This window comes from Chenopodium album, chromosome 24 (genome assembly GCF_948465745.1).
Source record: "Chenopodium album chromosome 24, dcCheAlbu1.1, whole genome shotgun sequence".
NCBI lineage: Eukaryota > Viridiplantae > Streptophyta > Magnoliopsida > Caryophyllales > Amaranthaceae > Chenopodium > Chenopodium album.
In genome coordinates, this window is record NC_137857.1 from 30555411 (window position 1) to 30616358 (window position 60948).

The following is a 60948-nucleotide window of genomic DNA, read 5'->3' on the forward strand; positions in this document are numbered from 1 at the left end:
CTATTTCTAGGTGCACCACGCCTATACTTTTGAACAATCAGTAAAAAAATCTGAACAATTGCAAATTTTGAACATGTAGTAAAAACATCTGAACATCGCAAATTTTGAACATTTAGTTAAAAAATCTGAACAATTACAATGCATCATGCCTATACTTTTGAACATTTAGTAAAAGAAATTTGAACTATCAAGAATTTTGAACATTTAGTTAAAAAATCTGAACATCACAATTTTGAACATTTAGTAAAAAAATATGAACAATCGCAATGCACCACGCCTATAATTTTGAACTTTTTGTAAAAAAATATGAACAATAAATTTTTTTGAACATTTAGTAAAAAAATCTGAACAATCGCAAATTTTAAATTACTACGAGTCAGACAAATTTTGAACTAACTCGTAATAATTCTATAGTTTTGTAATATAAACTGAACATTTAATGTATACAAAATGAACATTTCTTGATAAAATATGAACATAAAAATTGCATGTTTATGTTCAATTTTTATGACGTGTTCATAATCTTTTTACTAAATGTTCATTTTTTTGTAAAATGTTCAATTTTTTTTTTTACTAAATGTTCAAAAGTGTAGTCGTGGTGCACCTATTTCTAGGTGCACCATGGTGCACATAATACTAATTGAGGCTTAACAACTCAATAAGGCTTTTAAGAAAGTTTATACTATAATGTTCAAAGATGCTAGGGGTGTCTAGTTCAATAGTTATATGTTGCACCCTGGTGCACTTTAGGTGCATCATGCCTATTATAAAATGAAGATTTAGTTAAATTAAAAAAAAAAAAAAAATTGTATCAAGCCACAAAATACAAACAATGAGTAACACTTAAAAAAAAATGAATATTTAGTAATAAAAAATAAACATATCAAAAAAAGAAAATTAAGATATTAAAAAGGAAATATTGACATTTACTACCAGCGAAAACACCCTATGTCACATTTGCTACCCGTTTAAAAAAAAATAAATTATTTTGCTACCACTTAAAATCACATAATTTAAATTTCACTATTACTTAACGAAATCCGATAAGGTTTCGTTAAGTTTATTCAAAAAAAGAAAATAAAAAAATAAACAAAACAAAGTAACCCAGCCACCCTCCACCTCACTGCCACCCCCCTGCCAGCGGCCAAAGCTTTGGCCGGCACTGGCGCGAACCTACCCCCCACCTACGCAACCAAGCTCCCTTTTCCCCTTCTTGTTGCCCAGACACCCAACCTAAACCGAAAACCACCTTGTTTCCCCTCCTCCATCGGAATTGGCCCCCTCCCCGTTCTTTCCACCGAAATCGACCCCTTAAATCGAAATCGAAATCCTAAAATTCGAAATTGACATCGAATTCGAAATCCTAAACCACCAGCTCAAACTACCAAAATCTAAATTGAAACCCTAAAATTCGTTTACGGTCGTTTGGGGCTAGTGGTTTAGGATTAGGGATGGTCGAAAGGGTAAGGGAAGGGGAGGGGGTCGATTTCGGTGGGGGGGGGGAATAGGGAGTGGGCGATTTCCGGTAGGGGAAAGGGAAAGGGGATGGTTTCCGGTTCGGGGTGGGGGTCGGGGTAGCAAGAATGGGAAAAGGGAGGGGGGTTGGCTGCGTAGGTGGGGGGAAGGGAGGGAGTGGGGTCGCGCCGGCAAGGGGGAAGGGGTGGGTCGCGCCGGCAGGGGGGAGGGGTAGCAGTGACGTGGAGGGGTGGCTGCAAGGTGGTTGAACGGTGACTAAGCCCAACTAACGAAAACAGTAACGGTAAAGTCATTTGGTAGTGAAATATACAAGTATATTTTAGGGATTTGTGTGGTAGCAAAATAATTTTTTTTTTAAACGGGTAGCAAATGTGACATAGGGTGTTTTCGCTGGTAGAAAATGTCAACTTTTCCTATTAAAAATGAACATGATTTTCATATAATCATAGAATAGCTAGATCACGTCCTATAAAATGAACATTTAGTAATTAAAGATAAATACTTAAAAAAAAAAAAGAAATATGATTATCATATATTTGAAGGATTTATGTCTTCGCCAATGCAATTACAATATGTATTGGATCTAATTATGGAGATAATTAATTGTACTCCTACTCCATTGCTACAAAATAAAACTCCATTCGAAATCCTATTTTATAAATCCCCTATGTTTAATGCTATTCGTACTTTTGGGTGTTTATGTTTTGCTCATAATCTGAAAAATAATGGAGATAAGTTTGCTAGTAGAAGTCAAAAGTGTGTTTTTGTTGGCTATCTTTTTGGGAAGAAAGGGTGGCGTTCGCATGACCTTGAATCCAATTTTGTTTTTTTTTTTCTTTTTTTTTTGGTCTCGAGATGTTAAATTTATTGAAGATGTGTTTCCGTTTGCTACTCCGGAAGATGTCAACATTGAGCCTAATGGTTTTGAGTCCCAATATGATATTCACGATGATTTTGTTGAGTTTGAGGAGTGTGATGGCAATGTGGAATGTGATATTCCCAATGGTATACTTGAGGGCAGAAATTTGGGTGACCAAGACCCTGCGGGTGCAGCTACGGCAGACCAGCAAGATCTTGCTTCTGCTCACCCGCAGAAGGCCAGGAGGCTGCGGGTGCGGGTTCTTCAGCATAGCAGGCTGCCCAGCGTGGGACAGACCACACCACAGCCAGGCCACCCTGGCCGCGGAGTACAATGTTGGCAGCCCTGCTAGTGTGCAGCAGCCCTAAAGCCGTGATGAAAATGGTAGTGCAAGGGCAGCAGATCAGCAGCCCTTGGGGAGAGGTTTTCGGGAAAAATTCCCTCGGTTCGTCTTCGTGATTTTGTGACTCACTCAGTTTTTGCTAAAAATCCGTCTCCCTCCACTCCGTCTTCCAATACTCCTTCAGGTACTCCCTAATTCCCTATCCTTTAGCACATTATATAAATTGTGACAAGTTTTCCGTGAATTATTGTAAGTTTTGGCAGCTATTGTTGGTGGTCATGATCCGAAATCTTCTAAAGAGGCCATGAAATATGAAGGTTGGAGACAATCTATACATAAAGAAATTGAAGCCTTGGAAGATAACAACACTTGGACCTTAGAGCACCTTCCTCATGGCAAACATGCTTTAGGAAGTCAATGGGTGTATAAGACAAAATATTTGTCTAATGGTGATATTGAACGACTTAAATCTCGTTTGGTTTTTTTGGTAATCATTAGCAGGACGACATAGATTATGGTGAAACGTTTGCTCCAGTTGCAAAGATGACCACGGTTCGGGCTTTTCTTGTAATTGCAGTATCAAAGAACTGGGAACTTCATCAAATGGATGTGCATAATGCTTTCTTGCATGATGATCTTGCTGAGGAGGTATACATGAAATTACCTCCCGGATTTGAAGGTGCAGATCCTTCATTAGTGTGTTGCTTGAGGAACTTGTATGGGTTGAAACAAGCAGCGAGGTGTTGGTTTGCAAAGCTAACAACGACTTTGAAAGGGTACGACTTCATTCAATCTTACTCTGATTATTCTCTTTTCATATAAAAAAGGCACAGTTTAGATTAATGTCCTTTGATAAGTGTCATTTATGTCGCTATTTTTAGGAGTTTTCTAGTTAGTTTTTCATAGTTTTTCTATCTTTTTACTTGGTTTTAATAACGTTTTACTACATTTGTCATGTTTATGTGTGAAATGTCGTTATTGCTCAATTTTGGCTTTTCTTGCATATTTTGGTGGCTTATGACATTAGATTAAACTTTATTGTTTTTTTCTTATGTTTAGGAACACTTGGATAAGTTCATTGCTCAAGATTGAAGAAATATAAAACATAAAAGAACAAGTAATGAAGAAATGTGCACTTGATTTGCAAAGATCATACTTCAAACGCCTATATCTTTTGATATAAAAAACATTTTGGGGCGATTCTAATTGGAGATGAAAGCTTATCTTGAGAGCTTTCCAACGATAGGTCATATGCTCAATTCCGATGTAAAACGTGGGAGATATGCTCATTTGAAGCTGAGTAGTTTGCCCAGTCCGTAGACAGGAGCGCCCGCTCCTCAAGGCCGCACGCCCGCTCCTCACAGGGTGTGCAATTTTGAAGTTTGGCAGAAGGTTTGGCAGAAAGTTTGGAGCGCCCGCTCCTGAGGGGGTGCACGCCCGCTCCTCTACGCGCTGCTCGACTTTTTGCGGAGCTTCCTAGGCAATTTAGTAAGGGATATAAATAGATTTTTTGCTCATTTTAGAGGGGGGAATTCATATTTTCAGGAGTTTTAGGTTAGTTTTAGGTTTTTAGAGAGAGAAACTCTCAAATTTTGGAGAGAGAAAGTGAGAGAAACAATGGTTTTCATGGATTTTGGATAATCAAAGGAGGAATTTGATGATTTGAAGATCTCCATTTTATATCAATGAGCATTTCTTACTCTTTTCTCTCTTTATGCTTTATTAATTGCTTTGTAAATCATGTTTAAGTAGATTTCATTCTACTAGGTGTTGAGTGAAGCTTTGGTATGGTTAATTGAGTTACTTGAGATAAATTTGATGATAATTGTGTGATTAAATTGATTGAATTGATGATGGCATGTTGTTTGTTTTAGATTGGATTGATCTCCCAAGATAGCAAACTTAATTGCATGTTAGTTCTAGTTTGACAAGGGATTGTGAATTAGAATTTATATATTTGATTGCATTTTGAGTAAATTTCTTCTATGCACCTAGTCAATGAGGGATCTAGGCTAGGAATTTGAGAGATTGCTCTTGAGTGTAATTAATTCTCATTTTAATTCTTTCTTTGCATGATTGATTATCAAATCGATTCCCATTAACTTGTTAATTGTTCAAAGTGGATCTTTGCCCCTAGTAGACTTTATAATATCTTGATCTTTATATGTGTGTTAGTGTAGTTGTAGTGTCCATTATCCATAAACCGACTTCGGCGTAGCTTAAGCATTAGATCGAGAACAATCCAACATTACCGTTCCTTGTGGTTCGACTCCGAACTTACCACTAGACTTGTTTAGGGGTTAGTTTAGGATTATAATAAATTTTGTTTGGCCGTGAGGAGGTTAGTCAACGACCTAATTTCCCCGCGCTCAAAATGGCGCCGTTGCCGGGGAACGGTGTCAATGCTTGATTGTTTTTGATTGCTTGAGTCTAGGTCTTTGTGTATACTTTTCTTTTTATTTTTTTTTTTTTATTTTTGCTTGTTTTTGTAAAAAAATGGCAAGTAACTCGTTTCCTCAATATGACAATGAGCCTTTTTGTGAATATTTCAATAGACTTGAGGGATATTTGGACTTTAATTGTTGTAGTCTTTGGGAGGCTTGTGAGATTTGTTATTTTGGTTTGAATGAGCAAACTAGGGATGAAATTGAATGCATGCATAATGGTGAATTTAGAGCATTATCAATTGATGATGCTTGGGATTTTTATGTTTGGTTTTCTTGGGATGTCAACAATAAGGGTAATTATGATTCTATTATTGATATGCAATGTGTTGATACTTTCAATATTAGCATGAATTCCCATGATTTGTTACATGATCCCTTAAGTGAACCTAGAACACATGATTTCAACTTTATTTCCTCTTTTGTTCATGATGATGAGGTACATGCTCAAGTTGATGCTAATGGCGTGTTTCAATATTCTTCATTATTTACCATGCCTTCTTGTGATGTGCTTCGTTCCCTTAATGATGAATCTCATGTGTTTGATTGTGCCCCCACTCCCCATTGTGATGTATATGCTCATGATCTTAATGTTAATTTTTCCAATCTTGGTTGTACTTCTTCTTCTCTTGTTGAGCCTCAATATTCTACACCTTTTGAATCCCTTATTGCTACTTTTGAATCTCAAATTAGGTGCATTGAGCTTGATAATGAGCTTGGGCCTAGTAAGGAAATGATTCTTAATTCTATGAGAGGTCAATTAGAGATAATGAAAAAGAATGAGGAGCGTCTTGAGGAGGGAAGGAGAAGAAAAGAAGAGTTAGAAAGCCAATTGTCACCCTTGATGCTTGTTTGTGAAAAATCCCAATTTAATGTGTGTGTTGAGGATGATGATGATGATTTTGAGCAACCAAGAGAGTGTGAGGATCCCATTGGTGAGCATATGAGTGATGGTGAAGGAGTTGAGAATGAAGAGAGTGTTGATTTTGAAAATCTTAACCCTCTTTCCCATCTTGATGAGTCTCAAGCGCATGATTGTGATCCTTTTATCCATGAGTATTTGGATTCATTTGAGGTTATGTCTAATGTGTTTATTGAGTGTCAAATGAAAACCCATAGCCTTTTGAGTGAGTTCATTAAAAATGCTTCATGGGAGAGAGATAATTTTGAAATGAATTTGCATCCATTCATGCATGGCTTTGAGATTTTAGGCTTTAAGGAAGTTGAGGGAGTTGTTGTTCATGATTGTAGTGAAGGGGATTATGTAGTTCCTCTTGGAAGTTGGATGTTTGAGGAAGATCATGATCATGAGTGTTCTTCTTTTGAGGATTCTATGATTGATTTTCATGCTCAAATTGGTGATTTGAGGGATGGTGGTGAAGAAGAGACCATTTGTGAGACCATTGCTCCTATCCCCTTCTCTCATGTCCATTTTTCAAGGAATTTCAACCATATCCCCTACACTCCTATATCCCTTCCTTCCTTTGTTAATGAGCCTATTGGGGAACCCCTTGCCTATGATGATTTTCATGTCCCTCATTCGTCTTCTATTGAGGAAAAGGGTGATTTTGCCACCCAAAAAGATTTTTGTGAAGAGAGTTTGCCTTTCTATTCTTCTTCTTATTTTCTTGAATTTTCTTTTGATTATTCTTTTTCTTGGCAACTCCCTCTTCATTTTCTTTTGTGTGCCCTAATCTTGGTGCATGTCCTTCTTATATCATTTGCCTACTTGTTATCTTATGAGATGTGTAGTAGTGCATTTGACAAGCTCTTGCGATCGTTGCAATATTATTTACTAGAGCGGTCAAGCTTGGACCTTAAGCAAGCCTTTCTCGGGAAGTAACCCGTGTTTTATTACTTTCATTTTCTTTTCTTTTTAGAATAGATTTTCTCTCATGGAAATGTTTGTGTGCCTTTTTCTAGGTACATAACTTGATATACTTTGGTGCATTAGTTTGGATCAAGAATCAAGGAAGTTTGGCACCACAATTGCTAGCATATGGAAAACAAGATTCAATTCTTGAGAAAAGTGGCTTTGAAAAGTTTAATTGGGTCATTTGTGGGTATATACACCCACCTAAAATCCGGTAATATCTTTCCTTGCTCTTTCTCCATTGGTTGATACCTAAAGTGGCTTTGAAACAGGACATATGTTGGGTTGTTGGATTGATCTCCTTGTTTTCCCCTCCCATGGATTATTTGATTTATGATTGAGTGTAGTGTTTCATTCAAGCTTCGGGGAGGGTATTCCATCATGTTTGGTGGGATGTTGATTCATATATGACATGCACATTTGTATATGTATTTTCATGTTCTTTATCTTGAAAATCACAAAAAGATTTTTGTTTCTATCAAGGCAAATTTGCAATGTGTTTTCTTTTGTTCCTGCTTTGGACATAATACTTATGGACTTGTATTCTTGAATGTCTTTCTTCCTAAATTTTAGAGGTGTGCACGGTTTGAGAATGTGTTCGGTTGACTCTAGGATATGGTATGCTAAGGTAGTTGGCTAAGAACTTTGGGACCATGAAGCTCTAGTTCACTTGCTTATGGTAAGATGGAGTTGCTCTCTATAGTGGATATGAAATTAAGAGTTAGTTATTGCTATCCCTAGTGAGGTATAATTGTTCAAGCCTTCATCATATTTTGTTGAGCGGCATTTTTGGATCCTTGGCTATTGCATTCTCATATCTAGAACTTGACTTTTAGCTCCCAAGATCACAACCGAGCCACTTTAGGGGATGACAAAGGCATTTATCTTTTTATAGGATTAATTTTCAATTTTTGGATTTGGTTTGCATTTGCCCCTCTTGCTAGTCCCTTTGACCCATATACATTCTTTTCTCTAGCCACATACAAGCCTTCAAGCGTTGGTTTCACTTTAATTTCTACCTTTAGTTTTGTGAAGCAATTTTGTTTTCGACCTTGTTTTATTGTTTATGGTGCAAGTTTAGAATTATGAGTTCATTCGCAAAGCAAGTATGTGTTGTATATAATTTTGTGCATAAAACCAAATGCATTTTGAGAAAAAGCCGTCCGAAGTTAAAAGAGGCAAGGACATATATATATAAAAAAAAAAAAAAAAAAAAAAGCTTGGAAAAAGGAAATATTGAAAAAAAAATAAGGGTAAAGAAGAATGTAAAGCACAAAAAAAAAAAAAAAAAAAAGGGGGTTTTGTTATTGTTGTTTTCACTGTTTTTGTTATTTTGTGTTAAATAAGCTTGGGGGAAAGTTATTTAATAAGCATACTTGGCACTTTTGTTTTGGAATCGTTTGGATCTTGTGGAAGAAGTTCCACCCGTGCTTCACATAGGTTTACCACCAATTTCAAGAGTTCTCCACACCTTTACTCTCCTAGCTTATATGTTACAACCTTGAAAGTCCTTTTGATCCTAGAGGGTTAAGTCATTCAATGATGGCGGGAAATAGGAATCAAGCCTATAGAGCGAGTTTGCATAGCCAAGATGTCGGGTAACCTTCTCAATGTTTTTAATTTCTTATTTATTTTCCGGTTCCTTCGTGGAACCATGAGAAGCTAACTTGAAAGTGGATTTGAAACTAGTAGAGAGAACGTGGTTTGATTGGTTGGAACAAAAGGTGGAATGTGTTTCCTTTAGTTCTCTATGCTTAGCATATGTTATGTTTCAATCAACCTTGGACATCTTAGAACGTGCATACCTTTATTATTTTAGAAAGATTGACATTCATTAGTGTTTGTTCCATCATAAAAGTCCACTCTAGAACGCTTGTAACTTTTCTCTTACTTCAATTTATTTTATTTTATTTATTTATTGCTTTGCCTTGATTTTTGTCAAGAGTTATGGGTTAAACTCTTAGGACACCCTTACGAGAGCTTACTCGTCCTCTAGAGCAATCTAAGGGGTTTAAAGTGCTTGATGCATACGCTAAATGTATTCGTGATTCCTACGAAAGTGAGTTAGTGTATATTCTTTCCCTTCTAGTTTTCTTTGTTTGTATAAAATGCATCACATTCCCTTGTGTTTCTTTTGTTTTGCTCGAGGGCGAGCAAAAGTTAAGCTTGGGGGAATTTGATAAGTGTCATTTATGTCGCTATTTTTAGGAGTTTTCTAGTTAGTTTTTCATAGTTTTTCTATCTTTTTACTTGGTTTTAATAACGTTTTACTACATTTGTCATGTTTATGTGTGAAATGTCGTTATTGCTCAATTTTGGCTTTTCTTGCATATTTTGGTGGCTTATGACATTAGATTAAACTTTATTGTTTTTTTCTTATGTTTAGGAACACTTGGATAAGTTCATTGCTCAAGATTGAAGAAATATAAAACATAAAACAACAAGTAATGAAGAAATGTGCACTTGATTTGCAAAGATCATACTTCAAACGCCTATATCTTTTGATATAAAAAACATTTTGGGGCGATTCTAATTGGAGATGAAAGCTTATCTTGAGAGCTTTCCAACGATAGGTCATATGCTCAATTCCGATGTAAAACGTGGGAGATATGCTCATTTGAAGCTGAGTAGTTTGCCCAGTCCGTAGACAGGAGCGCCCGCTCCTCAAGGCCGCACGCCCGCTCCTCACAGGGTGTGCAATTTTGAAGTTTGGCAGAAGGTTTGGCAGAAAGTTTGGAGCGCCCGCTCCTGAGGGGGTGCACGCCCGCTCCTCTACGCGCTGCTCGACTTTTTGCGGAGCTTCCTAGGCAATTTAGTAAGGGATATAAATAGATTTTTTGCTCATTTTAGAGGGGGGAATTCATATTTTCAGGAGTTTTAGGTTAGTTTTAGGTTTTTAGAGAGAGAAACTCTCAAATTTTGGAGAGAGAAAGTGAGAGAAACAATGGTTTTCATGGATTTTGGATAATCAAAGGAGGAATTTGATGATTTGAAGATCTCCATTTTATATCAATGAGCATTTCTTACTCTTTTCTCTCTTTATGCTTTATTAATTGCTTTGTAAATCATGTTTAAGTAGATTTCATTCTACTAGGTGTTGAGTGAAGCTTTGGTATGGTTAATTGAGTTACTTGAGATAAATTTGATGATAATTGTGTGATTAAATTGATTGAATTGATGATGGCATGTTGTTTGTTTTAGATTGGATTGATCTCCCAAGATAGCAAACTTAATTGCATGTTAGTTCTAGTTTGACAAGGGATTGTGAATTAGAATTTATATATTTGATTGCATTTTGAGTAAATTTCTTCTATGCACCTAGTCAATGAGGGATCTAGGCTAGGAATTTGAGAGATTGCTCTTGAGTGTAATTAATTCTCATTTTAATTCTTTCTTTGCATGATTGATTATCAAATCGATTCCCATTAACTTGTTAATTGTTCAAAGTGGATCTTTGCCCCTAGTAGACTTTATAATATCTTGATCTTTATATGTGTGTTAGTGTAGTTGTAGTGTCCATTATCCATAAACCGACTTCGGCGTAGCTTAAGCATTAGATCGAGAACAATCCAACATTACCGTTCCTTGTGGTTCGACTCCGAACTTACCACTAGACTTGTTTAGGGGTTAGTTTAGGATTATAATAAATTTTGTTTGGCCGTGAGGAGGTTAGTCAACGACCTAATTTCCCCGCGCTCATCCTTGTATATGACTATATGTTGATGATCTTATTATTTCTCGCTGCACTTGTTGGTTTCAAGGCTTATCTCAGTGATTGTTTCAAAATGAAGGATTTAGGTCCTTTGAAATATTTTTTGGGCAGAGAAGTTGCTCGTAGTGCTTCAGGTTTATTTTTATGTCAACGAAAATATACGTTGGATATTATTTCTGAAACAGGTTTATTAGGGGCAAAGCCGAGGGGTTTTCCCATGGAGCAAAATGTAATACCCCGTATTTTTATACGTATTTTATTTAAAGTATGTATTTAATAAAATATTTAATTAGTTATAATCATTTTAATTAAAACATTTTTAATAATATTATTATAAAAGGAAAGTTTATTTAATTATTTTATTTTAAAAGATGGGGTTTTAATTTAAGAAAGTTTAATTTTAACAAGTTTTATTTGGGAAAGGATTAGGAAAATTAAAAGAGGAAAGTTTAGGGTAAAAGGGTTGGTAGAGAAGGGGTATAAATATCCCACTTATGAGGCAAATCAACTTTGCCCAGAGTGGAGAAAACCCAAGGTAAGCTTCTCCCCTTTTCTCCTTACTTTTCTTTCTTTTTTTTCTTCCTCTTCCCCTTCCCCTTTCTCACGGTCGGCCACCACCTCAGCCACACACGTGGCCGGACCACCACCGCACACCACCACAGCCACCGGAGCACGGCCAGCAGCTGCGGCGGTAGGCGGCAGCAGCCTAGCCTTGCCGCGGTGGCTGCTGCTGCCGTGTTTGGCTCTCGAAAAAAAAAAAAAACTTAATCTTTCTTACCTTAATTTAATCTATGCTTAGATCTAATTATAAATTATGAGTTTTGGGATTTAATTTTGATGTTTGAATGTTGTAATTATGTTAATTAATTTTCAGATTTGGTTTTAATTAAAAAGCCCCAATTTTTGAAACCTTAGGTTCTTGATTTATGAAATTGTGAAAGTATATGATGTATTAATATTTAGATCTTCAATTTAAATGCTTTAAGACTAATTTTCAGCAAGTTTTAATTGGTAAAATAGTGCAGGAATTTTATGTAGAACCCTAAATATTATGTTTTTAAAGGAAATTTAAATTACCCATTAAAGGGGACTTAATTATGGTGTTCTAAAAATAATTTCAGCTTATTCTAATTAATTTATGAAGGGTTTTAAAATAGTATATATTGCTGGAAATTTGTTTAGAGTGGACTTTGATACACTATTATAATTTTAATGTGTAGGAGACTTTGAAGTAAGCAATTTTTACTAGTCGTGGCGAATTTAAGATCATATTCAAGGTACGTTCGCGTACTTAGCATATTTTGATGATGTAGAATCATGCTAGGCTTAAATTCAATCAATTACAAGTAGTATCATGCTAAGGTTCATGTATTGAATTGTGTATTATTGGTGTGGGTGATTGAATTGTGAAGCATGAATTATTTGTGATGATCTATGGATTGGAAAATTATATTTTGGCATGATTATATGGACTACATATTTATTTATGGCATGATAGAGAGCATGTTTAATCAAACTAATAGTTTAATTATGTTTGGATTATTGAAAAGGAATTTTATTATGGTTCATATAATTTTTATTGATGCTTTAAGCATGAGGAAGGAGCTATATAAGTGTCTATGCACACAAGGAATAAATTGTATGTTGGTGCCTTTGTGCACTTAAGGTGTTTTTAACACCGAGGGATAGGATTGTTGGCGCTTTATGTGTTTAAGGTGTCTTTGACACTGAGGTAGAATTAAAAAGAGTTCAACATTAAATATTATGTGGTCACTAAATATTCAAGAATTAAATTGGTATGTTTGAATGGTTGAATTATTATTGATGATTGAATTGTTATGCTTTGAGAGTCATCACCAAGTCTAATAATATGTAAACAACGTAAAGTGAAAGAGATTACGCACCAAAACTCTTGGAACGTATATACCTTGAGTATGAACATATGGGGGGAGTTATGGGGTTTTATATTTAACCATAACTTCTAATGGAGTACAGGACGCTGTATATTCCCTTTTATTATTATTATTATTATTATTATTATTATTATTATTATTATTATTATTATTATTATTATTATTATTATTATTATTATTATTATTATTATTATTATGCGCTGGAATTCCGCCACCAATGGATGTGGCATAGGTGATGCTGGCACGGTTAGCTCCCGTGTCAGTGGGCCTCAATTTATTGAGGTAGGTTTGGTTTAGTTGGAAACCCGTTCGATGCGTAATCAACGCTAAATAAATTATTTAGTGTCCAGTTAAAGAGTCTTGTTGTTGTTTGTTGTGTGTGCTTGTAAACAGGTGCAATGAGGTAAGTATGTGTGATGCTAGGAGTTGCATGTTAGTGTGTTTAAATACGCTTATGTACTCAGCTTTGCTGATTGTGTGTATTGTTTGTGTCTGGCTATGTCTTTATCTTGGCCCTACGATGATCCATTTTAATGGAGAGTAGTGGGGGCAAGTAGAGATACTCTTTTCAGGTATTGAGGCATGTTCATGATGGGGCATGAGTGAAGAGAGAATTATGCTAGTTTCCACTAGGATGTGAAATGTTTATGTTTTGGATATTTTGTTTTATTGATTGTTGGACTAACACTATTATTTGATTGATCGGTTTTGAATAAGGGCCTTAAGTGGTTCCAAGTTGTAGTGGATTTTATTTAACTTGGTTTTGTTGATTTTCAACTTTACTTTTGATTAGTTCGGTTTTTAAATTGTGTTATTTCTTAGTTTTGACTTTCAAGTCTTCCGATGTGTGTCTTTGATAATTGCCTTAGCCGTTTTCACGGTGGCGGTAATGTCTTAGATATTCCTAAATCGTATTTTTAAAAGAGTAAAGTGTGTATTTAAAGGAAAGGAATTTCTAGGGTGTTACACAAAACCACAAGCTCGGTCGTGCCACATTCTTGTGGATCCGAAAGTGTATCATAGGCTTGTTGGCCGTTTGATTTACCTTGGGGTAACTAGACCAAATTTAGCATACTCCGTTCATATCTTGTCTCAGTTTATGCAAGAGCCGTGCATTGAGCATTGGGAAGCAGCTCTTCGTGTCGTTCGATATTTGAAGGGTACCCGGGTCAAGGTATCTTGTTGAGTGCTACTAGTGATCTCACCTTGGAAGGTTGGTGTGATTCGGATTGGGCGGCTTGTCCACTAACTCGTCGTTCTGTCACAAGTTGGTTGGTGTTTTTGGGGAATTCGCCTATCTCTTGGAAGACTAAGAAGCAACCAACTGTGGCGACGTCTTGTTCAGATGCCGAATACAGAGCTATGTCTACAGCCACTTGTGAGCTCAAGTGGCTTAAGGGTTTGTTGTTGAGTTTGGGTGTGCAACACCCTAAGGCAATCAAGTTGTTGCACCATAAGTCGGGTAAGTTTACTTTAAAATCGGGGTATGCTTTTCTTATGTAGGATGCCGAGGACCCTTTTATGATAGGAAATGGTAGAGATTTCTTTAAAATCTTATAGCGACTTCACATTCCCCAAAAGTGGAGTCTTTTCTTGTGGATCGGAAACTGGTTAAAAACGGGCTAGTTACGGCACAAAGACTGGTCCTATGCGAGCTGTACCTGCAAAACAAACGGAGACTCCGGGTGGTAGGAGCTCCGCCTCCGACGATCAAGTTAGTAACTTGAAGGGAGTGAAAAAGGTCCGGAAATTTAGGTGGGTATCTGCTCGGATTCCAAACTCAGGATGTCTCTATCAAAGGGTTAGTGTGTAATAAATGGTAAAACGTGCCCTACAAAAGAGGGGAATCTTCCTATTTATAGGGTCCTCGTGATTTGTGCCCTGATTAGGTCATCAAGCCCTAATCATTGGTGGGCTGCGCCGGTTTGCGGCTTTTGCGGGATTTGGGCTATGAAGGCCGCCTTTTCTCCCATTTATCTGGAGTGCCACGTGTCAACCAAGGAATGGTCCACTTTGGACCATCATAGGGCTGACACGTGTCATCCTCTGATTGGACCACATGGCGGGGTAAAATTACCCTAAACACAGTATGTGATTATTGTGAGGGAGACCTAGAGGATATGCAACATCTCTTTCGGCTCTGCCCTTTAGCGCAACATGCTTGGAGTACGTGCTCTCTACGTCTCCAATCAGACTTGGGCGAGTCCATGTCACTGCGACAATGGATTTATAAATATATCTTGCTGTTTTATAGCAAGGATGGTTTACATAGTGATAGTCTAGGGGAGTTCGTCACTGTTCTGTGGAGCCTATGCACCTTTAGAAATTCACGGATTTTTAAGGGTGAAGAGGGGTCTTTAACTCACTTCACCACTACTCTAAGAGACACGGCACATGTTTTACAAGTTTTTCAGGACAAGCAGGGATTTACTTCGTCTGAAATCTCAGAATCGTGCATTCAGGCCCTCTCCCAGGGTTTATTTACTCCTTACTAGGACAACATGGTTTTTGTTCAGCTAAATCGCCGGACAAAGGGACAAGGATGACAATTTTGATTGATTGTTCGTGGCAGAAGCTCTCAGGAAATGCGGGATTAGGTTGGGCTATCTATGCGGAGGGGGGAGTATTCTAGGATGGTGGAGGCTCCTTTGACAGGGAAACCTCGACTCTACATGCTGAAGCACTTGCCCTTCTACATGCTCTCAGATGGGCTATCTCTAAAGGCTGCGATAACATTGTTGTTTTTACAGATTCGTGCGAGCTGGTGACGATTCTGCGCAAGGGGGTGACGACCCCCATTTGTAGTCATTTGACTTTTGAAGGTATTCAACAGTGGGGCCTTAAGTTTCAGGTTTGTATTATTTGGAAAGTAGACAGGGACCGTGTAAAAGTAGCACATGACATAGCTAATAGTTGTAGAACTAGTTTGTCAAGCTTTGTAACGTAGCTTTGTCTTTTTTCGGGATGTCAGGAAAAAAAAAATTATACAATTCTACAAATTGTAAACTCAAAAAGATTATAAGAGTAAAATGTTGAGCATTAGGTGGTCATTTAAGTCGAATGATCCTTTTACCAAGCAGCCAAGCAAGTTATATGACTTATGTCATACCGACAACCCACACGTGAATATAATTCATAGAGAAAAGGACATGCATATATAATTGTAATCCATAAAATGACTTTTATAGTTTAATTAATTTGTTTCGTATCTTTTGCTATTGTCAAAAAAAAAAAAAAATGTTCCGTAAACTACACCTATTGTCAATTTTAATTTATGGATGAAACCTCACTTGGCTTATTTACTGTTTCTTCTTCTATTTTATTTTTACTTATTGTAGAATATGGTCTAATTTTCAAACTTAATAACGTGGTTGAATAGCTCAAACAAAAATGTACAAGGAATCATACAAAGTGCAACTACCATATTGCGGGCTTTGCGGCTTCTTTACCGATTCAACAAGTTAGTAACGTACCTAATTATCTCGTGAGTCAAACAGTTCAAATGTTTTTGTCAAAATACAAAGTGGAAATCGTAGGAGGGGATGATTAGATTGAAACTTGTAACCTTCTTGTCATACATACATACTCATACGAAGTATATGATTTAACTAAAAGCTTAAGTTCATGCTGGAAACTCATAATTAATATTCTATTAGTTTCGTCTTGATAATGTATGAGAACCAATAGTGAGCATCGACATGACCCGACCTGATAATTCGACCCGAAAATAGTGAGTTTCAACTTAAATTTTTGTTTGATTTGGTCCTTTGATATGATTGAGCTTTAAACATTAGCTTATCCTTTTAATATAGTTGGTCTCTTGACACATGTAATTTTTCGATGGAATAATATTGCAAAGAGGCAAAATTGGCTAAGAGCCTGTTCACATTGACTGAATTGAGCTGAACTAAATTGAACTGAACTAATTAGAGTTGAATTGAATTGAACTGAAATTAAGCTGAAGTGAACAGGCCCTAAAACAGCACAAACTATTGCTTGGGTGCGCTCAATAACACGAACTTCAAGTTGAGTAATAAACATCACAAACTTTGGGGATTGGGTGTGACAAATGACATAAACTGTTTCCGTTGCTGGAGATTCCACCGGATTCCAACCACTATTTTCTAATAATAATACAATTATAAATTTAACCCCCTCCCTCTTCTCATGCGACTTCTATTTTTTTTTTTTACGGGATTCTCATATGACTACTATACTACTATAAATGATACTTTAATTTGAAGAAATAAACATGGTTATTTGTTCTACTATATTATTATAGTACTATAAAGTTCGTATAAAAAAAGGTGATGACGAAGACTATAATAAGGTTTTGTATACTTAACTTTGATGATTTTTTTTTAAAAAAAAATAATAATTTTATTATTGAATTATGGGTAAAATTTGGGTTTGGTGTTATTAATTTTGACTGATTGTGAATTGGGATTTTATTTGATTAATTTTTATTGATTTTTAGGAGTAAATTTGGTGGGTTTTTTTTTTTTTTTTTTTTTTTTTTTTTGGGTGTAATTACTATTGATTAAGTTAGGGGTAAATTTGGGGTTTTGTTTTCTGAATTATGATTGATTTAGGGGTAAATTTGGTTGCAATGCATAAATTTGATTGTAGTTTTGAGATATTCCTTGTTTAAAAAAATGATATACTTATATGGTTAATAATTAAATTACATAAGTTACATAAATTAACATATTATATGATAATAAGGAAAAAAATTGCCTAGACAAATCCCAACAAAGATTATAGTAGTAACATGAGAAGGGGATAATTTTATTTTATTTTAAAATAGTAGCCGGAATTCGTTGGAATCTATGACACGGAAGTAATGTCATTCACCTCACCAAAACCCCAAATTGTGTTATGTTTATTGCTCCACTTAAAGTTTGTGCTATTTATCGCACTCAACTTCCAAAGTTTGTGCTGTTTATTGCTCTACTTAAAGTTCGTACTATTGAGCACACCCAAGCGATAGTTTGTGCTATTCCAACCAATTTTGCCTTGCAAATACTACTATCAGTTAAGCACTTTATGAATAGTTTTGTAAAATCATGTTTTTTTAATTACATATCAATGCTAATAATTTTTTTTTTTTAATTTTTTTATCTAAATGAGCACGAAATCATCTTTTTATAGGTGTATTTACTCATATAGTCATACCATCGAAGAACACCAAGGGCCTGTTTACTTCATCTTAATTAATTTTAGTTCAGCTCTTAATTTCCTTCTCTCATAAAATATTCATTTCAGCTCTATTCAGTTCAGTTCAACTCCAATCAGATCAGTTTAGAATAGTTATTAAATATGAAGAGGCCGGCCCTAACTTAGTTCTGTAAAAGCCTAAAAACCTATAAAAAAGCATTCATTAATTTTGTAAAGCTTATTGCATACAGTATACCCCTTGGCATTATGACTGCTAAAAAAGCCTAATTTAATTATTAACTAGTGTGGGCCCGGACGTTGCATCGGATTACTGCTTTGATTAATTTTATTTCTTTATGAAATTTGGTTTATCATTCTATTTTATTTTATTTTTGTATTTATTGATTATATATTATAAGTATGGTATTATGATGATAAAGCATATATAGGTTGTTTGAGTATGTTGCGCACAAATATTAAACATAATGTTCTGTCACTAATTAACACTGTTAAAAAAAGTGTTATTAATTTAAGATAATTTTTAACTTTCCATTATTTGGGAAATGTTGATTATATTCCTCTTAATTTTTTTCCCAAGTTGCATATGTAGTTTCTTCTTTTTACTTTGCACCTACTATTTAAAGTTGTATTTATTTATGAGGATAACATGATTTATTATTGGCTAAGATGGTAAGTGTTTGATCTTATTTCCCTAAGGTTTAGTGTTCAAAACCCATTTAGGCTTTTTTATATTAATCTATCAATAATAGTAAGAATACTTTGTTAAGTGATGATGACATGTTGTTTAATGATGTGGCACAATACTAGTTGAGTGATACATGACATGGCACAAATCTTGTTAAGGAGGGAATGACGTGGCACATGAACGATTTTAGGAATGGTTTTTAATAAATGATTTTAGGAACGATTTTTAATATATAGTATAGATTGGCTCCAACAAAACTACAAATATCATGTTAGATGTTACTTAGACTTTTCAAGTTAGTATTCTACAAAATAAACTAGCTTAGTCAAATTTTGTATGATATAGTAAAATAATATGGTACTAGTATACAAGGTGGTTTTGTATATTAGTTCATGCACCGTACACACACTTATTTATAGTACCTTAGTTTGAAACTAATAATCGTAATTATTGGTCATGTTATTTAAGATCTTCTTAAGAAACAGTGACAAAACTAAGACTACACTCTCTCCAATTTTGTCCCTAATCAATAGGCTAATTTGTTTGAAAGACATATCTTAGAAGGTACTCAGGGCCTGTTCTCATACGTTGAAATTCAGTTTAGTTCAGTTCAGTTCAGTTCAGCTCCTAATTTCCTTCTCTTATAAAATATTCATTTCAGTTCAGTTCAATTCAGTTCAGTTCAGTTCAGCTGACTAGTCAATGAGAACAGACCTTCAGTATTTGATTACAAATTTTACACTACAATAGCTATCATTATACATTATTTATATTAACTAATTTGAAATCTAAGATTAAGAAATAAGCTTTAATCTACTAAAAAATTTAGTGACATACATTTTTGGATGACCTAATATACTTTGTTTAATTGATAGGTCTGTTTTAGTAAAATTAAATCATACTTCCTCCGTTTCTATTTAGTTGACGCGTTTGATTTAGGCACATATATTAAGGAGAGGAGAGAGAGTGATAGAGAATGAAAAAGCAAGTGGGGTAGCTTTTAAATGCAAGGTAAAAATTTACTCAAAAAGGAAACGTGTCAACTAAAAAAAAACTTCCTAAAAAGGAATACGTGTCAACTAAAAAGAAACGAAGGTAGTATTAAATAATGGATTGTGAAACGAAGGAAGTACTTTTTGATGGAGAGGGTATAATACTAAATTTTTCCTTACAAAGATTATACTAAGTATGTTAGATGATGAAGAGAACATAGCCTTATAAAGGATAAAGATGATTATATCATATCATTAGTAGTTTATGTTTAGAATATGTAAATCCCTTGATTACTCTTTAACTTTGATAGTCAAAGTATATCCCTTAAAATTAGCAAACGTACCTAGTCATATTGTATCTAATCACAGTTTGGTATGTTCAATGCTTTAATCTTGTACAATATATACTCTTGTATATTCATCAATATAATCAAGCTTTCGAACATTCTCTTTAATTTCTCATAATTCTATCATGGTATCATGAGCTATTGATCCATTTTTTTCCCGCTTCCGCTACTATATATCATGGCTACACTATCAAAACCCTTTGCCGATGCCGACAAATGATAGTGACCATATTCGTGCTCCGCTGCTCCCTTTCCTCTCGGAAAGCTTCAAATCCAAATCAAACTTTCTCTCAACCCCTTTGGCTCCCCCGTATTTCAGATACCAAGAGATGCCAATCATCAATTTGTTTTTCTCCAAACCCCTTACACGGAAAAACAATCCCTTTTTCGGTATCCCTTAGTTTACCTACCATGTGTTACCAAATATGAAATTCTCTCTCTAAAACCATTATGGAGAAACAAGACATTCCTTTCTAAATCACCATCACCACCATTACGTTTTTTTTTCTATCTCGCCTTCAACGGTTGTGAAGGAACCTCAATATATTTTTTTTTTCTTCCCATTCGTTGCAAGCACAGGCTAGCAAATTTCTTTGATTATTTTTAATTTATTTTTACAATCAATTGTTCATGTGTTAAAAACCATGAAAAACACTTATTAAACAACTGCAATGCAATGAAAAGCCCTTCTTTTATACACTTCTTTTTCTTCTTCTTCTTCTTCTTCAAAAAAAAATAAAATAAAAATAAAAAATAAACTTTTAATGCTCCACTCTCTCCAAACCCTCTCGGAGAATCACAATGCAATGCAACCTTTCTCACCACCTCTTGAAAGCTTCAATTCCTACATTGAACAAGATTTGAGATCTTATATCCAAGATCGGTCTCTCGTTCCGAACGTCTGTCTTGCGGGGGCGTATAAAGGATAAAGATGATTATATCATATCATTAGTAGATATTGTTTAGAATATATAAATCCCTTGATTTACTCCTTAACTTTGATAGTCAAAGTATATCCCTTATAATTAGCTAACGTACCTAGTCATATTAATATTGTATCTAGTCATAATTTGGTATATTCAATACTTTAATCTTGTACTGTATATACTCTTGTAGACTCATCAATATAATCAAGATTTCCAACATTCTCTTTCTCATAACTTTATCAAGTCTTAGGGCCTGTTCATATTTACTTAATTTCAGTTCAGTTCAGTTCATAGCTCCAATCAGTTCAGTTCAGTTCAGTTCAGCTCCAATCAGTTCAGTTCTTAATTTCCCTCTCTCATAAAATATTCATTTTAGCTCAGTTCAGTTCAGTTCAGCTCCAATCAGTTCAGTTCAGTTCAGTTCAGCTCCAATCAGTTCAGTTCAGTTCACTTCAGCTTAGTTTAGTAAATGTGAACAGGCCCTTACACAGTACAGTTACACTATACAAGAAGATATTAATAAACTCAGAAGTGATAACCTACAACAGTACACTTTATAATCAAATGGCCGATAAAAACTCTTGCATTGAGCTCGCTAGAAATCCACTTGATCAATTAAATTAATACTAATAGTTTTATCGACGGCCAAATTATATCAAGTTATAGGTTCAACATCAATTCGTACATATGTACTATCACAAAACTATCACCCAAAATGCCTCCAAACAATTACAAAACATTAAATTGTTTTCATTATTCTTAAAAGTTTGACTCACTTACTGTTCATGGGGAGAATATAATAATCACAATCGTACTTTTATAAGTTGTATAAAAGCTATAATTAACATGCTGAGTTTTGTTATATTCTTTTCAACACTAGTATGTAAATTTCAATTTTTTTTTTTATAATCGTTACTTGTAGAAAATTTCAATTTTACTTATAGAAAAATCTTGCGCTGGCTCACAAATTATTAAAAACCTGTGAGCTGAAATAGTTCACATAGAGAGTACAGAAAGTCATGACATATATAAGCATGCCGGTGCCGAATAACTTGCAAGGTTGGTACAAAGTTGTTGAATGATTGTGAAACCTTAGGTTTTGAATATACATTTTCAATTATATAATTATATTATATCAAAGTCAAATTATATTAAAATTTTTACGTCTAAGCCTGTCCAAGTTAGAGAATATATTCACCAGAACCAATAATTTGGGATAAGCATCGCATCTTATTATTATTGCCAACACATGAAGTTAAGATTGATCAATTAATTAACTTTTGCATAAGATGATTCCATTATCATGGACAAAAGTTCGACTAATTAATTAAGGATGTACAAGGTGTATCATCTCTTTCTTTTATCCCACTTTTTGATCGATCTCTAGCAACCTCTAGGTCAAAAAATATATATACTACGCATATGTTTTACACTATATATAAAGTATAAACTTAATCGTGGCAGGAGAAAATCTTCAACGTAAGGGTTTAAACAAGTCAAGATGAAATTAAGTGTAGCGAATTGAAACATAGCTTGGCTTGGCTTAATATATACATGCACTTGAGCACACAGCTTGGCTTGGCTTAATATATACATGCACTTGAGCACGAGCCGATCCTCAATATTTTTTGGGTTTTGGTAATGAATTATAATATAATGTATAAATCTCTAACACAAATTTCAAGTTAAATTTTAAATAATATGCAAATAAAATATTAAAGTTAGTAAGGAACTATTAAGAGTTAATCGTACATCATACATGATCCTTCTAATTTAAACTTAATTGAGCTCAATCCATGAAAAATTCAAGTCTTGCGCATTTGAGTGTTTCACGAGTGATTGAACTAGCTTAGGTTCATTAAGTTCATTAACAACATTTAATACCCCTACTTAGCTTCTACGAGTACATGTTTTGTAACACAATATACTCTTAACATTATTATATCATATACATGTTCACAAATCACAAACAAAGCATATGTAGAGTATGATGTACATATGTTATGGGATCGATACTAATAATATAATCTCAAATCCAAACCCAATCCACTATACATGATGAATTGATGATGAATGCACCTTATTATATCTCCATACTTTGCAAATTGCCGCACACTAATAAAACCTATCTATCCGCACGTAACCAGCCGCCTCACTAATCAATTATAAACCCTCGTAAAGTCACATATATGTTTAAAAGCTCATAATTGGTGACAATCCACAAAAAAAGTTATAGACTTTTACACTTTTATTACAAACTTTTAGTACCTCGTATGTGCTTTAGTACGGACGACACAAAGAGATTGAAAATTTGGGTCCAAAAAGTAGGCATGCATATATAGATTTATTAGGTAGCTTTTTGTTCAGTTTGTTATGGGTAGGTCCATTATTATTTCATTAATAGATCCAGATATAGTATATAGATGTAACACTATACATGTTACAATTATAATTATTGTAACACCATATTATTCGTTAGAATCTTCGATCCTCGATCATGTTCAAGGTACTCCACGTTGCATGAAGATGATAGTTGTTTCTTGGATACCAAGTTTCTTAGGAACAAACTGAAGTTCGTGTACTGCATAGTACTTTGAATCTATTTGGGTTGCTATGTACAAAGTATGTAATATGGTCACTCATTACCTACTATTGTTTTCTTTTTCTGATAAATTGTCATTTTTATTTCGTGTAATTTAAGATGCAATTGTCATTTATATTACTTATATGTATCAGGAAATATTAATAGTTAAAGATATGTATTGAGATGACTATGTAACATTTTAACAACATTAAAAAACATTAACTTATTACCAAGTAAAGGCTTCAGTTATTTGGTGAGGGAGGGGTATAATATATACTCCCTCCGTCCCTAAATTACATTCCTCCTTTCTATTTTTGGTATTCCAAAATTACATTCCTCCTTTCTATTTTTGGTAAGTTTTTTTAGTAAATCAACTCTCTTTTTCTGTTTTATATTTAATGCTTTCTCACTCATCCTTACCTAATCTCACTCATAATCCTTGTGCCAAATTACAATGAATATGATTGGTTAAAAATTTTCAATTAGGAGCATGTGATTGGTCCTTTTTTTTGCAAAGGATTGATGACATGTCATGAATAATAACTACCCTATCTTTGTACTTCCCATTACATTATCTAATTATTGTTATTTGTCTTATTCTTCCCTCCTTAATTCCCGTGTAAATTTCCAAAGAGGAATGTAATTTAGGGACGGAGGGAGTACTAATTTAATAATATATTTAGACGGTAAAAAGTGTCAAACTTACTAATTATGATAATATATAGATATTTTTTTCCACTGAAACGAGCGTCATTCATATGATTAATATATTCTGCTTGATACCCCTTTCACAAAATTCAAGTAGATGGAGGCACTAGTTATATTATATCTGTCAAAAAATTGTGAGAAAATATAATCGTGTTTTGATCAAACCCATCGATTTTTTTTTTTTTTTGGACATTAGCAAATTAATTAATAATTTTTGTAGATTTCTTTTTCTATCTTACACAAGGCCAAACTTGATGCTTTTGCCGTTGCTCATGAGGAAGCAATGAGCATGATAAATTCATCATTATTATTCAATCTAGCTCTATTATCTTAGAGCCAGCTAGTCTGAACGCAACACATGATTTACACCATTGCTCATGAAATTTAGCCGTTAACTAAGGAAATATTTAATTTTCTCTGCAACTATATATTATATTATACTACAAGTTGATCAGAAAAATTGAATACACAATTCCTAAACATCCCAATCAACGTGATCACATACAAAAACTATACTTTAATTCAATTAATTTTCTCCCCCTTAATAAAAAAAAAAAAACAAAGTAATTAAGAAATTTAAACAATATCATCATAAAACTACCAACGTAAGCAAAGTGTGAACATTTGATTATCTTAAGCCGTAAGGTAAGTCCCCCCCTAAATTTATCAAATTTTCATGCTATTATCACATTAATAACAATAATAATAATCACTTGAGATTAATTAAAAATAATTAATTTTGGCCTAATTACTTGTATTATAGGCCAGCACACAAATGTAGACAAACGGGTGGGTGATACCCTTAACTAACCAACCTCAACCCGTGGTCCCACACCAAGTTGTGGGTGCCAAGTTACACTCTTCCACGGCGGCCACCCCGGCCGCCTTTCGAAACACCACCGAACACTCCGGAAGCTCCCCTAGGTCGGCGAAAAGGGACTCATCCTCCTCCCTCATTGGAAAAATCTTTGACATGTCTAGGTCGTTGAAGTTGTTAAAAAACTCGTTGTTTTCGAGTATTTGATGATCCGATGTAAACCAAGATAATTCATCCGTAGGAGGTAGTAAAGGGTCATGAATCTCATGATGATCTATATTTTGTTGGAATAATATTGTGTCATTTGCATGGTTTTCTATTTTTGGTTGTGATGATTTATTAGTACTAGTTAAGGGAGTATTTAGTGATGTTGTGGAGGAGATCATGGTAGTGTTGGTGCTAACGTTTTCGGGTGTGGGAATGGAAGTAGTGGTTGTCGTGGCGGCAGAAGCAGCGTTGTTGTGGCGGTTTTGGTGGTGGTTTCGCGAAATAGGCCAAGGATGGTTGTGCTCGTAAGAGTACGTGACTACTAATGTATTTGGATCTGAACGACTTCTTTCTACTTGCTTCCTTGCTGGACAACCCTTTGAGCTACTACATCTATAATATCCTCTGCAAATTTTAATTTAACAAACAAATTAGAGCATAATTTGGCAACTTAGTTACACATAAAAATCACTAATTTTAAACTAATAATAAAAATTGATTCATCATGTGATATAACAATCCAAAGATCTTAATTAAATCCAATTATAATAATAAGTATGTTGTAGTTTGCATTATGCATAGTTTCAATTGAATTTACGAGTATTTACACACTAACAAATTGTAAATAAGTTCATATGTAGTCCATGACATAATATAACGAGATCTAACATGATTGTATGGAGTAACTATGTATACCTTAAAAGTACAAATAAATGAACTAATAATTAAGTGATAGGAAAAGAATAGTACCTAGGATATGGGGAACCCTTGATAGGCTTTTGGCCGTACTTCCTCCATGCCCATGAATCCGATGGCGGAGTACAATCGCCTTTGAATCGAGATCCTTCGATTTCTTTGAGTGGAAACGTCATCACTTTTTTCTGTATAGCTCGCCTACTATCAAAGTCATAACCACATGTTATTACACAGCATAGCCAGTGGCGAACCTAGCAATCTTTTACTGAACAGACAACTGTAAAGACGCGTCCTTAATAATTAAAGGTGTATACTAACCTTCTCTTAGGAGAGGAAATGGAGGCGTTGAAGGTGGTAGAAGGCGGAGAATTATCACCACTATTATCCGATGAGATTTCTCTATCCTCCATATGATAGTTCATATTTGAGTACAACTCACTTAAGCTAGCTTCCATAACTCGTGGCCGATTTATCCTCGTGTTCCTCGTGTTCGCGTCGATCTTTGAGTTGTCTTTAGCTTGAATGATGATTCTACTTTGTTTTAGCCTTCCAAAAGCTTGTTCTTGTTTGTAGTTTTGAAGAGAGAAAAAGAGAAAAATGAATAATGGAGGAATTATATTGAAGAAGAAGAATCAAAAGAGATGTCCCTTTTAATATGAAAGAGATGTCATGCTTATGTGGGGTGTGACAAAAGGGCTGGCATGGGGGTGTACTTAAGCAATAAGGCCAACTTTAAAGTAGTTGATTTGTTCAAATAACACAATTATTATTTATTATTTTGGTGATTATAAATAATTAATTATTGTTGTCATAAATTAATAATGTATAGTATTAATTATTATTATTATTATTATTATTGATATAATAATGTTAGAATTAAATCAAGGTTAGTTGCCTCTTTTTAATGTGTACGGTCAGTAGTTTATTTCTAGTGGATAGGCCAATGGGACATAGGGCTAATAAGCTAACAAAGGAGACGTGCAAATAAATGTGAAACATTATATTCTGAAGCCAGGAATATTTTAGTAGTAACTCAATGAAAATGATGACACCTTTTTTTGGATCTCTAACAATCTAAGCAGTTTTGGCTTTATTATCGTTCACCTAATGTTAGCGTTTTCGCCATTTTACTGACAACTGATACAGTACATTAGTACTTGTAATGTACTACGAGTTACTGTATAACTTAAGCAGCAGATCGAATGACATACTATGTAATTTAATTGGTTAAGTTCTTAAAGATGGTGTTCAAAATTTAGAATTGAATATTCAAATGTCATGTACATCATTGTTCGTATCGCTTCGTGTGGCTCTATCTGCACACATAAAAAAGCCTTAAGCCAATAGTTGTCCTGTATGACTAACTTATTTTGTAAGAAAGTATGTGATCAGGGAAAGCTTATCCAAGCGTTCTTCTCATTCTTTTCATCTTAAAATCCTATGATAGAAAATAAGTGGAGAATTAAGGGCATGTTCTCTTCAACTTAATTTCAGTTTATCTCATCAGTTTAGTTCAATTCAGTTCAGTTCAGTTCCTAATTTCCTTCATTCTCTCATAAGCAATTCAGTTTAACTTAGTTCAGTTTATCAAAACATGCCTTAAATTTTAATTAACGAAATTGCTAAAAAAAAAAAAAATCATGAATGTTTTGTCCAATCTTCCTTAATTTTCTTTTATTATGAGAAGTATTATACTGAGCACCATATTAGTTTTCCAAAACCTTTAAAACAAGGGCTCTCAATTCTAGAGAAGCATGGAGCTAAAAGAAAACCTTTTTTCACTTTCAAGATCGAATTATGGATTTATGGGACTTAGGTTACTCGAAAAATTGCCCATAAATTATTAATTGGAAAATGGAATGATAAGCTTAAAATTACTAGGGACCTTATCCATGAAAAAAAATAAAAAAAAATAAAAAAAAATGGAACTTAATAACATAATTGGCAATATAGAAACCTTTTTTTTTTCCCCCGATCGAAATGATACATATTTGTATGTAGCATGACTTGGGCTCCAAAATCAATGGATTATTAATCCACCTTTTTGCATGATCAAAAAATTCGTTCATTTCAACTAATCCATCATGCAAACTTTGGAATTAAAATTTGATTATTAAAAAGGTTCTATCATTATCTTATATATATTTTGGAGATTTAAGAGAATCACCTCCAAACAGACAAAACACCTTTGAATTTAAAAAGATATTGAAAAAAACCACAAGGACAATACGGAGTAATATATTATTTGTGTGCACATTTCGATCATGTACATCTTGTTTAGTTAATGTGTGGTAATATATAGTGCGTGATAATGGTAAATTGGTAATGAGTTTATTTCTTCTAAAAATTAATTAATTAGCTAAATGTACTATGCATATATAGTCTACATTATTACTACAATTTGTTATTATTGCATAAGTTAAACAATATATATTGCCTTAGGTTTTTTCAAAAAATCACAAATAATACAATCATTATAGAGTACTAAGAGTTTATATACATTTGACTTTTTTTTGTTTTTTGGTGCAATATATACATTTGACTTATGATAGTTAAGAAATATCCCGGCAATAAAGATCAGAGAAAATAAGTGATATAATTAAAATTAATTAAAAATCAATATCAACTACCTAATAACAATATGTTAAAATTAATAAACAAAATTATTTGATCACTTTGAAAATATAATTAAGGGCCTGTTCATATTTACTTAATTTCAGTTCAGTTCAGCTCCAATCAGTTCAGTTCAGTTCCAATCAGTTCAGTTCAGTTCAGTTCCAATCAGTTCAGTTCAGTTCAGTTCAGCTCTTAATTTTCCTCTCACATAAAATATTCATTTCAGCTTAATTCAGTTCAGTTCAGTTCAGTTCAGTTCCAATCAGTTCAGTTCAGTTCAGTTCAGCTCCAATCAGTTCAGTTCAGTTCAGTTCAGTTCAGTAAATATGAACAGGCCCTAAATCACAATTAGATTATTCTTTTTACAACTTTTAGAGTTCAAGAAAACTTAATTGGAAGATAAGCTATTCAATAAGTACTCTCACCACTCTAATAATTGAACAAAAAAAATAAAATGTTTTATGATGTATGCCTTTCTACCATGCTAATTTTCTAATATATAATGTATGAAGTACAAGTGTTATTGGAAAAAAAAAAAAAAAAAAAAAAAAAAAAAAAAAAAAAAACCATACTATTAGCTACAATATTGACAATTAGAACAAATGAATTAAATAATGCAGTGATATAAAAGAACAAAAAAAGTACATCCATCATTTAGTATAAAGTATTGGGTGAGTCCGTTTCATTATGAGTTCATCCTCCCAATACATACATCCAAAAAATTGATGTCCAATAACCTATATTTTGTACGAAATTTTCAAAAATTTATATGATATTTTCAAATATTTTTAAAAAAAAAAATCAAAAGGCGAGATATATATTTTAAAACTTATAAAGAATATCCAATAACTTATATTTATCCGATCATCTCACCATGCATAAGTCTGGACTCACACATTACTTTTCCATAATTTACACACTAAATAAAGTGGTTAGATGATTAGGAAAAAGGGAACAACACATACATTAGTTCGTTTCAGATTAATATGGTAATACATAGATTGATAATCAAATGTAACGATAAATTGATAATCAAATGTAACGATAGATTGATAGCATGTATGTCTATTGTCGGCACATTAATAAATCAATATTAACGAATCAATCAACACTCGAAAATGACACATAAATTTAATTAACACTATTTTTTATAATTAAATGATCAAATAATTCAAAATGAACAATCTAATATCTACTATATATGACTAATACTACGTATATAAGATCTTAAAATTGAAATGAAAATTTTAGGCCGTCTATTATAAAAATTGCTATTGTAACATTTTAATACAGAAATTTAAAACGTCATCACATGTTGTTGGCTAGCAAAATGAAATATTAAACTTTGTTCTATCTTCTACAACAAGGGAAAAAAGCATAAATAAGATATTCGCCATGATTTCTCGCTTCATTCAACCGTAAAGGCGAGTGCTCAATCGTTATCCAGTCTACTTAATTAAATTATTCGATCAAGCAGCAATTTATTTTAATAATTAACCTCATCTCAGAATTTATTAATTAACATATTGCAAGGATAAACTAATTTAATTAAGATATAAAAAATATCACAATTGTAACTAGAAAGTCAGTGACATGACCAATCTTTCATGTGATATAGTTACAAAATAAGTTATACGTATTCTGTTAATTTTATGTGACACCATGATCTCATTCCTACACAAGATAAAGATTTTTGAACCAAATCAACGTACTTTTAAGTACTCGTAAGTTCTTTCTTCAAAAAAAAAAATACTCATAAGTTCATTAATTCATTGAAAACCGAAAGCATACCATAAAATGACACTAATTTAAGTCTCGCAACAAGTTAGAGTAAAACTACTTACCTTATACTTTGTGTTAAACTTTGCTATATACAAAATTTGATAATGCTATCATTTGTACACTTTTGCTTCCTTCGTCCTCTAAGTGTCTTTACATGTGTGTTAAATTGTTAATATTTAATAATAACCATCATGCTTGGCTCTTGTGCTTTTTTCCTTGTTGTAGAAGATAGGTTACTCAATTGAACAAGACGCAATGTATTACAGAAGAAGATCTGTCAGTTAATATGGTCAAATTCTACCATCAAAATTAATACAAACATAGTCATACCATGATTACCATACAAAGTTCGTTACCCGCTTTATGCAACCTTGGAATAATTTGTGTGCGTCGCGTGAGCCAAGACATGTCATGGACACAAATCTTGTTGCAATAAATCATATATAGTATCTCAATATCTCATAAATCAAGCAAACCTCACACAATCAGGAGAAAAAGAAATTGAAAGAGCAAGATTCATGCAGCCTCAACTCGATCCTATTGTTTCTAGAAAACTTAATATTGATTTTGGCACATGCAATTGCTAAATTACTGATTGAGAGAACTAAAAATTCAAAAATGGAACAAGAGCACATGATCATTGAAGAAGCCGAGGCCAATAAGGGAAAGAATCCCTTAATTTTACAGCCTTACACCCAAAAAAATTAATTAAACATCACAAGCACATTTAATTCTTTTGCATCTTTTTTGGGATTTAGTGTTGCATAAAATTAAATTAATAACTTAATTTTTTAATTACATAGACTACTCCTCAAGCTAATCCATGATTAATTAATATTTAATTTGGTGATCGAATAACAATTCTTTGTTTGGATCTGTGACTTATTGACTATTTCTTTATCAATAGATGTGCAGAATAATGTTTTGAAGTAATTTATTTTTGACTTAGTTATAAAAAAAATATTTGAATATTTATAGGTCTTGATCAACCTACATATTAAATCAAACAATCCATTTGTCTTGGCATTCTTTTCAAAGTTGCGTGAAGATTTGTAATGATATTATTATTTTTACTAAATTAGTGTAGTTACTACTACGTAACACTTTGACTTATAATATGTTTGTATGCTATGCTTGATTGATAAATGTACAAATTCTAACTATTTATATTAGAGTCGGTTTGGTTATATTAGTTAATATTGTATTTATGTTAAGTTTATATTGTTAGGAGTTTTAGGCAAGTTATGTATTGTGTATATATATGTGAGTATTATCAATACAAAGGCCAAGCCGTTTTTTCCACAATATTGTTGAGTTTAACAATTTAGCTTTTTATGCTATTGTAACCATACATTGTTAATTAATTAACATGCTTATCCTTATCATAAATTCCACAAATTTTTGTATGTGGCTGGCCACATGGTGCGGCAGGGGCTACTTGTAAGGTGTTACTGGTTTTGTCAGGAGTTACTCGTAGATGTTACTGGTTTTGGTTAGGGGTTACTTATAGGGTGTTACTGGTTTGGTATAGGATTTTGATCTGGGGTTACTTGTAGGGGTTACTTAGAATACTAGTAACACCTACAAGTAACCTCAGAATACAAATAACCCATACAAGTAATCCCAAAATACAAGTAACACCTACAGGCCGGGTAACCCATACAAGTAACCCCAGAAATACCAGAATACAAGTAACGCCCTACAAGTAACCACTGTCATACCATGTGGCCTACCGCACCGAAAAATCTCTGCTTAAATTCCTAACCTATACATAAAATACAGCGATACCCTTAAATGGCCTATAACAAAGCACCACGCCACCACCTATGCCATTTTCTCTTAATTTCAAGCAAGCAAAAGGAACCTTCTTTTAAAATTTACAGTTTATTATCATCTCGAAATTAGTTCCTGATCTTCTCCATGCATTAAGTTATAACTATAGATGAAAATATATAATAATGTGTATTTGCTTTTAATGTATGAGCTACATTTTTTTTTTAATTTCTATAGTACTCCAATTTTTTTTTCCAAAATACGACACAAAATTTGGTGATCCCGAGGACCCTATAAATCGCCATAAATCATCAACAGAATGTACAACTTGATGATGAGCATTGCATTGGAGTTGCATCAGTTTAGTTGGTCGGGGCAAGGCACTAGTATTTGTTTGCAAACACATATGGGACATTTTTGTTATTTATTTTTTACTCGGTATTTTTTTTTTATTATTATTATTATTTATTTATTTATTTTATATATAAGATGCTCGTAGTAATGATATTATTAAGTGAATACATAGTATCGTTTTCAGGTGGGATTCAAATGGGGACGGCGGCTAAATTCTGATCTGAAAAAGGGTATTATATGCTCAGTAACATATGTCACTAATTGAAGGCTCTTAATAGAATATTCGAACCCCCCCTCCTGTGATAGGAGAGGGATCCCGCCATATCTTATCGTTAAAAAAAATATGTAGAATACTCGTACATATGTCAAAATAAGTTTAGGTAATTTAAACTAAAGGAATCAATATACTTTACGATAATATAGGACTAATAAGATTATGATAAATCAATATGGTGATAATCAATCATTGTGGAACAACATTAAGGATGAATACTCATACACATTATAAAATTTTATTCAATTTTTCGGTCCACATTTGAGCATCTCTCTCTCTCTCTCTCACACACACACACACAAAATTAAGGCGGATTACTCATACATATTATAAATTTTTATTCGATTATTGCTATATGTAGTCTTTAATGTGTGAGTTTTTAAGTGGAAATATTTTCCCACATGGAAAAGATAAGATATGCTAGATGTCTTTATTAACTTGGTTATGTGTAATTGAATTGCTTTAGGTCTATTTGATTAGGCTTTGGCCATGGCTTTGTTAGTGGATGATTAGTAGCGCATATTCTTAGGTGCACACTCATGTACCTAGAATTAGGTGTAACAATAGCACAATATGAACATTAGGTTTCTTCTCCTCTGTTTTTCTCCTTCGTTTTTTATTTTCTCGATCTCTCCTCTGTTTTTTTAATTTTCCCCCTTTTTTTTACATTTTTTTGATTGAATTTGTTTCTTACAACATATAAGTAGTAATTAAGTATGAACTTTTGTGTGAATTTCAACTTTGTGCTTTGAATTTTATTGATTAAGGTTTATATGAATCTTTCAATTCACAAATTATACTCTTTTTTTCCCCCTTATTCCTTCTTTAATTCCTTTTTCCTCTATTTTTTTTTTCTATTTTTCTCGTTTTTTTCGATTTAACGATTGAAACTGTTCCTTACAATATGGTCTTGGTTGTTTATCTGATTTTTAGAATTCATATGAATTGAATTTTTTAGCTTCGATCAATTTCATCTGTGTATGAATTTCATTTGATTTTCTGCATTTTTTTATCAATGAACATAATCATGCAAAATATGAACATATGCATAGGTTCCCTTAAATGTGAACATTAGCTATTCAGAAAGTGAACATAGGCATAAAAAATATGAACATATGTATTTCAGAAAGTAAACATAACAATTCAAAATATGAACGTAAGCATTAGTTTCCTTAAAGTGAATATAATCATTTAAAAGGTAAACATATGCGTAAAAAAATATGAACATATGCATTTAAGAAAGAGAACATATGCATAAATAGACTTAATGAGAAGATTTTTGAACAACGGATATTTACTATGAATATTTACATTATGAACATATAAAATATTATTTGAATATAAGGCATTTAATTACGAACATAAAAATTGAAGAAATAAAAAATAATAATATGATTAATATATGCATCATCAGTATTAAAAATATGAACATATGCATTCAAAATATGAACATATGCATTGGTTCATTTTTGAATTCGTATGAACATAATTAAGCATATTTAGAATGTGAACATATACATAAACAATATGAACATATGGATTAAGAAAGTGAATATATACATTTCAGTTAGTTTACAAATTGATTTAAAATATGAACACAAGAATTCAAAATATGAACATATGCATTTCAGAATGTGAACATAAGGTATCCGTTTGATTTCACTAATTTATTTGACAATTCCAATAAAAAATTTCGAATAATAGAGTATCGAACAATATTCAAACAAAATTAAGTGATAATCATATAAATTCAAACAAAATTAAGTAAAAATTTCCATAAAATTGTCTTTTTTTAAGGGAGGATCCTTATGATTCACTACAAGAATCAGGTCAAATAGCGACGGATCAATTCCGACGGACCTGAAAATCCGTCGGAAATATCGATTTTTCCGACGAAATTTTTTTCCGTCGGATATTTCCGGCGAATTAAAAAATTCCATCGGAAATTTCCAACGGAAAATAAATTCGTCAGAATTATCGATTTTTCCGACGAAATTTTTTACCGTCGGATATTTCCGACGAATTAAAAAATTCCGTCGGAAATTTCCGACGGAATATAAATCCGTCAGAATTATTAGATGTTCCCATGGAATTTTCCGTCGAAAAAGGTGAATTCCGACGGAAAATTATTCCGTCGGAAATTTTTGATGGAAAAATCCGTCGGAATTATAATTTTGAAAAAAAAGAAAAAAAAATTTTATATACTAACCCTAATCCTCTTTCTTCCGCGTTTCGCCTCTTTTCACTTTCCCCTTCTCATTCTCTTTTTCTCTCCTCTTCTCTTTCCACTTCTCCCTCTACCCCTCCTCTCCTTCTCCCTCTCGTTTTCTCGATCTTCTCCTCTTCCCTTTCCTCTTATCTTTATCTTGTCTCTCTCCGTCATACTCTTCCCTCTCAAGCCACCACCAGCATCGACCGCAACGTCAACCACCACCAGTATAGACCGCAACAACATCAACAACGCTACAATGTCAACCGCCACCAACATCGACCGCAACAACGCAACAGTAACAACAACGACGCAACAATAACAAAGCCGATAACTCTCAAGGTTTTTGTTTTGTAGATCTAGTTTTAATTTAGGTTAGATTGTAGATCTAGTTAATTTCTTTGTAATTGTTATGTTAATTTATGAATTTTATTTGATAATTGTATATTTTTGTAATTTTTATGTTAGTTTAGGAATTTTATTGGATAATTATGTGGATATATTCGATTTCGTTGTTAATTTAAGATTTTTGGGCTAATTTTCGTCTTGTGGTGTTAATTTTCGATTTTTTGGGGGTGGATTTTCGTTTCCTTGGGGTTGATTTTCGTTTCGTTGGGTTTAATTTTCATTTTTTGGTGTTTAATTTTCGATTTTTTTAGGTGTTTTCGGGATTGATTTTCATTTTTTGGGGTTCATTTTTGGTGTGGTAATGTCGGTGATGGTGGGATAAGAATGGGTTTGTTTTTGGGGTGGGGGCTGGTGGTTCTGGGTGGGGACTGGTGGTTTTGGGTGGGGGTTGGTGATTGCGGGGTGGGGTGCAGTTTTTTTTTGTTTTTTTAATTGAATTTTCCGACGGAATTTCCGGCGGAATGATATCCGTTGGAAATTTCCGACGGACTTTCCTGGGCTAGAATTTGCCGTCCGACAGAAAAATTCCGTCGGAAAACATCAATTTTCTGACACCACTTATTGCGACAACCGCTTTTGACGGAAATTTCGTCGAAAACGGGTTTTGCAACGGAAAACGGGGTGTTTCTGACGGATTTTTTTCGTCGAAATTCAGCTATTTTCTACTAGTGATTTTGCATCTCTTCTCTAATGTCCATTGATGTTTTTTGCGGTTTTTTTGTGAGAGAAAATGAAATAGAGGAGAGAGAAAGTGAAAAAAAGGAGAGAGAGAAAATCATATAGAAGAAGAAGACTTTTGAGTTTTGAAGTGACGTTACATTTATTGGTTTGGGTGGGTGGGTGTATTGCAGTTTTCATGTTTTTTAGTTTTATGGCTTTTTAAAATTGGGTTGTGTGTTATTGGGCTTCTGGGCTGCGTTGTTACACCTATCTAAGGTGCACAAAGATTAATGGGATTAGTAGTAGTAAATTTATCCAAATATTAACTAATAATAAACTAGCACCCCGCTTAGTTAAGTGGGTTTAACATTGCCGGTTAATTTAATTTTTTTATTATTTAATTAATTAAATTAATATTTTTATATAGAATTATATGGAAGTTATTTTGGAATCAACAACTGTCATGCATATCAATCTCTTTAAATATTATCTTTTGGTGGTGTTAAAAAAATTAGTTTTTATCTCTATAAATATTATCTTTTGCAGTGTCAAAAAATCAGTATATATATATATATATATATATATATATATATGTATATAATATTATGTTTTCGATGTAAAAAAATCAGTTTTCACCAAAAAAAAAGTGTTAAAAAATCAATTTTTATATGTATCCTTTGGTAGTTTTAAAAATCAATTTTTGTTAAATATTGAAGAGAAAATATAGAGAGATGAGGGAAAATTGTTACGTTGTATCTCTTATTCCATCTAGTACGGGATATATATACATGTACATACATTATCTAGGGTTCCATCAACGGATAAGACCAAATACCAAACTCTAGAGTATTCTATATAATACATGTGGGATAATAGTCATCCACAATTAGATATTTCATAACAGTTTTTATCTTATTCTTTCTCATTCGACATTTTTCACAAATTACCATGTCCCTGGAGAATGATTAAATTATGTTGTATTTTTCATTCTAAGTAATAGGAGAATCTGAGGGATATATTAACATTTCTAACAATCTTCTCTCTCTCTCTCTCCCTCTCTCTCTCTCTCTCTCTCTCCCTCTCTCCCTCAGGTAGTATATTATATATTTTTGACATAGGCTAAGCAAAAAATTATTACTCAGCTCGTAGAAGTTATTAATGATGCGGCGCTACTGCATATGTCCTTGTGGCATACAAGTTATACAAAATAAAATGTAACATTAAAATAGAATGCATCTTAATTTCATGATGTTAAGCTACTACGAAAATGAGAGGTAAAAATCATAAACTAAAATGAAAATTAAACTCAAATAGCTATTACATATGAAACTTATGAGAATTATTTCTTCTAATTACTACCACCATTATTCTCAATGGCTTGAATAACAATTTCAGTCAAAACACTTGAATCCATAGCTTGAGTAACTTCAATAACAGCTTCCATTTCAAACCCTAGACAACGTGACACATTAGCATTTTTTAAACTTATCTCCTTCTCTTCTAATGCCCCCATAATAAGAGCCAAATAGTTCTTTCCTTCCTCACTGGCACTTGTTACGTTTAATCGAAATTGATTCATCTCTTGCTCTTCTACCTTCACCGCCTGTACAAAAAATTTAATTAGTTTTATTAATAATCTTATGAAAAAACCAATTTTGATGTTTCTAATTATTTTTAAAAACTAAATGAAATAATTCTAATCACTACTTTTCAAATGAATGAAATCAATTTGGCTCGACTCATCACCACCTAAAAAACATAAAATAAATAAAATAAAAAGAAGAAGAAGAAGAAGAAGAAGAAGAAGAAGAAGAAGAAGAAGAAGAGAGATAAGAGTCTAACAAATGAACGTGGGTGATGCTCAACATGCTGCATGTTGTTCATGGTTTCTAATTCCCTGTTAAGTTCCTCTATCTGTTGTTTAGTGGTTGATATGCAGTGGAGGGCATCGCTAAGGATTGTAGTTGCGTTATTCTGCATTAAATGCAATAAAAGAACAAGAGTTAAGAAGAATAGCAAAGGAATGTAATTCAACTAATTTGCAATATATATAAAAAAATAAATAAAAAAATCAAAACTATGAGATCTACAACAGTTACTTTTTTATATCATTATTTTGTCTAATGTTTTAATTAGAAGATGGAATACTCTTGTATTAATATTTTTAATGAGAATTCTCAACAAATAAATTTTATTATATGGTCCCTAAAATAAGGTGTATCCCCCCCCCCCCCAAACACACACACACATACACATGAAATGCCCCACGTGCTCATTTGTAAAACATGTGAATTGAATACAGGACATAATTGTGCAGAGGTGTGTCTGGATGCAGTCGAGTGCATACTAGATTTTTCGACAAACTGATAACTTAACTACATACCAATTACAAGTCATCTTCAAATTATAAATAAAAGAAAGTCCTACAAGATTTGGAGAAAGATACATAGAAATAAAATAAAATAAAAAAAATATTAAGGAATAAAAAATGTATTCACCGTTTCACTGTTGACAAGATTTCGAAGCTTGCGAAGATTTCTACGTAACTCTTTCTTTTTTTGCACCTTGTCAGCTTTGCTAAGACATTCCATTTTTGGGGGTTGGCTTTCTCTCACCAAAAGAATTGTTTATGAAGTGAAAGGATGAAAATAATTGGAGATCTGGCTAGCTTTTATAGAGAAAAAGATTAGAAAAGCATATCTTTATATATGGAAGCATATATTTGGTACATGCATAACTTGCATGTATGCTGGTGTGAGCAATGTGACTAGAGGCGTCCTATATGGAAGTTATTCAAATCTGTTTCTTTTACCAATTTATTACTGGTGCTAATGCACAAGATGTTTACAATTTTGATTTTTAAACACTTTGACTAACTAAACACTGATGTTCATTGTGTTATTACCAAGAAAGCAATGTATTAACTTGTGTTTCCCTTCTTTAAGCCATACGAACTTTGACCTGATTTAGTTAAACTTATCAGATTTTAATTTAGTTGAGCTTATCAAAACTTAATTAGCTGTATACTTAGCTTCTTGTTCTAACTAAGATATTTCTTGTTCTAACTTTATACACGAACTTATCTATATTAATTAGGTTTTTTTTCTTGTTTTAACTCTATATATGAACTTATAAATTTATTTTTTCCAAAATTATATTACCTTGCTAGCCTAGCTTTTTTTAATAAGCGGCGAATGATGAAATGGGGTCAAAATTACGTACAATAATGAAAATACAAGGCTCTAGTTCATAATTTGGTTCATATATTGAAAATTATTATTTTTTTTTTTAAAAAAAAAAGCATCCACGACATTTGTAATTGTACAATAACCCCATCTATTCATTTATCTAATAAATACATTTTTATGAGCATGATATTATAACTAAATTATTTTTTGAATATTTATTTCATCTTGAATGTGCCATAATCACTATTCATATTGATAGATTTAGATTTTTTTTTGATAAAAGCAATTCTTATAGAATAAAAGTCTTAAATAGGAATTGATGATCTCAAACTGAAAGTAATAGTTTTTAAATTATTATAATATATAGTTACTTATGAAATGATTTTTTTTTTTGTTAATCCTTTATTTTTAAATTATGCAAGAGTTTGTGATAAGTGTAAAGAGGTAACGTAGTTGTAACTCAGACACAATCTAGAATAAACATATCTCTACATTGTAAGCATTCTGATATTAATTGCTCATGGTTGTACGACTTAATTGCATAATCATATAGAATTTAGAATATGGCTTGATCAACCATTATAATAAAAAATTTTAAACATTAAGTTTATGTTCCTTTTTTATACTCTCTCCGTCCCTAAATTACATTCCTATTTGTAAAATTACACGGAAATTAAGGAAGAAAGAATAAGACAAATAACAATAATGAAATATTTCAAATGGGAAATACAAAATATTAAATGATGTCTTTGAATAAAACAAATATAGATTAATGATTAATGATGCCATATCATCAATCCTTTGCAAAAAAAAAAAAGGACCAATAACATGCTTCTAATTGAAAATTAAGAACCAATCATATTCATTAGGTTAGTTATGGGAAGTACAAACTTGAGAAAAAACGATGGAGAGAGAAAATAAGAGTGAGATTAGGATAGTAAGAGTGCGAAAGCATTAAATATACAACAGAAAAAAGAGAGTTGATTTGGGATATTTGGAAAAAAAAAAAAAAAACTTACTTCAAATGGAAAGGAGGAATGTAATTTTGGAATACCCAAAATGGAAACCAGGAATGTAATTTAGGGACGGAGGGAGTAAATGTTTTCCTTCTACAACTTTAAATTAAACTTACATTTGTACAGTTATGATTCTTCTATTTATCAAAAATTTAATACTGTATTTGTTGCTTTTATGATTTCCAACGCGTATATTTAATTATACATTAATTTAATAAAAAAAAAACTATAAAAGTTATACATTGAGTTTTTACATTAAGAATAACCTAACAACAACTATATTCTCATACATTTGTGACATTTGTTTATCATACACATACATGCGATACACTTTGGTGAAAATTTATGTAACATAATATACAAAATCAAAATATTGTACGCAGGTATGGAAAACAGCAATGAAACTATAGGAGCGATTAAGTAACATTTTTCTAAAACTTTATTGGCCCTTTGATCACATGATGATTTTCGGAGATATTGAGTAGTGGTATGTCTAGGTTTAATGTAATTCTTCTTTTTCTACACAAAACCCTATGTTTTATAACGAGTTGTTTATATTAAATTTTATACATTTTTGAATGCATATATATAATCATAAATAATAATAATAATTAATAGTAATGTTACATTTTTAAACTACCTATTAATGAAACAGAAAAATATCTTACAAAATTGAATAAATTTTTAGAAAGTGAGAACACTACCTAATAACTTTTGTAAAATCCCACCAAAAGTAAATGTCACTATGCGAATAATACCTTTTGTGTTTTCCCAAAAAAAAAAAAAAAAAAAAAAACTTTTGTAACGTATGGTGTAAGTACCACATTAATAAACAAAAATAATTTGATAGTCATGTGTGTACAAAAATAAGCATCGAAATAAATTATGTTATGCAAATCTTGCAACTAACAAAGGGTCTTTATTCACAAGATAGAAAATAAGATATAAGCATATGCATGTTGTGCATGCATTGGATAAGACTAGAGAAAAAAGGGAAGCATGCACCTACACATGAAAGTTGTGCTAGTACGAAATGGGCAAACTTAACAATAGTGAAAAAAACTTGCAAATGAAAGTTGTACTAGTACGAGATAATGGGCAAACAATATAGTGAAAAAAGTGTGAATGATTTATAAAGATGTAAGAGAAAAGTAATATGAGTGTGGATTTTTGTCAAGTGGTCACGAGGTTATACATAAGCTAGAATGTGCATTGGATAAGACAAGAGAATTAAAATTTAAAGTGTTTAAAGCCAAGAAGAGATTAGCTTATTAGGTAGGAAGTGATCACAAGAGACATTTTCCTTATTTGCTTGTCTCACATGTTTACACCCTACATTAATTACTTTCACATACGTTTCTCTATTCCCATTGGTATTTGTTAGTTCTACCATTGTTCATCTGTAATAGATATATCAAGTTAGTTGTATACTTGAATGTACATAATTCTTTTTCAGTATTATTTTTTGTGATTTGATTTCAAAGAATATTGTATATAGGGTTTTTCTATACGGTGCCCCTGAGGTATTGACTTTCCAAACTGTGCCCACCCATTTTCAAAATTCTACGCTGTACCCCTAAGGTGCCTTTAGTGTTTACGTTGTAACCCTACCTTAATCCCTCCGTTAACTTAAGTTAACTTTTCGTTAACTTCAAAATAAAATAATGAATTTTTTTTTTTAAAAAAAGAACAGATATACCCAAAAATTAAACACCCAAACACCACTCTCTCCTCCATCACAAGTACCCACCACTGCACCTCCAACTGCACTGCCGACCATAATGGCTTGCCCCTCTCTCCTCGACCCACCACCGCATCATCCTCCTTCCTTCCTTCTTTCTCTTTCCAGATTTTCGACCATTTTTCGAAAATTTTTGGGCAAAATTCAAACAATCTCGACCAATTAAACTATATTCGTGCAAATTTTCATTGGAAAAATCAATTAAAATAAGTTTTGTGTATTTAATCAAATTGGGGGAAAAATTAGGATTTGGTGTCGTTTGATTATTGCGGTGGTGCGGGACTGCTGCGGTGGTGCGGGAGGGGATTGGGGTGGCTGGTATTCCAAGGTGAGAGGAGAAGCTGGTCGGTGGTGTTTGCTGGTCATGCGGATGGTCAGTTTTGGTGCGGTGGAGTGCAGGGAGCAGTTGGGAGTAGGGTTGTGGGTTTTTCGGTGCGGGAGAGGATTGGGGTGGCTGGTATTCCAGCAAGCAGTGGGCGGTCGAGGAGAGAGGGGCGAGCCACTGGTGCGGCGGTGCGGTTGGATTATTGAAAGTGCGGTGGTGCGACTGGAGGTGTAGTGGTGGCTGGTGGGTAGTTGTGACTTGTGAGGGAGGAGAGAGAGGTGGTTGGTTTTTTTTTGTTTTTTTTTTTTATTATTTATTTTGAAGTTAACGGAAAGTTAACTTAAGATAACAGAGGGATTAGGGTAGGGTCACATCTTAGACACTAAAAGTTAACTTAAGATAACGAAGGGATTAGGACACTAAAAAAACCTTGACTCACCACTCATTTAATTGAAACCCAATAGAATTTTCACTCAGTATTTCAAGTCTACAACACCAACAAATAGTTAAAATTGAAGCACACCATTACAGAGAAAAACTTCCATGGATACACTAGCAGAAGGTTTATGGGGATTAGCAGATTATCATGAACAAAAAGGCGAATTTGCAAAAGCAATCAAATGTTTAGAAGCAATTTGCCAGAGCCCAGTTTCATTCCTCCCAATAATCGAGGTCAAAACTCGTCTTCGAATCGCCACCCTTTTGTTGCGCCATTCTCACAATGTCAATCATGCCAAATCTCACCTTGAACGTTCTGTATGTTTGTTCATCTCTCTCTTCTTTCTATTTCCTGAAAAGGGGTTTTTTCATTTGGTAATTTTATGTTATTTTTTGCAGCAACTGTTGTTGAAGTCGATTCCTTCGTGTTTCGAATTGAAATGTAGGGCGTATAGTTTGTTGAGTCAGTGTTATCATTTAGTTGGGGCGATACCATCTCAGAAGCAGATTTTGAACAAGGGTTTGGAGCTTACGAAGTCGCTCGGTGATGGGTATGCTCTTTTTTGGGATTTTATGATGATTTTTGTTGGTGTTGTTTTTGGGGAGATCATGGGTTAGATTGAATTCCCTTGTTGCTAATAATCAGTAATTGTGTTGAAAGATTAAGAGATTTTTGTCAAATTTGTGATGGGTATGCTCATTTTGTTGATATTAAGAATGAAAATGTAGGTGATTGTGATGCTGAAATCATGATTGAATTCCTTTGTTGCTAATAATCAGTAATTGTGTTGAAAGATTAAGAGTTTTTTGTCAAATTTGTGATGGGTATGCTCATTTTGTTGATATTAAGAATGAAAATGTAGGTGATTATGATGCTGAAATCATGATTGAATTCCCTTGTTGCAAATAATCAGTAATTGTGTTGAAAGGTTAAGAGTTTTTTGTCAAATTTGTGATGGGTATGCTCATTTTGTTGATTTTAAGAATGAAAATGTAGGTGGTTATGATGCTGTAATCATGGGTTAGATTGAATTCCCTTGTTGCTAATAATCAGTAATTGTGTTGAATGATCAAATGATTTTTGTCGAATTCGTGATGGGTATGCTCATTTTGTTATTTTCAAGAATGGAATTTTAGGCTGTTATGAGGCTAAAATCATGGGTCGATTGGTCTCCTTTTGTAAACATCACTACTTACTGTATACTTTTGAGATTTTTCTTGAAATTGCGATGTGTATGCTCATTTGGTTGGTAATTAGAATTGCATTTGGTTTTGAAATCATGGGATAGAGATTGAATTATGTTGCTAAAGAGTAAATAACTTTAATTGTTGTGTAATTTCGAGGGGTTTTGGATTGATACATTTTGTTTGGTTGAAGTTTTGCAGCGAAGTTATGGTATTGCAATTTCAGCTCACAACTTTCAACTGCTTTGATTATAGAAGGGGACTATCAAAATTCCCTTGCTACTCTTGAACAAGGATACATCTGTGCTGCTGAATTATGTTATCCTGAATTGCAGGTTAGTGCTCAACTGAGTTCTGGCTTTGAGCTTTGGTGTTGATTGTAACTTTGTAATGTGTTACATTAGGTAGGGTGAGAGATCACTGAGACGTGATGATATGAGTGGGGATATAAATGGTGAGATCACTGAGATGTGATGATATAACATAAAGTGGTGGCAATACCAATATTGTGTTTCATATGATTTTTTCGCCTATATAGATGTTTCTGGATCGGCAAATAAACCTCATGTTCCCTGATTTTGTTCAAACGTGTAATCTAAGACCCCTTTGCTGCTTATGTGTCTGATGAGAGCAGTAAGCTTTATTTAGGGTGTTAATTATATGTATTTGGGGGCTAATGTGTATTAGAACCATGTTTTAGAGATGCCATCCTTTATGATTGGATACATGTATCAATACTTTTTATAATTGGAATCCCAGTCCTCTTTCAGCATCGTTACAATTACATCTTTCGTAGTTTTCTGTGAGTGTCTCTGACAGACCTAGAATAGCAGCCCTTTGCTCATGGTATTGGGAGAATATAACTGGTATCATCGAGGTGTTTGCACATTGTCTGTAATAATAGAATTCTTGATGGTATTGATAACATCAATGGAAGTGATTGTGAGTATCTAAGCAGGAATGACTTCTAGTAAATGGCTCCATTGTTTAAGGTTTTGGTATGGGCTGAAATTTCTTAGGATAGGAGTCGAAAACTTTATTGACATCTTGACTAGGCTTTGAGATTGTTAAATAATATGGTGTAGTGAGCTTGAGAGGATGGTGCTGACAATGGTAAGTAAAGATACTGTGCAGGTAATTGTGCCATGGCTGTTGGATTATCAAAACAAACGAGCCCTAATAAGGATTAAGAGGTGTGTGGATAAAGTGATGAACTATTGCTCATTACTTTCAGCTTACTCCATGTATCCGTTAAATTATCTTTTGTCATTTCTATTGGTTTGGGTGATCATCATCTGTGGAGTTTAGGTAGTAGCTTTTAAATCAAAGGTCTCTATCCTTTTGTCTGTATCAAGTCACAACCTCAAGAATTATTAGACTTGTTGTAGTTCTTAAGTCCTATAGCTTTCCAGGATTTTAAGTATTTAACAAGTTAAAATCTGTTTGCCTTTGTTGTTTGTACCTTAATGTAGGAATTAGGATTCAAGTATTCTCAAGTCCAGTTTCTGGATCCCTATCTATCTTTATCTTATCATTATGTTTGGTTGATGTGTCAGTATTCTTCTTAAAAGGCGTCCTATGTGATGTGGCTTGAAGTAAACTGTTTTTTAACTTTTGGTATATGCCTTCAGATTTTCTAAGATTCTTAAATAAATATGTAGTGAAATGCAATTACGTCATCTTTCATATCTCAGTTCTTGAATCTTTCTTTTGAACCATTGCCCCTCTACGATTTATTATCTACTTGAAATTTATCATTAAATCTTTTTTTTTTTTTATCAATGATCCTTTTATGAATTTTTTTAAACAATCCTTGAAAACTTTCTTAAATCTTATTATCGGTTCTCTTTTTTAAAACCCCCTTAATTTTTCTTTGATGATTCATTTACTCACTTTACTCGCCTTTTTCAAACTTTTTCTTTGATGATCTTCATTTACTCACTTTACTCGCCTTTTTCAAACTTTTTCAAGTGTTATCTTGTTACGTCCTTTTCTTTATATCATACGGTTCCTTATGACGATTCATGTTAGCCGACCCCAAATCATTTTGGGACTAAGGCTTTGCTGTTGTTGTTATCCCTTTATGCTTGTTCTCAGCTAATTAAATATGTTGACACTCTTGTTTTTCTTGACCTATATGGTAGATCCTATGATGATAGATTATGTGTACCATATTCTTCATCCAATAACTTGTTTAGTATTTTTCCTTTTTAAATTTGTTGTGATGGTCAGATGTTTTTTGCGACGTCGAAACTTCATGTCCACTTGATGCAATGGGATGATGTGCACATGGTGGAACGGGCTCTAGCAAAATGCGATGAGGTGTGGAACTCCTTTGAGTCGAATAAGGTATTTTTAACATTTCTTTGTCTACAAAAGTGCAGGACTGCTGGATGAATCTTTTCTATTGCCTGTTTAGTGTGATTACCTAGAATTTCCTGCTACCTTTTTTTTTATCATTAAAGTTACACTGTTCTATATTCATGCACCAAGTCAATCAAGCTGACCGTGGTGTTAAAGCTGTGATTTGTTTCTCTTCAGCTAGAAAGGGGCTTAAAGGCTTTGTATGAGTAACATTTCTGCGCCTTCTTGTTGAGATAGGTATTTGTGTTTGTTGTCGCCTTTTAGCTTGTTATGGTAGTGTATTCTCTGCACTGGTTTACTAAATAGTTCATGCTCAGAATCACCTGTACAGCTCTCTGTGGCTTGCTACACTAAAAAAAATCCAAACTGTGGCCTGTCTTCTCTTTTGACTAACAGATGAAAACAAAAATAATTAGCTTCTTATTAGTGGAGCTCCTTTCTCTTAATTAACACAACACATTTAGAAAATGTACAGGAGGTGGCTTTGAGTAATTATTAAGTGTATAGAATTTGGCTGGGATAATTTCTTTTCTTTCCAAGTTTCTAACAGACCGAAAGTGTTCAAGTTATTGGCTCATCTGATCTGGCAGCATTTATGAGTCTCTCATTCAACTGTCCTTCAGAGAAACGATCGAGAAATGCCATTAGTACCAGGGTAACCTCCATCCTTTCTTTCTCTCAGTCTCACCCAACAAGATAAACCACCTTCACTATTGTTTTCATTCCATATCCACCTTTCCCTTTATAGATATCATAAGATTCCCTTTTGTGATAAGCTACTCCTCACAATGCAGTTGAAAGCAAGTTATTTTGAGTCTTCTCAGTTCTCACTATTCACAAGTCCTTCTATCAGGCAACATAATTCTTGGCCTTGGATCTAATTGTCCTCAATCTCGGTGTTACCCAAAAGTTTAAGTCTAAAGTGTAAACTAAATCTTTCTCCTTGTGTTCGATCGATTTCAAGTTTCTAAACTACAATTCAAAAATTGGTGAATTGTTTGATTTGGATTTAAACTGCCCTTGAGAAGAAGGATTTGACTGTGTTTTTTAATGAGACTGAAACCAAGAGTAGCTTTAAAAAAAAAAAAGTTGCCAATATTAGTATTAATTCAAACATATGATTACCTGAGAATCAAATATTTGATGTATCATCGTATCTCAACCACGTTGTAAAGTTTAACGATCTTACAGCAATCATGATAGGCCGTGATTGTCACAGACCATCCACATTGGCTAGTGGTGTGTGGATGCTGTCACAATTGTGACCACATCCAAATTTGAAACCGTGGTCACATTCACTACTCATGCTTTCATGTATGGCTCCCTAATTTTGTCTTCTACTTAACCAATTTGGTCCATCACAATTTAATTTCCACTTACCTTTAATGGGAAATCCACTTTCTTTTTTCTCTCACAATACCTACACCTTCAATCATGACTTTGCCCATCTCCGATTACTTTTATAATATGCGCAGTGAAGCTGAATTGAAAGTTAATTTGAGATAGGGAAAGTACATGATAGTGGAACTCCATCAGTTCCCAGGAGCCTTTTGATCTGTAATGCTAGAGTGAGTTTGCAGTTGGCTTCTTGCACTGGAATTATTGCTGCTCCAAAGGAGAGGCTGTTCAAACTTCTCATATTTCCCCTAGGTGACAATGTGTCCCATGTTACAAACTTCGTATGAGTAAGAAATATGTATCTTGTAGGGAAATATGTATTTCAATTACATGGGTATAACATATCCCACATATCTGTTCTTGGGATTTAGTGATTAGCAATAGATGGTAAATGTTCATTCACTTGGAAAGGTCAAACACTTCCTTGTGCACAAACATTTACTCTCTTTGTTATTTGATGCTTCAAATTCTAGATCTTAGGCTCTTTTTGATTTAGATCTTAGATCTAAATTTGACCATCAAACTCTCTTAGGTAGTGTTTGGATACATGAGTTTCTTAGGAATTATAAAATTCAATAGTTAAATCTGAATGATGAAAATCCAAATCCAAATATGCTGTTTGGTAAATCTGTCTCTCTCTCTCTCTCTCTCGATTTGAGAGGAGAGGTTGGGGTGTGGGATGTGGGTTGGGATTCTCTAATTACAAGTTATATTTCAATTCCTTTATCTAAGTGCCTTTAGAACATCAAAGAATTTGGACAAAACGTAAGATTTGAAATTCTTTGGGCATTCAAGAACTAATTGAACCTAATTCCAGAATTTTGTGTGACATTCTTGTATAAATTCTCTTGACTCCATTATAGATTTTGGTGGAGTGCTTGGAGATTTTGCTACATGTAAGGATATGATTGAATATATGAATATCTGGTTGCTTCTACGGATTCTGGAATGTTTTTGAGGGACCTGAAATTGGTGTGGCCATTGGAAGGATTTACAGATTTGCTGTGATTTCTTTCTCTTTTGGTTGTGCTTAGTTTGAGTCTAGTTAAACTTTTTCTTTGGTTTTCTCAACTTGGCCATCTTTCTTGAATTTTATATTTGTATGGAAATAGCTCTGGCAAGGAAGGGGGAGAATGGAATAAGATTGCATTGAAGGATATGTTAGATGTCTTTTGCTAGAATCAAAACTCGATTTGTTTCTAGATCTTTAGGACCTATTGGACTCGCCTTATTGTTCCATTTCTCCTTGTTAATGGCTAATCCTTGTGAAGTACGAGTGAAATTGTAATGAAGAAACTTGTCTAATAACTCAAATTGCATTAGTCAAAGCAAAGAACACAAAAAAGGATGATTGTTTTTACTGCTGCACTCCTAGCCTCTTTTAATTTGATTAATTTGGCTGAATAAGTCGTTTGGTTTATCTTGGAATTTATGTTTTCCTTTGTCATCAATTTGTTATTAAAACTTTGTTCATTGATAATTTCTTACTGTGAAGCTGATAACCTCCTGCTTTGTGTGCCCATCTTGATTTTGCCACTTCTTTGCAGACACAGCAATGTCTTGGTTTGCTTTTTTATAATGAGCTACTGCACATTTTCTATCGATTTCGTATATGCGACTACAAGAATGTTGCTCAACACATTGACAAGCTTGATGCTGCTATGAAGGCTGACTTGCAGCAAACAGAGCATGTTCGTAAACTAACCAGTGAACTCAACGCTTTGAACCACTCTCTCTCCGAGCCTGCTATGAAGCAGAGGGATTGCTCACTACTGATTGAGAAACGTGCTCATCTTCAGCAGCAGCTCAGGACTATAACCACATCTAATTCAATTCCACAAGGTTATACTGATTCTGCTGGTGTTGATTATGAGAGGAGGCTATCTGCTGACAAGCTCGAGCTGGCGCCATATCCTATTGATGGGGAGTGGTTGCCCAAGAATGCAGTTTATGCTTTGGTGGACCTTATGGTTGTAATTTTTGGGCGTCCAAAAGGACAATTTAAGGAGTGTGCAAAGCGGATTCAATCTGGAATTCAAATTATCCAAGGTTGGTTGTTTTTTAAATTTATTTTTATTTTTTTATTGTGTCTTCAGGTTTCTCATTGTCAAAAATTTAGTTCTTAGTTTGATTGGTCATCTTGTCGCTATGCTGCCTGTCTATATAAATTTTGTACTCTCTCCACTCCTTTTTGTCTTTCCCATTTGTCTTTTTTCACAATTTCCAGTGCACATCTTTAAATATCAATATCTTCAACCAAGTGTTGTAAAAAATTATAAAAATTTGATGTCTTGATTCTACAATGCTCCATATTACATATGGAGACGAATCTAACAAGATCTCACATTAATATGTTTTTACATCAAAGGTTCTTAATTACTCCTCAAAATGAAGATTCCAAATGGAGCAAACAAAAAGGAACGGAGGGAGTACTTATTAAAAAACATTCCACTCCTTTAGTGGTAAGGGTAAAAATAAAACGAAATCATGTCTTTAACAACATTTTGCCTAAGATGTCTCGTGAAAGTTTTCCCCAAGTATATTTGCATGTTAGGCATGAGACACTTAATTTTTTACAAGAGTGGTTCACTCTATTATCCTCTTAGCTAAGATTGTGACATGCAATTAATAGCAAAAAGCATCATGTTAAATTAGATTGACTTTGTACAGTTTGTAGTATACATTAATACTATTCTCTGACTGGATGCTTTGCATGTATTTTCCTGCAGTTGAACTATTAAGGCTGGGAATCACTGATGGTGTAAGAGGTAAGTTGGATTAATCTTTGAAATAAAATCTGAATTATTGGCCAAAAACACCAATAACTGAATTGCATTAATAGTAATCTAAAGCATTTAATCTAATAAAAACCTGTGTATCACTTGGGTGTAGTGATTTTAGTTGAAATTTTAACTGTCGTCTTACCTTGAAAACGTTAGAGGGGAAATGAAAGGAATATTTAAAGACTAGACAAGTAGACAGTGCATAAAGCCTAGGCACTGAGGCACAAAGAAATAGTGGTCTTGTGAGATGCACCTAAGCGCACTAAGGCTCACAGCCTTTTCTTACACCAAAGTTTAGGAATTTTATTAAGAGCAAACCACTTCAATGGAATTTCTATTCTAATGAGTTGTTGTTGTTGTTGTTTTTTTTTTCCTTCCCCTTTTATACTATTTTTTTTAATATATTGGATTCAATCTATGTTCATATACTCCCTCTGTGTTTTTTTAAGTGACACACTTTTCATTTCCGGCCGTGTTTTTAAGTGACACATTTCCTCTTTTAGATATTCCTTACATTATAATAATATATCTTCACCCCACTATCTCTTACTTTATCATTTCTCACTCCTTTCATGCTCCTCACTTCCTCTAACATTCTTTTACTTTATCATTTCTCACTCCTCCAACCTACCCCACTAACATCTTATTTTATTAAAGTCAATAAAATCTTCTAGAACTCTGTGTCGGTCAAATTGTGTCACTTAAAAAAACACGGAGGGAGTAACGTTTTGTTAATTTTATTTTTCAATTTTCAAGTCATTATTTTAGTTATTTGATTCTGGACAAACCCTTGTTTAAATACTACTTCCTTCATTTCTTATTAGTTGACACATTTTGACTTTGGGCTTTATTCATGCTAGTTACTCTAACATCATTTTATGATTTATACTTGAGAAAAAAATATTTATGTGGGTTCTTACTAGATACGTTTCAATGTATATTTAACAAATGTCAACTTTATTTTTAAAATAATATCTTCCTATTAATAATTGAAGATATTGATGTTTGAAATAATGCATTTCCAAATGTGCCTAAAGAAATGTGTCAACTAGAAGGAAATGTAGGAAGTATATTATTATGACCTTCTTTTGCAAGCCATGATGGAGCTGTCTCTACTACCTTGAGTTTGGTTAAATAAAATGATTTATCAGAAGTATTACCAAAATGAAAGTAGCTTTATCCTTTTTTACTTTTTTTTATTTTACAGAAGTAGATCTCCAGCACTCTGCTATTTGGATGGCTGGTGTCTATCTGATGCTCTTGATGCAATTTCTGGAAAATAAGGTGGCAGTGGATCTCACAAGAGCTGATTTTGTTGAAGCTCAAGAGGTGGGTTGTTAGCTTCCTATATGCACAAAGGAGTTTTGCCCTGTTATGCTAATCTTATTGCTCCAGATTTGTTTTACCTTGCCCATTTTCTGTTTGTTCTATAATATGGACTTTGCTGATGGATAAAGCACACAATTGAACCTGATTGCGTAGGAATACTCTTTTGCATGTTCAGCTCTTTTGAATGTAAACTTATTGAATTAAAATGTGTAGGTAGGCTTGTAAGTTCCCATTCTTAAAAAATCTCTGCTGATAATTTGGGTACAATATTGCAAATTTTCTTCTACAGTACCTCAACTCGATATGAGGCAATCAGTTTTTCGATTGTTGATTTTGAATCTTTCCATTCCAATGTTAGGTAGCTGAGTTTTACCACAGATAACAGCGTTCCAATTAGCCAAAATTCTAGGAGACAGTACTGGTTTAAAATCATATCTATCAACTACCAGAAGGCTTTTGCATGAGGAAAAGGGGCAGAAACAGGAGCCTATTTTGGGAGAGGGGGGGGGGGGGGGGGGGGGGCTGCAATATTTTATAAGTGTTTGAAGTCAGCTATAAGTTACACATAAATTCCTTTGGTAGATTGGCTGCAAGTAGATGTAGATAAAGCAGGTTGCATTGGGACAGAGGATCAAATCCCCTAACAAGAGTTTTTTTATTTTTATTTTTATTTTTATTTACTTTTTTTTTTTTTGTGTTTTCCAATTAAATATGTCTAACTTATCATTTCTTTTTCTCTTTTTCTCTTTTTTTCTGATTTTTTTTTTTTTTTTTTTTTTTTTTTTTTTTCCAGTCAATTATCCCACTTATTTTGTTACAGTATTTAAATTTTATTTATTTCTTTCCCCTAAGAACTTATAACTCTAATTCCATAAATGAAAAAGTGCATCCATAATTTTTGGGAAATTTTTACTGAAGATGCTAGTTTTACAAGATTATATCCCATACTGACTATTTATAAATTCTAATATTAAATAGCCAAAGCCTTAAGTTGGAGGCATATACCACAATTAATTCCTTTTTTTTATTTTTTATTTATTGTTTTCCTTTTCTTATGAACCAATCTAGGTTTGTTTTTCTCTTCATAGGTTCATTTTCGTTTTTTAAAAACAACCCACAATATTTCTTACCTATGTCTTTAAAGTAAGTATTACTCCCTCCAATTCTATTTAAGTGCATCACTAGGTTGTGCATATGACTACTATTTTCTTTATATATTTTGGCAAAGTCCAAGACCTCGATAAGTTAATCAAACTTTCAACTACCAAAAGTACAAAGCTCTGAATAATATTACCAAAACATTTATAACCGCGCAATAATTTCAACATCAATCAAGATTAAATAATAATTAAAAAAATAAACCACGCCGTAGTTTCTACTTCTGCACTATAGCCAGTCTGCCATTTTTTAAATTATGGTTCCAATTTCCAAAGTAAGATCCTGCTTCTATTTTGAGCAAAATTCAATGGAACATTTGTAAGTACTGGATATTATTTTAGATACATTCTTAAAATCCCATTTTGTTAATGTCATATTAATTTAGTAATTTACAATTGCGAGACCAATATTAAATGAAATTGGGTTTGATCTGAAAACTAGTTGTCTTTTTTGATCAGTATAAAACAAGTTGAAATTTAGAATTATTAGTTAGAATAACAGAGAATTAGATAAAAAAAGTGGTGTAAAGAGAGTGATGAGAATGGCTATGAAGAGTCTGCAATTTGGTTGTAATACCAAAAGAAAAAAAAAAAAAAAAATCGCTCAAGGAATTGAAGGAAAACAAATAAGAAAAAAAGAATTTATGGTGGTTTGATGTAAATATGTCTCAATTCAATATTTTAGCTAGTGTTTGTATTAAATATGTAAATATTCTTATTAGCAAATACTTTTGCCGAACTAGCTAATTTAGTAAAAGATCTAATTTGTTTAATTAATTAATACCTCCGTTTTGCTAATTGTTACTTGCATTTGATGGGGTTTCCAATGTACTTCTTTGATTATGCGTTAGTAAAAATTATACAAAGTTGATATATTGGAAATTCATAACAATACTCAAATAATATCAAACTCGATGATGATTTTGTTTTGTTTTTGTTTTTTTGTTCTTATTTTAATTATACACACACACACACACACACACACATATATACACACACACACACACACACACACACACACACACACACACACACACACACACACACACACACACACACATATATGTATATATATACATTAAAATTTTAAAACGTGAATAGTAAATGGGTAGAACTTTGGAAAATGGAGGTATTAAAGATAAACTACTACCTCCGGTCCAAGTTAGTTGCAACTTTGGGGTATTATTTGTGAGATATAAAATATTCCAAAGTTGCAACTAACTTGGACCGGAGGTAGTATATGATATTTTAGTTTGTGTGATATTTCTCGCTTAATAATATAGATAAAGGAAACTTCGTGACAACACACCTTTAAATCTTAAAAATTCGAGATAATACCTTTATAATAGTTTTTTTTCATTAATTTTCTATTTTGTGAGAAAGTACCTTGTCCATATCTATTATGAGTCACACCCTTTTTTCGGAATCTGAAGTCAATCTTTTAATGATTGGCCCTCAGTTTTTCGTCCTATGTGCGTGTTGCACACACTTCCTTTTTTTATTTTCTTGTCAAACCTTCTCTTTGCTTTGTAAAATCTTCTTTGTTTAAAACTTAAGTTTCTTAAATTTACTAAGCAAAATAAATCATACCCATGATAGGATCAACAAGCACAAATGGTTCTATATTCACTATAGTGAGCAAATCACACTTGCTTTAATTTTCGTCGATTAAGAAGATACTCCGCTATCTAACAACTCAGACTTGAGGCTACTTAGTTCAGCATCCATTAGTTTTTGGTAAAAATTTCGTTATCCATTTTGCTGCAATTATTTATCAAGAATATTATCAAATTTGGATTTTGGTGCTCATTTTTACCTTTTGTTAAGCAAATGTAGTTGTAGTTTTGGGTTTGATTTTGACTCTATATCGTATACTTTATCCCAAGTCTTCATATAAGTAAACATCTCTTAATTGCGAGATCTAATATTTACTATTTAATAAATGGATTTTATATGATGGTTTACTTTGAATTTCATTTGATTGCGAGATGTAATGTTTACTTTTTATACGTACACATCTCTTAATTGCGAGATCTTAAAGCTTAGTGTGAGTTTTGTTGTACTACGTATATTAAATTGTTTTTTGAGGAATAAAGTTAATTTTTGGTATTGATGAACTCTAGAAGAATCTGTTCAATATTGGGGACCAAAGAGTTCCATCTCCAGATGGTCTTATGACATTTTTCCAGACTTTTTGGGATGTTTAAATAGATATCTTATGTTGTGTACCAAGGATTTTGAGGAGAAAAATGGGACTAGTTCATATGGTAGGGTGTTTGTTCTGGTTACATTTTCTGTGAGGTCATAAAGAGGAATGATTATTTTTTATATATGGAGAGGGGTAGAGTAGGGATTATTTTCCTGTTTGTGCTATATAAGGATAGTGGTCATTTGAGGAGATGGTCAATGGTTTCTTATGGTTTGAGTCATGAAGATTCTACTTTATCTTTCTATCTATTATCAAGTTGGTTGATGTTTTGTCATTTTCACAGGAATTTATTAAGGGGATAAACATGGAGTTCATAAGTAGGTTGTAGGGGGAGGGGAGAGGTGGTGTTTCTTACTTGAGTTGATGGTTGATTTGGAGAAGTTTGTGAATACTTTTATTAATATTTACATCTTGGGGGGATGATCTTGAGACTTGAGATTCAAGATCAGTTTAGTTATGTTTACCATGATTAGGATAATTCAGCCCCATTGATTTGAATTGGTTGTTTGTCTGATGTTGTGGCATCCAAATTCCTTACTCACATAAGACTTCTGTTGAGGTGCATTTTAGAAACAGTTTATCTGATCAAATAGATGATTAAATACAGTGTCCATGTACTTGTACTTTATTTTACCATACTAGGAAAATACATCTGGTAAGATTGCTCTCATTCGCTAATAAATGCAATCTGTCTCTAGATGCTAAGGAATGAGAAGGAGATGCTATCTGGATGTCGAGTAATTTAAAAGTGTTATATGAAGAGCTATGAAAAGGATACCAAAAGCATCAACCAGCCATAGTTTTGAAACAACTTGATTCCTAAACACTTGCCTTGTTAGATTTTGAGGTTAACATTTAGACTTTAGAGCCTTTCTTGTAGAACAAATATTCTAAGAAGTGGACATCTTTGAATTACTAATGATACGGACTTATGACACAACTCAGTTGAGACGATTTATGTATGTGCTTAACTGCTTACTGTGGGAAGGCAGCCGACTGGAGGCAGATGAGACGGTGTGCTAGAAAGCTTTTGAATGGATTTCGTATACAGTAGTTAAGATCATTTCAGTTTGGAAGTTTTTGTTTTCTGCTAACTGTGAGATGGGGATCAACTTGTTGCTGTGTTGTGAGCATGTACATGGCAGGGATTTCCTGATGTTGATAACTGGCTTGCTTCACTCTCTATTTTTGTAATTTGATGTCCACTGTATGAGTGTTATGAGAAGGGGTGCAAGACTTTGTGGCGAACTGCTTTTTGCTTTTTAGTTGCTTTTATTTGTTTACTACCTCCATTCCTATTTGTTCTTGAAACTTTTAATCACAGCAATTTATGCAATTGGAGAGATAGTGTTGATGTTGTGACTGGATAGTAATAGGATAAGTGAGTGTAAATATTTTGGCTAAGAGAGGTAAAGTATTATATGGTGTGTGCCAAAAATTGAATGAAGTGAGAGTGTAAAGAACTTTAAGGAACGGACTAATGGGGAAAGTATTAAGAACATATAGGAAAAGAGTTAGTACTGTATTTTTTTTTTTCATGAGTTGTCTTTTGATTGAATGTCTTTTGAATTATGGGATCAAGTGGTGTATTTGGCTTCATCCTAGACTCACACTGGTAGAATTTGAGCTCGTTGGGTTTCATTTACCCTTAACTTGGATTAGAGGTTTATTTTTTTGTAATTATATATATATTTTTTTTAATTGTTAAAATTTTATTTTCTTTAAAATTTATTTGTCCCTGTATTTCTTGATGATGCTGAACATCTGGTCCCACTCTCCTAATACCTCTTCTGTTTTAATAAACTTATTTTTATTATAAAGTTTAGCTGTGTGTATCGTTTTGTCAGCTTGGAACAAAAGCTAGCATATTGTTAGGCTCAATTATGTTTATGTTCATCTTTCTTGACCCTGATATGTTTTTTTTTTTTTTTTTTTTTTTTTGTTTATTTTCTTGTTTTTAAATCCCGAGCATGCACTTTATGTAACTTTTGGAGTGTGACATGTACATATAGGGATTGGTTGGCTTGAATACACATGAAGCCTTGTTTTAGCTTGCTGAGATGCATGCTTTCTTTGAAACTGTAATATAAACGTCGACTGCTCTTAACAGCTATTTAGTTTCGCCTGACCAGGTTTTGCTTATTAAGTGATGTTCATATCAATTGTAAATTTCCGTTACCTGCAACTTATTTTAGAGACATTGAAATTGCATTGGCCGACTGGTTTGTGTGGAGAGGTTAGGCATGTAATATAGTTTGTTTTATGAACATGGTTGTCCTGGATGAGGATGAAAAGTCTAACCTGAGGCCAGATATTGCCTATTATTAATTTATTATATGTTTAAATGTCTGAACGCTTATTCTGTTCTTTTTATTCGTATGCCTTTACAGGCTTTGGTGCAGATGAGAAATTGGTACATTCGTTTTCCTACAATCTTACAGGCTTGTGAGAGCATTATTGAGATGCTAAGAGGACAATATGCACACTCAGTTGGCTGCTTCAATGAGGCGGCTTTCCATTTTGTAGAAGCAGCAAAGGTATGTACTTTGCTTAATAATTTTGGTTTTTGGTAGATCTGAAGTCATGATATACATAAGCTTAGTCTTTTTCTTACTGGAACAACAAAAGAGAAATTTTTGTTATGTGCTCCTGACTGTGAAATCATTTGCAGATGACAGAGAGCAAGTCAATTCAAGCTATGTGTCAAGTGTATGCTGCTGTCTCTTACATCTGTAATGGTGATGCAGAATCTTCTTCACAGGTAATTAGTTTTGTCATGGCATGGATAAAGTTATTTTATTTTTTAATAGAATGAAACATTGGTGATTTGAATACATTGTGCATAAAAAACTCAACCTTTATTAATTTTGTTTCCTGGCAGGCTCTTGATTTAATAGGGCCTGTCTATAGGGTGATGGATTCTTTCATTGGATCACGAGAGAAAACAAGTGTTCTGTTTGGTTATGGTCTTCTGTTGATGAAGCAGCACAATCTTCAGGAGGCACGGTATGTATTTAGAATCTTGATCCACCCTTTGCTTAAATTGGATTGCTACAGTCACATCAAGTATTGTGGGTTACGTTCTAAATGGCATTTGAATAGCTATACTTTTATGAGAATGAGCACTTCTTATCAATTTTATGTAGCTTAGCTCTTACACCTTTTGGCACATCACATCCGTGGCGTTGAGAATTTTTTGACTAGCCTTTAGAAATCATGGACAGGTAGCTGCAGCGAGATTTCGACTGGTTAGTGATGGGGCATTGCTATCTAGACAGGAAATATTATGAGATTTTTTGTTTTATTTGACTGCTTATTATGGTGTTATAATGGCCTACAATAACCATGATGATTGGACCTTGGGTACGAAGACTCGAAGAGTTTAGTGAGGGATATAGGTATGGAATATGGAAGTAATTATCTAACCTTAAGATAACCATAATTTAGGAGAGGCAGGCCTGCTGGGTGGGGGGGGGGGGGGATGGGGGGGAGTTGGAGGTTTGAGGAGATTGCATTGATGTTATTGAAATAGTCTTCTTTTCTCATTGTGAACCAATTCCTAAACAGGTTTGAAATACAGTAATTGATGATTTGAATGGAGAATCTATTTTGGAGGTAGGGGATGATTGTTTTACGTATGATCAATGTTTTACAGTTGAGTATCCATGACAATGTAATATTGTAATGTGGACTTATTAAGTGGCATGGCTAGAGATAGGAGGCACTAGGCTGGGCAGAAATCGATAATTATATAATCAGGATCAGTGGATAATCATGTAAAATAGTAACTAGTGATCAGAGTAGAGTTGAAGATTTTACAGTGAAAGATGTGAGTGAAATGGTAAGACTCATACCTTTTTGGGCCGTTAACATATGTTACAAATGTGGACGGTGGACTACATTCAAACAGCCATAATGAGATGCAGGTGAAGACTGACGAGCTTGAACATTTGATCAGGTTAAATTAGCCAAAAGTTACTATTTTACATTGCCTTTCTTGTGCCTGTCTTGCAATGAAGTTTAGCTTTTCTTTTTTCGTATTGTGAACCTAATCTATGAAATTACCTCTTTGTACGTTATCTTATGTGGGATTTTGGTAATTAGAGAGAAATATGGGATTCAAAGAATAAAAAAAACAATAATTCAATTCTGCTTTTTATGGCTTTGGCAATTGTTTGAGGTTTATTAATCTCACTAATTTGCTTCTGTGCTGCAGGATACGTCTGGCTACTGGATTGCAAATAACTCACAGTAATCTGGGAAATCTTCAGCTGGTTTCGCAGTATCTAACAATTCTTGGAAGTTTGGCCCTTGCTCTTCATGACACTTCACAAGCTAGAGAAATTTTGAGGTCTGCTTTGACATTGGCGAAGAAACTTAATGATATCCCAACTCAGATCTGGGTACTATCGGTTCTCTCAGGTTTGTCTAGAGCTTTAGTCTCACTTTTATAAGAACAAAAAAGCTCTCTAAGTTCAGCTCACTAATACATGTGTAATAAAGATGGACACCTGAAATTAATCTAGCACAAAAGATAGAATACACCTGAACACCAAGCTTGCTCTAATTATGAACCACCAGAATACAAGAAATGGCACTAAGGCCAGAAAAGGCAAGCTTTTAACTAGTACTATGTACACTTGATCAAGCCACATTCTGCTGACCTGCTGAAGCTTAAGGTCACAGGGATAGCTGGAACTTCATTGTCACACAGCTTGATTTACTGTACCACCCAAAGCAAGTAAACATAAGCTGCACACATTAAAATAGGACTGTTTTTGCTTGCATTAGGGGTTCTGATGTGTTTTTAAAATAAACAAATTAGTTGATGTTGAATGGTGGGTGATGTATAATATTCTATGGACCACAACACCATACAGTGTATCAATAGGTGATTGAAACACCTGTTGTGTATTAATCGTCAACCTCTAATTATGTGTTGATTGTTTCACTGGCCAAATGAGGTTCTTAGTTTTTTAATTTGTGCAACTGCAGCACTGTATCAGGAGCTGGGAGAGAGGGGAAATGAATTGGAGAATTCCGAGTACCATAGAAAAAAGATAGATGATCTGCATAAAAGACTTGCAGATGCTTATGCATCTATTCACCATATTGAGCTGGTAAGCTTTCATTATGTTGCTTAGGAAAGATTTAAATTTTTTGGTCTTCACTAACTAAAACAATAGCTGAAGGTTCATTCGCTCTTGTTTTACTTTTGCAGATTAGCAAAGATAAAATTGAAGTTCACCAGCTTCCCAAATCTGATACTAAACGTGCTAAGGCAAGTTCGTCTATGAAGGTTGATCTTGACATCCCAGAATCTATTGGTCTGGCCTCATCAATGCCCGTAACTTCATCTGCGCGGCTTGTTGACTTAGATTCTGGAAGACGCGGGAAGAGGAAAATTTAGCTTGAGAGTGTATATATTTGTAATTGTCAGAACTTATTTATCTGTATATATTTATATGGCATGTATCGTGCTGCCAAGATTAGGAATATTTACCAGTCAGATGCAATGAAATTTGCCTTAGAAGCAGTGCAGGAAAGCCTTCCTTCTGCTTTTCTTTCCCATTCTCTAATTGTATTGTGTTGCAAACGTGCGATCTGCAAGTAGCAATTGCGTAAGCTAGGAAGCTCAGAGCACTCGGTGCTAAGGAAGTTTGCCCTTCTACTCTTCTAGTTTTCTACACAATCTTACTTTGAGCTATACTCCCGTTAGTCCCGTAAGCTTCTGAACAGTAAAAATTTATTTTTACCTTGGGAATTTATTTAGTTAGGTAATGATTCTCATCTCGTTATTCAAGTTTATTCATCAAACTCACTCACAAACCAAGACTGGGATTGTAAAATATATTGAGGTCTGTTGAATTGATTGGCAGTTTCGATAACAAAAAACGAGGTTCTGATACATTCATTGTTAGTTGCTGGTGTGGGAGGTATCGTAGAGAACGACTGAGCGAAGTTCAAGGAGCTTGATAT

The 60948-nt window shown here is 33.4% G+C and overlaps 2 protein-coding genes across 2 annotated transcripts; one reads left to right on the top strand and one right to left on the bottom strand.

The window, feature by feature from the left end:
- Positions 1 to 24785: 24785 nt before the first annotated feature.
- LOC145612480 (putative WRKY transcription factor 65) lies at positions 24786 to 26215 on the bottom strand. Its single transcript, XM_081667844.1, has 3 exons — positions 26079 to 26215; positions 25815 to 25961; positions 24786 to 25469 (listed from the first exon to the last, which is right to left on the bottom strand). Exons 1-3 carry the CDS (start codon positions 26213 to 26215, stop codon positions 24857 to 24859), a joined length of 897 nt encoding a protein of 298 aa, XP_081523970.1. The 3' UTR covers positions 24786 to 24856.
- Positions 26216 to 42328: 16113 nt separating this feature from the next.
- Positions 42329 to 60701, top strand: LOC145611776 (sister chromatid cohesion protein SCC4-like). The gene is made up of 13 exons (XM_081667146.1): positions 42329 to 42862; positions 42944 to 43095; positions 43923 to 44064; positions 45962 to 46078; positions 49039 to 49540; positions 50221 to 50259; positions 51482 to 51603; positions 57360 to 57506; positions 57641 to 57730; positions 57851 to 57975; positions 59186 to 59391; positions 59965 to 60089; positions 60191 to 60701. Exons 1-13 carry the CDS (start codon positions 42650 to 42652, stop codon positions 60377 to 60379), a joined length of 2169 nt encoding a protein of 722 aa, XP_081523272.1. The 5' UTR covers positions 42329 to 42649; the 3' UTR covers positions 60380 to 60701.
- The last annotated feature ends 247 nt before the right edge of the window (positions 60702 to 60948 follow it).

Bases quoted from the DNA above. Each gene is read 5' to 3' on its own strand.
- LOC145612480 (XM_081667844.1), bottom strand. From the start codon at position 26,215: ATGGAAGCTAGCTTAAGTGAGTTGTACTCAAATATGAACTATCATATG. The intron at 25,962-26,078 runs GTTAGTATACAC...TGACTTTGATAG, and splicing joins ATTTCCTCTCCTAAGAGAAG to TAGGCGAGCTATACAGAAAA. The intron at 25,470-25,814 runs GTACTATTCTTT...TAAAATTTGCAG, and splicing joins AAGGGTTCCCCATATCCTAG to AGGATATTATAGATGTAGTA.
- LOC145611776 (XM_081667146.1), top strand. From the start codon at position 42,650: ATGGATACACTAGCAGAAGGTTTATGGGGATTAGCAGATTATCATGAA. The intron at 43,096-43,922 runs GTATGCTCTTTT...GTTTGGTTGAAG, and splicing joins ACGAAGTCGCTCGGTGATGG to TTTTGCAGCGAAGTTATGGT. The intron at 49,541-50,220 runs GTTGGTTGTTTT...ATTTTCCTGCAG, and splicing joins TGGAATTCAAATTATCCAAG to TTGAACTATTAAGGCTGGGA.